The sequence below is a fragment of the Arachis hypogaea genome, chromosome 16 (assembly GCF_003086295.3).
Source record: "Arachis hypogaea cultivar Tifrunner chromosome 16, arahy.Tifrunner.gnm2.J5K5, whole genome shotgun sequence".
Lineage (NCBI taxonomy): Eukaryota > Viridiplantae > Streptophyta > Magnoliopsida > Fabales > Fabaceae > Arachis > Arachis hypogaea.
In genome coordinates this window covers 114,083,575-114,155,663 of record NC_092051.1, presented here as the reverse complement: position 1 = coordinate 114,155,663, position 72,089 = coordinate 114,083,575, and the positions used below count along the sequence as shown (strand labels likewise).

The following is a 72,089-nucleotide window of genomic DNA, read 5'->3' as shown; positions in this document are numbered from 1 at the left end:
TCCACTCCTCTATTCTTTCTTCATCGCGTAGCTTCCGTCCTTTCAAGTATCGCCGTCGTGACAAGAACCGCCAACGTCGTCGTCATCATCTCGACGTCTTTAAATTCTCGTCGTAATTTTACTGTCCTTTCCAATATAGCCAGTGCTGACCTTATCGCTATCTTCTATCCTCTCATTCCATCTCTTTTTCTGCGCATCACTCTTTATCAACATAATTAATAGTTTGGTTATTAAATTTTTTTATTAAAAAAAATATCTTTATTTTTTTTTGGTGACTTTTTTTGGTGACTATATCTTTATTTAATTACATGATAGAACATATATTCGTATGTAAAATATAATATAATAAAATAAATCTATTCAGAGAATTTAAAACGTATAATTAAAATCAGGAACATACAAATATAATAATAAAATTTATATTTTAAACAAATAAATATATCTTTTATCATACATAAATTATTTAAAAAAAATGAATAAATTGTTAAAATTAATAACAAAAGTTTAAAATGATAAAATCTAACTTTTTTACAAGTATTTTTATAGTATTTTTATTCTTTTAAATTTTAATTTATTAGTACTTTATTATTTATTTAATAATCAAACAAATTATTTTCATGAAAAATTATTTTTTTGTATTATTTTAAAGAAGAGATCAATATAATAGTTTAAAAAATAATGTAAAAATAATATTTTAAATAAAAATAGTTAATATTAAAATTTTTAAATGCAAAAATAAATTTTATAGAGATTTAAGAGATAAATATGAAATACATGCCTAAAATAAATAAAACAGACAAAAATAATTCTCTATTTCTCAAGAGTAGTTCTATTTATATATTTTATTTATTTTAGGCATGTATTTTATATTTATCTGTTAAATATTTATACAATTTATTTTTGTATTTAAAAATTTTAATATTAAATATTTTTTATTTAAAATATTATTTTTACGTTATTTTTTAAACTGTTATATTAGTCTCTTTTTTAAGATAATACAAAAAATAAATTTTCATAAAAATAATTTGTTTAATCATTAATGAAATAATAAAGTACTAATAAATTAAAAATTAAAAAAAATAAAATATTATAAAAAATACGATAAGAAAGTTGGATTTTATCATTTTAAATTTTTGTTATTAATTTTAATAATTTATTCAATTATTTTTAAATAATTTATGTATGATAAAGCATATGTTTACTTGTTTAAAGTACAAATTTTACTATTATATTTATATGTTCATGATTTTAATTATATTTTCAGTACCTTAAATAGATTTATTTTATTATATTATATTTTATATATGAATATATATTCTATTATATAATTAAATAAAGATATATTTTTTTAATAAAAAAATTTAATAACCAAATTAACCATTAATTATGTTAGTAAGGAGTGATCCACAGCAGAAAGAGGAATCGAGTGAGACATGAGATAGCAATGATATCGGGGCTGACTATACTAGGAAGAAAGAGAAATTGCGTGAGAATGTAGTAGAGGACGACGAACATTAGCGCTTCTTGTCACGACGGCAATACAAAATAACCCAACTATGATTAAGATAATGACCAATTAAAATTTAACACATCATAAAAAATAACTTACATATTATTTTAGAAGGGTTGGATAACATTTACCGTCTATATATATATATATATATATATATATAATGTGACACATATCCCCTTTATTTCATTAATCACCTATTCCCTTTAATTTATTAGTCACTATCATCATCCTTCATTTCTTTTCTTATCAGCACCGAACCCAAAAGAAAGGAAATAAGGAAGAGAGAGATCGAAGCTTGCATGGGAGAGAACCGTAACTCCCACCGAAATTTCGGCTTCAATTTTTGCGATTCGTAATTTTAATAAAAATTTTAATCTGATAAAAGTATTTATATCCTCCTCTTTTACATGTTGGCATTATTTTTGTTCGATAGAAATTGACGGTAATATAACTCTTTTTTTTTTAAGTTTGGCTCTTTGGTGTTCTTGACAGATGAATCGATTTCTGATGTTTTCTTCTTAAGTTGTTCGATCAAAAGGTTTTTCTGGAGTTTCGAGTATTTTGATTTTGTACGGAAGAAAGATTTTGGTAAATTCTCAATGATTAAATATGTATTGAATAGGTGATTTGATGTTGTGATTGATTATTGATTGAGTTCGATTGAATTTATATTGAATTTTTGCAATATATTGATGTATTTGTGAAGTTCATGGCTTAGCTGTGATGAAACTAGCAGAGACCGAACTGTTTTGAAAAATTTTTTTTAGGCTGGAATATCATTGAGGATCAAGTAAAAATATGTGAGGTTTGATTCCCGAGAGATTAAAATAAAAGTTACGAAAAATCGGTGACTAAAAAACTCGAAAATAGATTAAAATACAAGTAATATTTTGAAAGAAAACGGTTAAGAGTTTCGGTTTTGATATAAGTGGAAGATTAGTAATTAAATTTTATTTTTAAAGGATAACATTATTATATTTGTACATAAAAATCAAGATAAAATTTGTAATTATATAAATTTTCGGGTATTTTAGATACTAAATAAAGTACAGAAATAAAAATAAGTATTTTGTAAAATTTCAAGGTTGCTTTTATAAATATTGAGATAAGTGAGGTATCAAATATAATTTTATAAAAATATTGGGTTAAAAATGAAATATTTAAAAGTTTGAAGTTTAAAACGTAAATAATAAGAGTTTAAGAATAAAAGCTTTACGAAGCTAAGCTTTTAAGAAAATATATAAATATTATTTGTTTATTATTTAAATTATTTTATTTATATTATTGTTAATATTTTATTAAGAATATTAATTAGTAAAAATATTATTAATATTATTATAAGTCAAAGAAGAGCAAATAGAGTGATCTTAAAAGCTTTAGGGAACACCGACTTAATTAAAGAATCTTATGTTTTTCTCTCTATAAAATATTTAGTGGATGGTGAGAGAATAGTGTGAAAATAGTTTGAATTATTAAGGATAATTAAGTGAAGGACTGAAGAAAGAGAAAAGATAAATCGGCACGTGTGATTATGAGAATGATTGAAAGGTCGCGAAAGGGTGATGGAAAGTAAATAGTTATGGTGCCGATGTGAAAATGTTAAGCCGTGGGCTTTGTATGTGAAAGATTGTGCGGAGACGCCCATAAATATGGAATTGCTTCCAAGAGAAGGGGTCACATGCTTCAGCTGAAGAATCAACGCCTGCAGGTACATATAGAGGTCATGTTCGATATACTTCAACTGGAGAATTAGCTCCTGCAAGAAGTAAAAACTTGCAGAGATTATGTCGCTAGAATGTCTTATCCGACTTGTGAGTTGGATTGCGTCAAGTGCGGGTCGAAACCGACAAATGAGCTCATTACCTGCGATAGGACTAGACTTGCATCATCCTTGTTGCGTATTTGCATTTTACTTGATACTGTGAAATTATTTGTAATTGTCTTCTTGTGTTTATGCATTCTTTAATGTTATTTTGAATTATTGTGTCTAAATATTTTTCTGTGACACTTGTATATTTGGTTGTGAATTAATTGTACTGTGATAATCCTGACTTGACTAACTACCCCCGACCCTACTAAAAACCCCCCAATTCTTACCCCTATCCTTCCTCCCCTTCAAATGGACCCTCCCTACATATATGAGGATCTTGTACAACATTGGTTTTATGTAGTAGCTGCAGAGATTATGACTTGTATGTACATTCTGCGCGACTACCCCTTCCGTCATCCAATTAACACTCCGCACTTTAACCTTGATATGCCTTATGAGTTTCCGTTGCATTGGCTCTACTCGGATGCTCTGTTTTACCCCTTCCTTGATGTGCCTGTACCTCATCAGCATCCCGATCAGCCTTAGGATTAGGTGGACCCTGAGCCTGAGCCTATGGATGAGCATATATCAGAGCCTATACTTGAGGAGGATATTCCTGTAGAGATAATCTCAGTATCTTTGTTTGAGCCGTCATCTGAGGAGCCGCTCACCACCTCCATTAATGGATCGACGAGTGTTGGCTAGACCAGTAGTACGAGTGCCAGGGCCCCTTCTGAGATTGTTGAGATTTCTGATGATGAGGACGAGGACCCTGAGGAGTGTTCAGACAGGATTGTGATTTTCTCTGACGACGACAGTTGATGCCTGGGAGTTGAGGATGTGCCTTTTGTTAGTTTTTTGTGTTAGCCTTGCTTTTGTGTTTAGTGTCTTACTTTTGATTAGACTCACTGAGAGAGTAGGGTGTATATAGTTGACTAGGCTAGTTTCGGGCGCCAGCTTAAGGACTTCCTATATGGACCAGGGCCCGGAGTGTTGATTATGTATATAGGAGCAAGTTGTGAAGGGTTGTACGCTAACTTATGATATATATGACAGTACCTTTATATGTATGTATGACGTATGATATATGTTATATTTATATATAATGTTGGCCTTGAGTATATTTTACTTAATTCCTTTATATGGTTTGTGAATGTTTAATTAGTTGCCCTCGCAAATCTTTTTATAAAGAAAAGGTTTTCTCAAAAATTCTATTGTGCGCTAATACAATTACAGGCTTAATAATAAATAGTTAAAATTTTAGGTAAGCAAGTTGGTGACACTCGATTTTCAGTATGATCATAACGTACTGGGAATTGGGTCATTACAATTTGGTATCAAAGCAGTTCATTCCTATTAAAGCCTAGGAAAATGGACTGAATTATGCTTCATTGCATACTCTGAGTTGTGTTTCATGTATATAGGATATCCTTGTAGTATGAATTGCATGATTGTCACTGTGTATCCATTTTAGAAACTATTCACACTTTGCCTAAAATGTTAAGACTGATCACCTTAATATTGAATGTGGGGTGTGAATAGGGTCTTGATGGCTGTACGGGGACGAGAACATGGTAGGTGTGGTGCGAACCATGTAGATGATCCGATGAGAAATGCGAATGCTTTTATAGCTGCGGTAAACACCATGGCTGAGGCTGTGCGTGAAACCGCAATTGCGACGACGCAAGCAATTGACCGTTTTGAAGAAAGGAATGGAGATCGTAACGGGGGATGTAATGGTGAGCGTAGTGGAGATGGTAATGGTAATGAAGGCGTTGGAAATCACGATAACTCTATGACGCTGGCAACTTTTCTAAAAGTAAATCCACCCAAGTTTAGAGGAACACTGGTGGCTACTGAAGCTGATAACTAGTTCCGCAGTATCGAAAAGTCGCTGCGAGCGCAACATGTACTAAAAGAACAACACGTGAAATTTGCAACCTATATGCTGGAGGGAGAAGCTGAACACTGGTGGCATGAAGTGCAACGCTTGTTGAGACAGGAGGTGGAAGAGATTGTATGGGATACTTTTAAGGAGGAATTTTACAAAAAAGTATTTTCCTAAATCCATTCGTGATGCTAAAGAGATGGAATTGATGCAGTTAAAACGGGAGAATATGTTAGTGGCAGAGTATACTAAAAAATTTGAGGATCTGTGCCGATTCTCTAAGATCTGTCAGAAAAATTCAGATGATTTTAGGGCTGTCAAACGGGCTAGCCCGGCCCATTTAGGTCTGACCCGTTAAACCCATGGGTTAAATGGGCTAGACCGTTTAAGCCCGCTTTATTCCTAAGCCATAATTTTTCAACCCGGACTGTTTATGGTCAGCCCGTGGGTTAAATGGGGCAGCCCATTTATTTTTTTATTTTATTTTTCAAAAAATATTTTGACAAAAAATATTATTTTTAGGTCAAAAACCTTTATAAAATAATTTTTTTTAGTTGATGGGTCAGATTTTTGGGTTGGATCGAGAAAAATATAGACTAAAAGTGCTATTTTTTTAAAACATGTAAAAAAATTAAACGGGCCACCCGTTTAGCCCACGGGCTAGCCCGTTTAACCCGTCATTTTTTTCGGGTTAATTGGACTCGACTTGTTTAGCCCGAAATTTAAATGGGCTTAATTTTGGAAGGAAAGCTCGCCCATTTAAATGGGTAAACGGGCTGGCCCGATGGGTTTGACCCATTTTGACGGCCCTAGATGATTTTGAAGAATGGAAGTGTTTGATGTACGAAGGAGGACTTCGTGATGAACTGATACATTCTTTGTACCATTGGAAATACAAAATTTTGCGGAGCGTGTTAATAAGAGTCAGCTGATAGAAGACTGTGAAAATAAGATGGTAGCATCAAGGATGAGTCATCCGAGCTTACCACCAAGAAATCTTAATAATTTTCATAGGCATACAGTACAGCGAAAGGTTGATTTTAAGGCACCAGGAATACCTAATGCGAAAAAACCAACAAGTTAAAAACTTTCCTACACGCTTTACTGCTGGAAATAGAAATAGGCTAAGACAGAACACCGGTAAGCAAGCTCAGCAGATTTAAGAAGGCCCGATGTGTAAGCAGTGTGGAAGGGGTCACACTTGTAGGCCTTGTTATTTTGGAATGAAAGTCTGCTACAACTGCGGTGAACCAGGGCATATAGCGAGTAATTGTCCAGAGAAGTCGGTATAACAAGTAGCTAGATTGCAACAACCAGGAAGAGTATTTACAATGATTGCTAAAGATGCTCGTACTCAGACTCCCTGACCTAATGTCAGTATTGTGTCAAGACTCGCTTCCTAACTGCACTTTACGATTCTGGTGTATTGCACTCTTTTATTTCTTTAACCGTTATACGTAAATTGGGACGAGATGAGAAAATTTTGAAGGCCAAATTTTCTTTTAAGGGGTAGAATGTAACAACTCTAATTTTTGCACTAAGGCGAGTTTTTCTTAAAATAATATTTTAAAGCAATTAGTTTTATTTTGACGAGTTGACTTCGAACCCCGAAGTAAAATAAATAATAATATAATTTTATTATTATGTTATCTATTTATTTTACTTTCTCTAATTATAATTTAGCCTAGATAATAATAATAATATTATTATTATCAAGTTTTATTTTTGCCGATATAAATAATTATCGATATTTTTTTATGAATTTAGAGTTGCTAATACTTCATCAAATATCTTTCATCCTCAAAGTACTAATGTCATTTACATTAATAACTCATATATATTTAATCCTATATATATTATTATTTGTGTTTTAATATATTCAGTTTTCATAAATATCTATTTAAAATATTTATAACTCGAACCGATGACTCAGCAGCACATAAATGCGACACCCAACCCTTCATTAATGGAACTATTACACCTTAACTAGCATTATTATTTAATAATATTTTCCTTGATTCCTTTCTTTGGCCTAAGTCATTAAGGAAACAAAAATCAAGAAAGCCAAACGTGACTTGTTTACATACATACATACATACATACATACATACATATATAAAATGTGATACCGATCTCCTTTATTTCATTAATCACTTATTCTTTTTATTTCATTAATCACTATCATCATCCTTCATTTCTTTTCTTATCACCACCGAACCCAAAAGAAAGGAAATAAGGAAGAGAGAGACCGAACCTTGCATGGAAGAGAACCGTAACTCCCACCAAAATTTCAACTTCAATTTCTTGCGATCCGTAACTCCAATAAAAAATCTAATCCGATAAAAATGTTTGTATTCTCCTTCTCTATGTGCTGGCGTCATTTTTATTTGATAGAAGTTGATAGTGACGTAACTCCTCTTTCTCTTGAAGTTTGGTCCTTTGGTGTTCCTGGCAGATGAATCGATTTATGACGTTTTCTTTTTAAGTTATTCGGTCAGAAGGCTTCTCCGGAGTTTCGAGTATTTTGATTTCGTACAGAAGTAGAATTTTAGTAAATTTTCAATGATTAAATGTAACACCCTAACTATCAAAGCTCACGCTTCCGGCTGCGCGACTCTGATAGGTCGGACATTACGACGACACTTATCTTATTTAATACTAAAATATGAGCCTGTTTGAAACTTTAAACCGCAATACCGCTCCCAAAAACTTTCATCCGATAACATACGTCCATAAATACCATACAACTTACAAAACTCATAAAGAGTACATCCATATATATACAAAAATATATATATATAATATTACAAACATAATCCAATACAATTCCTATCCCTCTTACAGAATATCTCAAGATAAAGGCGAGGGTACAAATAATAGTCTAAAGCAATACAGAGCATTTCAACCACAACTAAAAGAACTCTTCGTAACTTCTGCGCCCATATCCTGAAAGGGGAAAAGTGTAGGAGGGTGAGAACATCATCCTCGAAAGGGTTCTCAGTAGAGGGTTTTTGGGAATTACTGTAATAGGATACATGAAGATAAACCGTACCAGTGATTAATAACCTTCTTATGCCTCCTTTCAAAAACACGGTTTTCAATAAAAGTAAAGTCGGAAATCTTTTCGGAAAGAAGAACCGTTCAATTCTCAAAACTCAAAAGCCTTTCAAAACGGTTTATCTATGCGGAACCAAAATAGCCTTTCATAATTTTATTCCAAACCAGAAACACAAAACCGAAATCAACCATCAGTTCATCTCTTTCCAACCACGGCCCTAGGCCCAAACAATCCAACCAACAACCAGTCACCACAAATCCAATAGAGTCCCAGATGCAAACACAGATAGGAAGTTCAAGCACAAACAAACAGTTATTACAAGTAGAACAGTTAGCAATTAATCACATAGGCAAACCAAGTATAATATGCACACCCAACCAATGTCACACAAATGCATATGATGCATGCCTGTCCCTAGTGGCTGATGATATCATCTGTCGGTTATAGAGCCAACCCGACAAGTCCTGGTAGCTAACCATTGGACTGTCCCTCTGTCGTGCATCCCCAACTCGAGTTATACTCATCATAAACTTGATCATAATCATGATCCATATCCATCACCCTCACTGGTGAATATTTACGGGGGCGAGCTCATCCGGGCCTTTCACAGTGCCCGGCCACACTTACGACATAGGGTCAACAGAGTATCAAGTCTCGACCCGGAGCACGTGGTGGCTAGCCACTGCTACTACCCAGGGAAACTCGTATCTCAGATAGTGGAAGTGCAACATTCACATTTATCAATGATTCAGCATAAACATGCATTCAATCTCATCCATGGATCAACATCCATCTCAGCCATCCGGCTCATGGTTCAGTCCAGAACCAGCCAATATTCATATCATACACAGCCATTCCGGCTCACGGTTCAATCCAGAACCAACCAATATGTATAATCATACACAGCCATTCCGGCTCACAACAAAACAGCACTTCCACCATTCAACATCATTAAATTCATAAAGTCGGCATTTAAGCCATAAATCATTTTCTCAATTCATTTCACTTTGAAATCGAGTTTCAACTCTTTTCAGCCTTGGCTTTAAAGATCTCATTTCTCAAATCATTTTAGGCTCATAAGCCACTTTTACTCAAGGTAAATTCCCCTTTGAAAACAATGTCACTCTCGGCATCCTCTTTCCAAACTTCCATAACCATGGCAAGTTAAAGATTCTTTTTGGAAACACTCAAAATCATCCATTCAACAATGGAATTTTATAACAAAGTTTCTCGGCAGAGTCCCAAGTCTTTAGGGGAGAATAACATATCTCATTTCGCCAAAATCATTTAAAATCATTAAAACATTGGCTTTCTGATTTGAGTAAGAAAATAGGATCTAAGCCAAACCGAGTCACGTAACCTTTACTTCTTTCGAAACCATTTCCTTTACTTAAACAAAACCGGCTTCAATTCCATAATTAAATCTGAAGCGTTTCAAACTGATAAGAGAATCATTTTTGTTGTGTTAAACTAGAGTTCAAAAGATACTTTGAATCTTATTTAAAACGTCAAAATAATGAGGCTCATCAATCGAAATCCAATTCCTTTTAAAATCACGAAAACTCTCCCAAGGGACAATCTTTGTGTTTAATAGAGAAAAACATAAACCCGCTTTACCTTTTAAAACAGCCTCAAAGCAAAATTCTCTTTCAAATGACTTGTACCCAAAGACATACTGTTCTTCTTGGAAAATAAGGATAAATCATGATTCTCTTTTCAATAATTCTTTCAAAGCATAACTTCATTGCTTTCTTAATTGCTCTAAGTAAAGGTAATAAAGAAGCCATAATTTCACAATCCTCAAAATAGATAGGAAAGGCATTAAACTCAAAATTCCCCAATTAACATTTCAAATAAGGACTCGGATTCTATAGAAATTTCGGCAGCACCTCCCCTAAAACTTGGACTTTTGCCACCCGGTTCGGGTCCCAACTAAACCGTTTCTCATTCCTTTTCAACAGCTCAAAACCAGAAATCAATTCAAAAGCAAGCTAAATCCAACAGTCGCCTCAGTGGCATATCTCAAGGAAGCCATTTCAAAAATCAACTCAATATCAACCGATTTAACTCATTTCCAAAGCTTTAAAGAATCGGTTCAGCAATAAATCATTTATCAAAACCAAATCAATTAAAGCAACACAGGCTGAATTTCAAGAGTATTCTATCTTCCACATCATCAAAATAATTGACTCAATTCAAACCAATCCTCAACGGATTAAACTCATTTCAAATCTTTAAGGAATCAACTTCAAACATTACATTTCACAAGCCACACAACAATTCGGCCAAACCAACATCCATAGTCATTCGAGTCAATCAAATAATACATAAGGCAGATACAATCACCAAATACACAATATCTCACATCAGTACCCATATGTAATAATTCCAATAATAAACTATAGTTTTTGGAAAGCGCCCCTATCTCAAAACGCAATTCCATAGCCCAAAAGTCTCATAGAGTCATCTCCGCCTCAACCCAAAACCAACTGCAGCCAGCAACTTGGCTCCACTTGCGTTCTCAACAATCTCAGCAACTCTAATCGCAACATACAACAACCGAAACTCAATCTCATAGCAATTAATGCCACAAACCTCAGCTTGAGATAACGGAACAATAACAAAAGGGCTTTCCAATTGAAACGCTTACCGAACCGAAGAAGAAACGGCTGAACCGAAACAGCGACGGTCTCCGAACCGGTTCGGCGGCAGCCCGATAGCCACCTAAAGCGGCAGCGGTGACCTGAACAACATGCAGCAACGATGAGGTTTCCGGAAACTCAACGGAAGGAGAATCAACTTAAAACCCTTACCGACAAATTTTTCGGCGACGGCAGTGGCATTCCCGGCTGCCAGGCACGGCGGCGCGACTGATTTCTCCCCCGGGAACGGCTGTGACAGGACCAGCGTCTCCTTCTTCCGTTCAAAATCCCAGCGGCAACCACAGTGGTGGTTCTGGTCAGCTCTGGTGGCAGTGGGCTCCGGCAACTTGCATAATCCCGAGGCAGAAGCAGACAGCAACTCCGGTGGTCTTCTCCGGTGACGACACCAGCTACCACGAGGACGGCGGCGGTGAAACCCTAATAGCGCCGGCGCTGCACAGCAGGGACGAGGATGGAGCTTCTTCTCGGTCAGTGGTTCGCAGCTCACGGTAATGCGCGAAACACCTCCTTTGGCGGTGACTGCTCCACTCTCCACTGCGGCGGCGTCGAGGATCCAAGATGGCGACGCGATCTCAACCCCACGGACAGGACGGTGGTGATGGCAGTTCTATTCACTCACCTCCATCGCGTCTCACTCTCGACATCTCTCCTTCACCCCTCTTCGACCGGCACCAAGGTGGACTTACACGTAACGGCGGCGACGAGCGTGCAGGGCGCGGCGACTCCGGCAGTCACGGCGACGGCGCGGTGGCAGAGAAGCCCAGCGCGCGGCGCAGTCTCTTTCCTCCCCTCCTCTCCTTCTTCTCCTCCACGAATCTGTTTCTCCCTTCCCTCTCTTTCTTTCTTTCATTTTTGCAGATGTTGCTGCTGGCTGAAATGGGGAAGGTTGCGGCTGTGTGTGTGCTTAGGTTAGAGGGGCAGCAGCTGCTGCTGCTGAATGTGAGTGAAGGAAACCGGGTCGGTGAGCGGGTTACTGGGTTAGGGTTTCATTTTCAAAAATTAGGGTTAGGGACATTTTAGTAATTTCACTTAAAAATAGGGATAATATAGTAATTAGAAATAAATTCTAATCCAATAATAATAATATATAAAATACTATTTGTTCATCAACTCTACAATTATTTTCAATAAAATGCCCAAATCAAATAATAAGAAATAATATACTTAATTTCTTCATTTTCCAAAATAACAGTATTAATATTTAAAATATTACTTATCCAACCCAAATCATATAAAATACTTATTATTTTATAATTATCAACTTTATAATTCAAATATAGAAAATAATCCAATAATTATAAAATTGGATAATAATCATAGCTTATCTCAAATCCAATAAATCAAAACTTGCCTTAATTATCTTTAATAAAATAATCTCTGAAATTAAGGCTATAAATAATTGTAGGATTTGAGACTTGATCATAATAAGACTTTTCAAAGATTCTGGGCCTTACATTCTACCCACCTTATAAAAATTTTCGCCCTCGAAAATTGATACAAAATGGAAGAAATTCCATAACAGTTCACCCTTGAACACATTTAAAGAAGAAGCAAAAATATCTCAAAATATAACCATATATACGATTTTCAAATACTTTGATTATCATAAGCATAAGGATGCAAAGGTAGGAGTGTAACTGCCAGGCAAACGTTACAAGATAGGCTCAATGCAAAAGATAACATGGGTCAATCATGTGATAGTAGGGAAAGGCATCAAAGGCTAGAAAACAGGATGGAGTTAAAACGATGTGCTCAATATCCGCACACTAATCTTATATCAACCTCAAGGTTTCAACTTTCCAATTCCATCAAGCACCTTACAAACCCCAAATTTGATCACAAGCCTGACAATCACAAACCCGTTCGCAAGGAACAAAATGCCCACAACTCATACGTTGCACACCTACCGCTTCAACTTCCGTATACACATCACATCTTAAGGAACTAACGTATCGCGTTACTACGTCTACAAGTCGCACGTGATACCAAAACAATTCTCGAGTCTACTCAGAAGAATATGAGATCTTAGAAAGGAGAGACGGATGTCAAAGACAATAGTCATAGATTTGAAAGAATATATCCAATCCCAGATAAACATGGATGTTCAAGCAATAAAGTTTGCTAGACATAATTCAATTGACAACTTCAAAGATAACCCTTAGATCAAAGAAGTTCAATAGGATCAACAAGAAGATAACCAGCGCATCAGCTTGAAACAAACTCAAACTGAGTCGATGAAGTATGAGGTTTACAAAAGAGAATATCTCAAACCCAAGGCAAAGCTCACAAAACTCAAGGGCATGATTAAAAATACTTCTGAATACATTGTTCTTAAAAGAATCGAAAACTTGCAGGAAAATCACCTCGCAGTCTAAAAGAAAAGTTAAGCAACAAATGTCCTTCAAGAGAGTAATAAAAGCATAAATGTGGCTTTACTTCAATACAATTCCATGTTGAAGTAGATTTTGTAGAGTTCCAAAAACAAATGCACACAACTTTGGCTAAGAGCTAAAATATTTCCTCAAATATTTTAGAAAGATAATTAAATGCACAACTTAACCAAAAGCAGTTCATAAAAACTCAGAAATAATCAGATGCTTGTTCAAAATTCTCAAAATTTCATATTCAAACAAGCATGTATAACATTTATAGCAAGTACGAAAGAGGAAGTTAAACTCTTTTTAGAAAAGAAACTCCGAGATAAAAATTTGCTTACAATCTGGTAAGGAAATAAGTGGTGCGTTACAAACAAACCGGTTTCCACTAAACAAGGAAACTTTCCAAAACCTCATTTAAAATAGCGCATGCCGATTTTTAAATTAACTTCATCAATATTGAACAATGGTTTCAATCTAAATCAAGAAACAGAAAATAAATTCCGTTTAAAACTTCTTACAAGAGAATTCAAAACTTCTTTAAAAAAAGTCCAAAATAATACTCCAAAAGTGTTCTTGAAATCCCCATCTCAGAAGAACATTCAAGAAGTTTAAGATGTACTAAAAAGGAGTCAAGCCTTGCAAGAAAGGATCTTAAATTAGAGTAGTTCAAACAAGATCCACTAAGCATGAAATATCAAACAAGTTTTAAATGGATCCAAAAGAATACAAAAGTCATAGAAAAGACAACTCAATCATTTGTAATTTTTCAATGATAAATCTTTAACTAAAAACTCTTGTAGAGATAATGGGAGAATAAACAATGTACTATCCTGAAACGAATCAAACTGACCCACATAAGGATGAGATTCACAAGAGGGGACAAACCAAGATCAATGGTAATGTTCACAAGATGTAAAAGATTAGTTAAAAAAACAGAATCACGTATGACATTCATAGAGGTGAAAAGCTTAAGAAGGAACCAGTCCGTTCATAAGAAGAAAGCTATGAATCCAACATTTTCAAAAGAACAACAATGGCATAAACTATGTAGTATACTAAACCAAACTCAATTCAAAATAAGTTAAGTAAAGCTTATCAAACGAAACTCAACCGGAATGAAAGCGAAAAATTCTTCCTTTCCAGTATTTCAGAAAATATCCAAATACACAATCAAATAAAGATGTCCATTGGAACTATAGTAAAATTACTAGAAGGTCAAAATTTACTTTTAAAATAAGTACAATTGCGTAAACCAGTAAAAGTACAGGCAAAGTATTAGAAAGAAATAGTTGTTAAACTGTATAAATAATTTCAAAGTCTCATATATAGAAAAGCATATATCTAATCAACAGCAATTTATAAAATCTCAAAATTGGCTGTGATCACTGTCAAGTAAGAGAAAAACTGAATCAACAATTTCTCAAAGAATGGACTCAGAATCCGGAGTTAAAAGTCACAGCACATTAAGACAGGTTCAAGGCTATATCAAAGAATACTTGAATCAAGAAGAACTCAAACAGAGGAAGATAGATGCAACAAAGATCTTAAACCAGCATATGCACTTAAGGTCAAACAAGAATACATATGGATAGAGGAATAGAGTGAAGACATCAAATTACTCTTCAAAAGGTCTAGCAAATAAGAACTTCAAGTTAGGATATGAAAGAACATGTCAACTCGAACAGAATTCAAGACACACAACTGAATAGCCTCGAGAAGTAGTTTCCAACTTTTCCAAAACCCGCAATTCGCTTTACTCAAAACTCGTATAACATCTATGATAACCCATCAGTGCCTTCATATACATAATTCACTAGTATTAAGCCGGCCAAACTTAATATCAGGAATTATGCAACGCAAGACTAACAGCGTTAATCAATAGATCGTCATGTGCATAAAGCTCTAATTCTCATCATTCGACAAGACCTAATACATGACAAACACTCAGAGTATGCAACTAAAGCATAGTCAGTCCATTCCTCAGGCTCTACAGGAAGAACTGCTCTGATACCATAATGTAACACCCTAACTACCAAAGCTCACGCTTCCGGCTGCGCGACTCTGATAGGTCGGACATTACGACGACACTTATCTTATTTAATACTAAAATATGAGCCTGTTTGAAACTTTAAACCGCAATACCGCTCCCAAAAACTTTCATCCGATAACATACGTCCATAAATACCATACAACTTACAAAACTCATAAAGAGTACATCCATATATATACAAAAATATATATATATAATATTACAAACATAATCCAATACAATTCCTATCCCTCTTACAGAATATCTCAAGATAAAGGCGAGGGTACAAATAATAGTCTAAAGCAATACAGAGCATTTCAACCACAACTAAAAGAACTCTTCGTAACTTCTGCGCCCATATCCTGAAAGGGGAAAAGTGTAGGGGGTGAGAACATCATCCTTGAAAGGGTTCTCAGTAGAGGGTTTTTGGGAATTACTGTAATAGGATACATGAAGATAAACCGTACCAGTGATTAATAACCTTCTTATGCCTCCTTTCAAAAACACGGTTTTCAATAAAAGTAAAGTCGGAAATCTTTTCGGAAAGAAGAACCGTTCAATTCTCAAAACTCAAAAGCCTTTCAAAACGGTTTATCTATGCGGAACCAAAATAGCCTTTCATAATTTTATTCCAAACCAGAAACACAAAACCGAAATCAACCATCAGTTCATCTCTTTCCAACCACGGCCCTAGGCCCAAACAATCCAACCAACAACCAGTCACCACAAATCCAACAGAGTCCCAGATGCAAACACAGATAGGAAGTTCAAGCACAAACAAACAGTTATTACAAGTAGAACAGTTAGCAATTAATCACATAGGCAAACCAAGTATAATATGCACACCCAACCAATGTCACACAAATGCATATGATGCATGCCTGTCCCTAGTGGCTGATGATATCATCTGTCGGTTATAGAGCCAACCCGACAAGTCCTGGTAGCTAACCATTGGACTGTCCCTCTGTCGTGCATCCCCAACTCGAGTTATACTCATCATAAACTTGATCATAATCATGATCCATATCCATCACCCTCACTGGTGAATATTTACGGGGGCGAGCTCATCCGGGCCTTTCACAGTGCCCGGCCACACTTACGACATAGGGTCAACAGAGTATCAAGTCTCGACCCGGAGCACGTGGTGGCTAGCCACTGCTACTACCCAGGGAAACTCGTATCTCAGATAGTGGAAGTGCAACATTCACATTTATCAATGATTCAGCATAAACATGCATTCAATCTCATCCATGGATCAACATCCATCTCAGCCATCCGGCTCATGGTTCAGTCCAGAACCAGCCAATATTCATATCATACACAGCCATTCCGGCTCACGGTTCAATCCAGAACCAACCAATATGTATAATCATACACAGCCATTCCGGCTCACAACAAAACAGCACTTCCACCATTCAACATCATTAAATTCATAAAGTCGGCATTTAAGCCATAAATCATTTTCTCAATTCATTTCACTTTGAAATCGAGTTTCAACTCTTTTCAGCCTTGGCTTTAAAGATCTCATTTCTCAAATCATTTTAGGCTCATAAGCCACTTTTACTCAAGGTAAATTCCCCTTTGAAAACAATGTCACTCTCGGCATCCTCTTTCCAAACTTCCATAACCATGGCAAGTTAAAGATTCTTTTTGGAAACACTCAAAATCATCCATTCAACAATGGAATTTTATAACAAAGTTTCTCGGTAGAGTCCCAAGTCTTTAGGGGAGAATAACATATCTCATTTCGCCAAAATCATTTAAAATCATTAAAACATTGGCTTTCTGATTTGAGTAAGAAAATAGGATCTAAGCCAAACCGAGTCACGTAACCTTTACTTCTTTCGAAACCATTTCCTTTACTTAAACAAAACCGGCTTCAATTCCATAATTAAATCTGAAGCGTTTCAAACTGATAAGAGAATCATTTTTGTTGTGTTAAACTAGAGTTCAAAAGATACTTTGAATCTTATTTAAAACGTCAAAATAATGAGGCTCATCAATCGAAATCCAATTCCTTTTAAAATCACGAAAACTCTCCCAAGGGACAATCTTTGTGTTTAATAGAGAAAAACATAAACCCGCTTTACCTTTTAAAATAGCCTCAAAGCAAAATTCTCTTTCAAATGACTTGTACCCAAAGACATACTGTTCTTCTTGGAAAATAAGGATAAATCATGATTCTCTTTTCAATAATTCTTTCAAAGCATAACTTCATTGCTTTCTTAATTGCTCTAAGTAAAGGTAATAAAGAAGCCATAATTTCACAATCCTCAAAATAGATAGGAAAGGCATTAAAATCAAAATTCCCCAATTAACATTTCAAATAAGGACTCGGATTCTATAGAAATTTCGGCAGCACCTCCCCTAAAACTTGGACTTTTGCCACCCGGTTCGGGTCCCAACTAAACCGTTTCTCATTCCTTTTCAACAGCTCAAAACCAGAAATCAATTCAAAAGCAAGCTAAATCCAACAGTCGCCTCAGTGGCATATCTCAAGGAAGCCATTTCAAAAATCAACTCAATATCAACCGATTTAACTCATTTCCAAAGCTTTAAAGAATCAGTTCAGCAATAAATCATTTATCAAAACCAAATCAATTAAAGCAACACAGGCTGAATTTCAAGAGTATTCTATCTTCCACATCATCAAAATAATTGACTCAATTCAAACCAATCCTCAACGGATTAAACTCATTTCAAATCTTTAAGGAATCAACTTCAAACATTACATTTCACAAGCCACACAACAATTCGGCCAAACCAACATCCATAGTCATTCGAGCCAATCAAATAATACATAAGGCAGATACAATCACCAAATACACAATATCTCACATCAGTACCCATATGTAATAATTCCAATAATAAACTATAGTTTTTGGAAAGCGCCCCTATCTCAAAACGCAATTCCATAGCCCAAAAGTCTCATAGAGTCATCTCCGCCTCAACCCAAAACCAACTGCAGCCAGCAACTTGGCTCCACTTGCGTTCTCAACAATCTCAGCAACTCTAATCGCAACATACAACAACCGAAACTCAATCTCATAGCAATTAATGCCACAAACCTCAGCTTGAGATAACGGAACAATAACAAAAGGGCTTTCCAATTGAAACGCTTACCGAACCGAAGAAGGAACGGCTGAACCGAAATAGCGACGGTCTCCGAACCGGTTCGGCGGCAGCCCGATAGCCACCTAAAGCGGCAGCGGTGACCTGAACAACATGCAGCAATGATGAGGTTTCCGGAAACTCAACGGAAGGAGAATCAACTTAAAACCCTTACCGACAAATTTTTCGGCGACGGCAGTGGCATTCCCGGCTGCCAGGCACGGCGGCGCGACTGATTTCTCCCCCGGGAACGGCTGTGACAGGACCAGCGTCTCCTTCTTCCGTTCAAAATCCCAGCGGCAACCACAGTGGTGGTTCTGGTCAGCTCTGGTGGCAGTGGGCTCCGGCAACTTGCATAATCCCGAGGCAGAAGTAGACAGCAACTCCGGTGGTCTTCTCCGGTGACGACACCAGCTACCACGAGGACGGCGACGGTGAAACCCTAATAGCGCCGGTGCTGCACAGCAGGGACGAGGATGGAGCTTCTTCTCGGTCAGTGGTTCGCAGCTCACGGTAATGCGCGAAACACCTCCTTTGGCGGTGACTGCTCCACTCTCCACTGCGGCGGCGTCGAGGATCCAAGATGGCGACGCGATCTCAACCCCACGGACAGGACGGTGGTGATGGCAGTTCTATTCACTCACCTCCATCGCGTCTCACTCTCGACATCTCTCCTTCACCCCTCTTCGACCGGCACCAAGGTGGACTTACACGTAACGGCGGCGACGAGCGTGCAGGGCGCGGCGACTCCGGCAGTCACGGCGACGGCGCGGTGGCAGAGAAGCCCAGCGTGCGGCGCAGTCTCTTTCCTCCCCTCCTCTCCTTCTTCTCCTCCACGAATCCGTTTCTCCCTTCCCTCTCTTTCTTTCTTTCATTTTTGCAGATGTTGCTGCTGGCTGAAATGGGGAAGGTTGCGGCTGTGTGTGTGCTTAGGTTAGAGGGGCAGCAGCTGCTGCTGCTGAATGTGAGTGAAGGAAACCGGGTCGGTGAGCGGGTTACTGGGTTAGGGTTTCATTTTCAAAAATTAGGGTTAGGGACATTTTAGTAATTTCACTTAAAAATAGGGATAATATAGTAATTAGAAATAAATTCTAATCCAATAATAATAATATATAAAATACTATTTGTTCATCAACTCTACAATTATTTTCAATAAAATGCCCAAATCAAATAATAAGAAATAATATACTTAATTTCTTCATTTTCCAAAATAACAGTATTAATATTTAAAATATTACTTATCCAACCCAAATCATATAAAATACTTATTATTTTATAATTATCAACTTTATAATTCAAATATAGAAAATAATCCAATAATTATAAAATTGGATAATAATCATAGCTTATCTCAAATCCAATAAATCAAAACTTGCCTTAATTATCTTTAATAAAATAATCTCTGAAATTAAGGCTATAAATAATTGTAGGATTTGAGACTTGATCATAATAAGACTTTTCAAAGATTCTGGGCCTTACATTATATGTATTGAATAGGTGATTTGATGTTGTGATTGATTATTGATTGAGTTCGGTTGAATTTATGTTAAATTTTTGCAATATATTGATGTTTTTGTGAAGTTTATGGCTTGGCTGTGATTAAACCAGCAGAGACAGAACTGTTTTGGAGATTTTTTCTGGAATATCGTTGAGGATCAAGTAAAAATATGTGAGGTTTGATGGCCGAGATATTAAATTAAAAGTTACAAAGAATCGGTGACCGAAAAATTCGAAAATGGATTAAAATGCAAGTAATATTTTGAAAGAAAAAGGTTAAGGCTTTCGATTTTAGTATAAGTGAAAGATTAGTAATTAAATTTTATTTTTGAAGGACAATATTGTATTTGTACATTAAAATCAAGATAAAATTTGTAATTATATAAATTTTTGGGTATTTTGGATAATAAATAAAGTACAAGGGTAAAAACGGGTATTTTATAAAATTTCAGGGTTGCTTTTATAAATATTGAGATAAGTAAGGTTTCAAATATAATTTTATAAAAATATTGGGTTAAAAATAAAATATTTAAAGTTTGAAGTTTAAAACGTAGATAATAAGAGTTTAAGAATAAAAGTTTTATGAAACTAAGTCTTTAAGAAAAGATATAAATATTATTTATTTATTATTTAAATAATCTTGTTGATATTATTGTTAATATTTTATTAAGAATATTAATTAGTAAAAATATTATTAATATTATTATAAATCAAAGAAGGACAAATAGAGTGATCTTAAAAGTTTTAGAGAACACCGACTTAATTAAAGAATCTTATGTTTCTCTTTATTCCATAAAATATTTAGTGGATGATGAGAGAATAGTATGAAGATAGTTTGAATTATTAAGGATAATTAAGTGAAGGACTGAAGAAAGAGAAAAGATAAATCGACACGTGTGATTATAAGAATGATTGAAAGGTTACGAGAGGGTAATGGAAAGTAAATAGTTATGGTGCCGTGGGCTTTGTATGTGAATAATTTTGCGAAGACACCCGTAAATATGGAATGGCTTCCAAGAGAAGGGGTCACATGCTTTAACTGGAGAATCAGCGCCTGCAAGTACTTACAGAGGTCATGTTCGACATACTTCAGCTGGAGAATCAGCACCTGCAAGAAGTAGAAACTTGCAGAGGTTATGTCGCTGGAATGCCTTATCCGACTTGTGAGTTGGATTGCATCAGGTGCGGGTCGAAACCGACAAATGAGCTCGTTACCTGCGATAGGACTAGACTTGCATCATCCTTGTTGCGCATTTGCATTTTACTTGATACTGTGAAATTGTTTGTGATTGTCTTCTTGTGTTTATGCATTCCTTAATGTTATTTTGAATTGTTGTGACTAGATATTTCTCTGTGACACTTGCATATTTGATTATGAATTAATTGAACTGTGATAATCCTGACTTGACTAACTAATCCCGACCCTACTAAGAACCCCCCAATTCTTACCCCCTATCCTTCCTCATATATCTAATTTTTAAAAATGTCAGGAACTTAAAATTATTTTTAAATCGTCAGGGGCGAAAATATTCGCGAAAAAAATGGTTAGGAACCTATTTGTCCTTTTTTCTAATCCAAAAGTGTAATTAAGGATAAGACCTACTTTAGTCCAATTAATTTCAGAGACTAAAATGACTCACTTAATACAGCATTTGAGACTAATTTGATCCACCTACAATAGTGATATGATAGATGACACACGAGCAAATAGTGTTGACACATGGTACAAGTTGACATGTCATGAGTCACTGACCGATCTCTCGTATTATTGCACATGGTCAAACCATGATGTGGCACGTGTCACTAACCGTCTACGCCATCAAAATATGTTAGCATATCATTAATAGAAAATGGGTCAAAAACTAACATCGTACGCTTTTATCAATTTTAGAGACATAATTGATAATTTGGTGCAATTTAAATTTCAGGAACGATTTTGATATACGATATCAATCTCAAAATAAATATAAAATAATTGTTTATAATATTTTGATCCTGAAATTTTGCCCATTTTATACATTATAGTTAAATTGGTGTGACCAATTAAGCCTAACAAAAAAATATGTGTAACACGCGTTGAAACCATATGAAGCAATTGTTTATAATATTTTGATCCTGAAATGTCATGATTTATAGCCAAGAATGCATGCACTGTGTAAGCCATTTGGCTGCAAATAGGAGTCACATTGAAGCTCTCATTCCACCAAATACAAACCAATAAAGCAGTAATAAACCAATCCAAGGCTTCTTGCGTAAATTGTGAGTGAGATTTCTCTTATAATATAATGTTTCAGAGTATGTAGTAAATTTCTGAATATCGAGTGATATATACTAGAATTTAATGATATTTTTATTATTCACTAGGTATTATAAATTATAATAGAAGAATGCCATATTATATATAATTTATTATATTATAATTACAATTAAATATAGTAAACATTTTTTATTTTATTTCCATAACTTTTTCGTTTAATTTAAGAAATTTTTATGTTAAAATATTAGTGTTTCTCTTCCTCTTTAACTTATTTTGTTCGTACATTAAATCCGTTACTTTTCACGTAAATTATTTGGCTTGATCTCACTCCAACTCTCATTGATTCGTAACAAAGGAAGAAAAGAGAGTGGAGGATGCAATGGCCCCAAATTGTTAGCAAGAGAATTAGAATTTTGAAAGAGGAAATACCAAATGAGAAAGTATAAGGAAATAATGATGATTGAAAAAATAATGTGAATAATAGATTAAAAAAAAGGTAAAATTAAAATTAAAAATTAAATTATTAATTATTTAATTTAAATTTTAAATTTTAAAAAATTAGGATTAACAATTAAATACATTCACATTACATACGGTTATTTATAATCTAACCATAATTTCTCAATCTCTATGCACGCCGCCGCAGCCTCATCCTGCGTCGCTGCCCCCTTTCGGCGGCCGTACTGATGCTGTTGCTGCCTCCCGCCAACATCGCCAAAGCCTTACCATGCACCGCTGTCTCTCCGTAGCAAAGGAAGATCCCATATTAGTCGCACTCGTGCATTTTCGTTGCTGCTGCACCTCCCGTTGGCCTTGCCGACGCCACTATAATATATCATGCATAGCAGTAGGAGAAAATAGCATCGCATGTCATTAATATTCCCCATTGACTTACCGTTGTGTTGTTTTACACATTCACCATCACCATTGCATATTCGCATGTATAGCACCATTTGCATTGTTCTCGTTATCCTTTTTCCTTTTTTTTTTTTGTGCTCACTAGATATCTGAATCTATTTTCTCGCGCCACCCTCATCACGAACAATGCCAGATTCAGCCTGGGATTTTGGTCCAGTATGAGCCCGTCGTTTATTATCTGGTATGATGCCTCCTTGGGTTATGTTAGTAGGTATGTAGATGTTTATTTTAATTCTTATGTGTCAGATGGTAAGTTTAGTAGGCATGCAGATTGTTATTTTAATTCTTATATGGATGGTTATTTGATTGGAATGGGTTTAGTTAGATACAATTAAAATATGTTGGATGTTCAATTTACTAGGTATGCAGATGATTATTTTTATCCTTAAGTGAATGGTTATCCATAAGTGTCGATGAGGGTCCTTGTTGACGAACCAACGGTGGTGAGGAGGATCCCAACGACGACGAGATGGCTGGTTAGCGACCAAGCGACAGCGTGAAGAATCCAGGAGACAATGATGATGTCCGATGAGGGATAGAGTGACGCTGGCGAAAGGCGTTGGTTTGTGAGGCGGCGACGACAGAGGGTTTGGGGAGAAGCTGGTGCTTTGGTAAATTAGGGTATAATGGATGGTTAAATTTTTTGAATTATGAAATTTTTTTGTTGGGTAATTTGGATGGAGTGTTTTTTTTTTAATTTTATTGGGCCAAATTTTCAGTTTGTTATTCTCGTTGTTTAGATTTTCTATTGTCTATCTAGCAGAGCCAATACCAAATAGGATAAAGTAATGAGAAAAAAGTATTTATTTAGTCAATTTTGTTTAAAAATTAAAATTGAAACGTTCTGAAATATTTAATATAAAATAAAATAAAATAAAATAAAAAATATAAAAATAAAATTAAAAATAAATATAAATATAAATATTAGAAGTATAAAATATAAATTTTTGGATAAAGTATAGTTTTTGTTCTTAAAATTTGTTAAAAAATTTAAAAATATTTATAAGTTTTATTTTGTTTTAATTTTGTCTCAAAAGTTTTTGATTTGCATCAAATATATCGAGTTAATACTCAAAATAGCTCTTGAAATTTGGGGACAAACTCAATATGGCCCCTAAAATTCTAATTGACTCAATTTGAACCTCCAATTTTTAGTAAGTGACTCACATTAACCCTTCTATTAATCTTTATTAACGGCACACTTATCTAGAACGTTAAGTGACATGTGGACCCATTACGTGGCCTGAAAAACTTTGCTGACACTGAAAAAAAATTTTTAGACTCAATTTAACCCCTTTTAATGAATATAAAACCCTAACAAGTGTCAAATTTCCAAATTGATATCGTTGTTTAGGTGTTGAAGAAGATGATGAGGAGTACCAGCCAAGGTTCCAAAAGCTGCAACAGGTCTCATTCACATGGAAGTTTGGGAAGGAATCCAAATCGAGCTAGAGTTGAAAAGGTTCCACGCTGGTGTGGTTGTGGGATGTGTCCCATTCTTCACTAATTTGGAACATATGCAAATTTAGAGAGACCATTTTTTGGATGTCCAAACTATAATGTAAGTTCTTGAATTGCTTCCTTCTTGAATTTACATCTTCTTTTTTGTAATACATGCATAATTTATTTTGTAGTTCTTGTTGTGACAAAGCTCTGGGAATAGATGGTGTGGACTTTTTGTGCGGGCAAATGGTGAGAAAGAAGAAGACATAACTGGGAGATATGAAAATGAAAATAACATTGAGCATTGGAAGATAAATGTGAGTTGGAGGATTAGTGCAATAGAAGCTGAAATTAGGATTTTAAAAGTATGGAATAGTATTTTGAGTTTTTCTCTTGTTTTGTTTGTAGTTGTAGTAATTGGGTATGGCTTGAGTGTAGAAAAGTAACGAATGAAATTAAATTAATATCACTACAATTATGTTTTTTTAATACAAATATATTTTGTAAGTTGTAAGTTGTGCTTAAACCTACGAATTTAGTGAGGATATTACAAATATGTACGATTCTGTAAATTGGAAGTTGTGACTAAACCTGTAAAAGTAAAATGGTAAGGATAAACAAGAGACTGATCAAGTATATTACAAATCTACAAATAACATTAATGAACTAACTTGTCATATATATTCTAAATCTCTAAATTGCAAAATAAATTATAATAATAAACTTTGAATTTGATTTCATAGGTCAACCATAGTCATGATAATGACCATTGTAACACATGATAAACAAAGACTAATGTCTAGAGTATCATCATTACAGACACAAAATAAAAGGACTATTTAAAAGGTTCCAAAACAATGCCCTGTACAAGACATGATAAAAGACATAAACAATCACTGACACAAATTTTAGCCACAAAACAGTCACAAAACAACCTCAAAACACACAACTTCGGATTAAATTTATCAATTCATCCATAAAAGATAATATAATTTAATCTCTATTTCTTCCTTGGTGCTTTAAAGTCTGGAGTGGGGAAAAATTTCATAAATTATGTCAACTTTGACGTTATCCCAAAACTAGCTCCTTGCATTGGGTCCACACTCGGAGTTGCTCTTCTCTTATGCGGTAGCTTATCCAGCCTTGTGAGTGAAGGTGTAGGTGGAGGCATCTACATGTAATTGGAAGTATTTGATAGTTTAAGAATAAACATGATATTTTCATAAATGTAATTAATTAATATATTGTATAATGTTACCTACTCTATAATTCTGGCTGTGAAACAGTGGGGTTGAGTGATGTCAATCTCTGAAGCCTGTGGAGCATTCACAGTTTGTATATCAGCAGTTGTCGCAGCATCATTGGGTGCATTTGCGTTAGTTCCATCTTGAGATTTGGATTTAGCTACAACAGCTGTTGCTGCAGCAGTAAGAGCACAGATAATATCATCAGCTTTTATATGAGCACAGTTTCTTTTAGTATGTCCTTTAACACCACAGTAGGTACAAGTGAATTTTTTGTAGACTCTCTTTAACTTTGTTGCAGTTTTAGACTTCTTACTGCTCGAAGACTCCTTATCAGCGTCCTTTCGCCTTTTTTTAAAGTTTCCTGACCTTTTCCTAGTTTTAGGTGCTTGGGGCTTGTTGTATTCAAATTTTTTTCACAGTTTTTCACCCGGTATTGGATTTAAGGAATACATGTATGTAGCCTTATATACCTCTATAGTCAACCAATGATGACAAAGGTCTTCAGGATTTATCCTTGAAATTGCTACACATGCATGGACACATAGCATGCCTACAGATTCAAATTTTAATTAGTCATAATTTAAAACTCTTAAATGCACAAGTTAAAAATGTTAACTAAGAAATCATGTTGGACCTGTTATCTGTCAGAATCTACAAGTGCTGATGTTTTTGCTTAAATCAACCGTCATGTTAGTAGGCCAACCGTGAATTTTAAACATCATCTCCACACCATATAGGTGTCCATTTTTGCGAGTCTTTTCTGATCTTCTAAGCCGGCTTTGTTGGATTGGGGCAGCTTGCCAATATGGTGAGATAATTTCACTCTGTTTTTAGCAATTGACCTCATTGCAAACATCCAAACCTCCTCTAGTAGTGTGATAATTGGCTTCGCTCTGAACTCTTTGATTATTAAGTTAAATACCTCACAGCCATTGTTACAAATGTTGTCCATCTTTGGTCCATGACTAAAAAATGCTCTTTCCATGGATTTGGTTGAGGTGGGCTGGGTTTAGATAAGTTTTGCTTGGCTTGTGGATTAGGTTGGGCCTGGGTTGGTGATTCAGATTGGGCCTAGGCTGGTGAATCTCCTTGGGCCTGGGCTAGTGCTTTGGGCTGGGCTTTGACTGCTGGTTCTTCATTGGATTTCGTAGCTGAGACATCATTTGGGCTTCCTATTGAATTTGGTGTGGTGATAGGTGCATCCTTGTCTTCTTCAGGAACAATGGGAGTAAACTCTATTAACTCAGGTACTTCATCATTATGGAGTTGGGAAACTCCATGCTCAAAATATAAGTGGACTCTTCCTTAGTTTATTCTTGAAAGATAGCACATCTCTAACAATTCCTTATCATGTGAAAGTGCTCTCAGTCCACTCTTTAATGGTCTATCAGGAATAAGCCACCAACATTCAACAATGTCAGCATAATCGAGCTCTTTGTAGTAATTCCTCAGTGAAAATACATCCAATTTATCTTCTTCTAGTCCAATTAATTCATCCGTATTGTCTCTTTTGTAAACTACACTGTCATCATTCTTTGTAACAAAGCTGCCTCCGTGATTATAGACAATGGTTATCAAATCACCCATCTACAAATATAATTCAAATAATTAACAACTTAACTTCAACATCCAAGGCCTTTTAGATCATGCATCAACTGACTCTACATTAACATGCCAAGCAATCTTTTTTTAGAACAGAAAATGTAAAAATTCATATACAAAAGTGATCCCTGTAACAACAATAGCTACACAATTTTTTGCTATCTATAATTAACAGCTATGCATTATCACATTGACAAACATACTCTATTTACTCATTCATGAATTTCTCATTTTATATTTTCAAAAAAAAATCATTATAGAAAACTTAACCAAGTTATTTGTCCAAAAAACACCGTTAACACTAATCACAGTAAAAGCTCAGCTATTGAAATTATCTATAAGGAGAAACTGGTACATAAAGAAGTGGTAAACTTTACTAACTTGAATGTGCTTTCTTCTCTGTAATACAGTTAACATTAATCATAACTAGTCTTTTAAAAAAAAAAGATCCTTAACAGAAGAGGATTAATAACTAAAACTATCTACTTTCACAATGCACCCAATCCATTTGAGCATCAAATAGAGCACAAATTAATGGCCTGTAAATCCCAATCAAGAGAAGACACAAAATATAACATTGAATCCAAACATAGAGTGCTTGTGTTACTAACCTTTTTGGGAGAAACGGTGGTGTACAGGTTCTTCCTCGTCCTAGCAAACGGGAACGCGTGCGACGAACTTTGCTGGCGACCTACACTAGCAGCGACATTGATCTTCCATAGTATGGTTCATGCGAGAGAATGAAGAAGGAAAAGAAGAGTTTCCCTATTTAAATGGTTTGATAATTGGTAATGAAGTGTTTTTGAATTTTAACCCCAAAATGGCTAAAACAATGTCGTTTGAAGAGAGACTACGCGCCAAGAAAGAAACGATGTCGTATAATAAGACTAGGTGTCAGGCCCGCGTGTCACTTAACATTTCAGGTAAGCGTGCTGTTAATCTTATGAAGATTAACAGAAGGACTAACATGAGTCACTTATTAAAATTGGGGATTCAAACTGAGTCAATTGAAATTTCAAGAACTAAATTAAGTTTGTCCTTAAATTTCAAGGACCATTTTGAGTATTAACTCAAATATATCCTTGGTGGTTAATTTTTAAAAAAATTTAGGATAAATTTAACAATAATTTCACAATAACAACCTTCAATATATACAAATCTATTACTAGATTGATCCTAAACTATCTAAATATTCAACTATTAGGAATATAACAAATCAAAAAGTTCAAGAACAAAATTGAAACAAAATAAAATTTAAGTGTATTTTTAAAATTTTTGTCAAACTTTAAGGAAAAAAATTATTCTTTACTCTAAATTTTTTATTTTAAAAAATTGAGAAACAACTTTTTTTTTTGGATTAAAGGATAAGTTATCAGCAAGTAAGCCTGAATTGAAGTATTATTCGAATAAAAATTAACAAAATGAAATTAGGAGAAATGTTAGAAAAGGCCTTACATATCCTTTTTCTGTTGTGCTAAGGGTATATTGCAAACTTTTGTTTTGCCCATCTAATGTTTTAGAGATTTCACTTTTTATAATATAAAGGTACACACAACCGGCCTCTTGGCCTCCAATGTACAACAAAAAAAAGGGTACACAACCAGTCAACCACCGAGAGATGAATCTAGAAAAATATTTGACATTGACAAGTAACTCTCTAAAGAATATCAAATTAATGTCAAATCTGAAGGGAACTTTGCAACAACCAAGCCTAGGGCTTGGCTTATCCGACTGGAATCACTGGATAGTGTTGAGCATTCACTCATTCACTAGGTAAGCCATAGTTTTGATATGGACCACACCACCACAATAACATTCATATGTTATGCAGAACCACATGTATGATTTCCCTTGAGTGAAAGCAGTGTTTGACTTCCACAGCAGGAGACAAGAATGCATCTACTATATCTATATTAATATATACAAATGGATTGCAATAAATATAATTTACACATGGATGATTTGCATCTCCTAAGAGAAAAATATACTAGACAATGCAATGAGACCAATGTTGACAATACAATGGAACCTACTTACTGTTCAGTCACCTTATCTTCTTACTTTTTGGTCTCCGAATTAAATCCAAACCCATCCTCATTTTCATGAGTCCATCCTCTTTTAGGGGGGTACATTTCCGTTGCTGCTGCACCCCCCGTCGGCCTTGCCGACGCCACTATAATATATCATGCATAGTAGTAGGAGAAAGTAGCATCGCATGTCATTAATATTCCCCCTTGACTTACCGTTGTGTTGTTTTACACATTCTCCATCACCATCGCATATTCGCATGTATAGCACTATTTGCATTGTTCTCGTTATCCTTTTTCTTTTTTTTTTTTGTGCTCACTAGATGTCTGAATCTATTTTCTCGTGCCACCCTCATCACGAACAACGCCAGATTCAGCCTGGGATTTTGGTCCAGTATGAGCCCGTCGTTTATTATCTGGTATGATGCCTCCTTGGGTTATGTTAGTAGGTTTGTGGATGTTTATTTTAATTCTTATGTGTCAGATGGTAATTTTAGGAGGCATGCAGATTGTTATTTTAATTCTTTTATGGATGGTTATTTGATTGGAATGGGTTTAGTTAGATACAATTAAAATATGTTGGATGTTCAATTTACTAGGTATGCGGATGATTATTTTTATCCTTAAGTGAATGGTTATCCATAAGTGTCGATGAGGGTCCTTGTTGACGAACCAACGGCGGTGAGGAGGATCCCAACGACAACGAGATGGCTGGTTAGCGACCAAGCGACAGCGTGAAGAATCCAGGAGACAATGATGATGTCCGATGAGGGAGAGAGTGACGCTGGCGAAAGGCGTTGGTTTGTGAGGCGGCGACGACAGAGGGTTTGGGGAGAAGCTTGTGCTTTGGTAAATTAGGGTATAATAGATGGTTAAATTTTTTGAATTATGGAATTTTTTGTTGGGTAATTTGGATGGAGTATTTTTTTTTTTAATTTTATTGGGCCAAATTTTCAGTTTGTTATTCTCGTTGTTTAGATTTTCTATTGTCTACCTAGCAGAGCCGATACCAAATAGGATAAAGTAATGGGAAAAAAGTATTTATTTAGTCAATTTTGTTTAAAAATTAAAATTGAAACGTTTTGAAATATTTAATATAAAAATAAAATAAAATAAAATAAAAAATATAAAAATAAAATAAAAAATAAATATAAATATAAATATAAATATTAGAAGTATAAAATATAAATTTTTGGATAAAGTATAGTTTTTGTTCTTAAAATTTGTTAAAAAATTTAAAAATATTTATAAGTTTTATTTTGTTTTAATTTTGTCTCAAAAGTTTTTGATTTGCATCAAATATATCGAGTTAATACATAAAATAGCTCTTGAAATTTGAGGACAAACTCAATATGGCCCCTAAAATTCCAATTTACTCAATTTGAACCTCCAATTTTAGTAAGTGACTCACATTAACCCTTCTGTTAATATTTATTAATGGCACACTTATCTAAAAAGTTAAGTGACATGTGGACCCATTACGTGGCCTGAAAAACTTTGCTGACACTGAAAAAAAATTTTTAAACTCAATTTAACCCCTTTTAATGAATATAAAACCCTAACAAGTGTCAAATTCCCAAATTGATATCGTTGTTTAGGTGTTGAAGAAGATGATGAGGAGTACCAGCCAAGGTTCCGAAAGCTGCAACAGGTCTCATTCACATGGAAGTTTGGGAAGGAATCCAAATCGAGCTAGAGTTGAAAAGGTTCCACGCTGGTGTGGTTGTGGGATGTGTCCCATTCTTCACTGATTTGGAACATAAGCAAATTTAGAAAGACCATTTTTTGGATGTCCAAACTATAATGTAAGTTCTTGAATTGCTTCCTTCTTGAATTTACATCTTCTTTTTTGTAATACATGCATAATTTATTTTGTAGTTCTTGTTGTGACAAAGCTCTGGGAATAGATAGTGTGGACTTTTTGTGCGGGTAAATGGTGAGAAAAAAGAAGAAATAACTGGGAGATATGAAAATGAAAATAGCATTGAGCATTGGAAGATAAATGTGGGTTGGAGGATTAGTGCAATAGAAGCTGAAATTAGGATTTTAAAAGTATGGAATAGTATTTTAAGTTTTTCTCTTGTTTTGTTTGTAGTTGTAGTAATCGGGTATGGCTTGAGTGTAGAAAAGTAACGAATAAAATTAAATTAATATCACTACAATTATGTTTTTTTAATACAAATATATTTTGCAAATTGTAAGTTGTGCTTAAACCTACGAATTTAGTAAGGATATTACAAATATGTACGATTCTGTAAATTGGAAGTTGTGACTAAACCTGTAAAAGTAAAATGGTAAGGATAAACAAGAGACTGATCAAGTATATTACAAATCTACAAATAACATTAATGAACTAACTTGTCATATATATTCTAAATCTCTAAATTGCAAAATAAATTATAATAATAAACTTTGAATTTGATTTCATAGGTCAACCATAGTCATGATAATGACCATTGTAACACATGATAAACCAAGACTAATGTCTAGAGTATCATCATTACAGACACAAAACAAAAGGGCTATTTAAAAGGTTCCAAAACAATGCCCTGTACAAGACATGATAAAAGACATAAACAACCACTGACACAAATTTTAGCCACAAAACAGTCACAAAACAACCTCAAAACACACAACTTCGGATTAAATTTATCAATTCATCCACAAAAGATAATATAATTTAATCTCTATTTCTTCCTTGTTGCTTTAAAGTCTGGAGTGGGGACAAATTTTATAAATTCTGTCAACTTTGACGTTATCCCAAAACTAGCTCCTTGCATTGGGTCCACACTCAGAGTTGCTCTTCTCTTATGCGGTAGCTTATCCAGCCTTGTGAGTGGAGGTGGAGGTGGAGGCACCTACATGTAATTGGAAGTATTTGATAGTTTAAGAATAAACATGATATTTTCATAAATGTAATTAATTAATGTATTGTATAATGTTACCTACTCTATAATTCTGGATGTGAAACAGTGGGGTTGAGTGATATCAATCTCTGAAGCCTGTGGAGCATTCACAGTTTGTATATCAGCAGTTGTCACAGCATCATTGGGTGCATTTGCGTTAGTTCCATCTTGGGATTTGGATTTAGTTACAACAGCTGTTGCTGCAGCAGCAAGAGCACAGATAATATCATCAGCTTTTATATGAGCACAGTTTCTTTTAGTATGTCCTTTAACACCATAGTAGGTACAAGTGAATTTTTTGTAGACTCTCTTTAACTTTGTTGCAGTTTTAGACTTCTTACTGCTCGAAGACTCCTTATCAGCGTCCTTTCGCCTTTTTTTAAAGTTTCCTGACCTTTTCCTAGTTTTAGGTGCTTGGGGCTTGTTGTATTCAAATTTTTTTCACAGTTTTTCACCCGGTCTTGGATTTAAGGGATTCATGTATGTAGCCTTATATACCTCTATAGTCAACCAATGATGACAAAAGTCTTCAGGATTTATCCTTGAAATTGCTACACATGCATGGACACATAGCATGCCTACAGATTCAAATTTTAATTAGTCATAACTTAAAACTCTTAAATGCACAAGTTAAAAATGTTAACTAAGAAATCATGTTGGACCTGTTATCTGTCAGAATCTACAATTGTTGATGTTTTTGCTTAAATCAACCGTCATGTTAGTAGGCCAGCCGTGAATTTTAAACATCATCTCCACACCATATAGGTGTCCATTTTTGCGAGTCTTTCCTGATCTTCTAAGCCGGCTTTGTTGGATTGGGGCAGCTTGCCAATATGGTGAGATAATTTCACTCTATCTTTAGCAATTGACCTCATTGCAAACATCCAAACCTCCTCTAGTAGTGTGATAATTGGCTTCGCTCTGAACTCTTTGATTATTAAGTTAAATACCTCACAGCCATTGTTACAAATGTTGTCCATCTTTGGTCCATGACTAAAAAATGCTCTTTCCATGGATTTGGTTGAGGTGGGCTGGGTTTAGATAAGTTTTGCTTGGCTTGTGGATTAGGTTAGGCCTGGGTTGGTGATTCAGATTGGGCCTAGGCTGGTGGATCTCCTTGGGCCTGGGCTAGTGCTTTGGGCTGGACTTGGACTGCTGGTTCTTCATTGGGTTTCGTAGCTGAGACATCATTTGGACTTCCTATTGGATTTGGTGTGGTGATAGGTGCATCCTTGTCTTCTTCAGGAACAATGGGAGTAAACTCTATTAACTCAGGTACTTCATCATTATGGAGTTGGGAAACTCCATGCTCAAAATATAAGTGGACTCTTCCTTAGTTTATTCTTGCAAGATAGCACATCTCTAACAATTCCTTATCATGTGAAAGTGCTCTCAGTCCACTTTTTAAAGGTCTATCAGGAATAAGCCACCAACATTCAACAATGTCAGCATAATCGAGCTCTTTGTAGTAATTCCTCAGTGAAAATACATCCAATTTATCAAATCACCCATCTACAAATATAATTCAAACAATTAACAACTTAACTTCAACATCCAAGGCCTTTTATATCATGCATCAACTGACTCTACATTAACATGCCAAGCAATCTTTTTTTAGAACAGAAAATGTAAAAATTCATATACAAAAGTGATCCCTGTAACAACAACAGCTACACAATTTTTTGCTATATATAATTAACAGCTATGCATTATCACATTGACAAACATACTCTATTTACTCATTCATGAATTTCTCATTTTATATTTAAAAAAAATCATTATAGAAAACTTAACCAAGTTATTTGTCCAAAAAACACCGTTAACACTAATCACAGTAAAAGCTCAGCTATTGAAATTATCTATAAGGAGAAACTGGTACATAAAGAAGTTGATAAGTTTGGAAAACTCTAATTTAATTTTGATGATGAACAAACATTATTAAAATATTTAAATTACAAAATTATTAATTTGATTTTCACATAACATATGTTAATTAATAATTTTGTGATGCAGGTTTTTAATTGGGCCGGAAAATAAAAATGTTGCTAGCCCAAATTAAAACCAACAATCAGCCTTGCTACATGTTTCCTATTATGTGGCTGAATTGTTGTATTAATGGGCCAAGCTCAATGTTATTGCAACCAAGCCCATATTTAATTTTGATGAAAGTTTCCTATGCTTGATCCGTTCCAAATTTTATCAGGAAAGCAAATGTTATTATTGGGCCAGAAATTTAATAATTATAGCAACCAAGCCCAATTCTATTTGAGATGAGAGTTCCTCATGCTTTGTCCGAATCCATGAAGCAAAGAAAAAGCCTCAATGCTTCCAACGGATTCCATTACACCTCTTGGAAGGATTTCAAAGCTAATTTAAGCATTGGGAATATAAGCAAGTGAGAGAAGATTGATTTGACTAAAGGCATCATTGCTACACGCCAACTAAGGGAAGCAAAAGCAAGCTATTTTCAATTAATTAGTTTAACCACTTTGAATTGCTTTTCTTCAGATTCTTTCTTCTCTCCCATCTCTTTCTCTCTTCGGTTATTACACAGAAAATATTGACAGCCATGGGAGCAAAAATGAGCTACCGAAAGGAAGAGAAAGCAAGCCTAAAGACCATCACAATGATGGCAAGAAAACATACTAAAATAAAAATGAGCTGTGACTGAGATTATCACTATATTTGGATAGATTTGGTGAGGTAATCTTGGCTTCTCCATGCTCAAAAAGGAAGAAGAAGATCTCGGCCAGCAGGGTGAGATTCTTGGAGGATGGCTTGTCTTTGATTCTGCTCAACCACCACAGGAAGTAGCTAGAGTGGCGAAGTGATGGTAGAGACAGAGATTGAAGCAGATGAAGTCATCATCATCATGAAGCATCAAGGGCCAGAAATCCATCTTGGAGAGCAAGCCAAGGATGGAGAGCTCGGATTGATGAAGAGTGATGACCAAGGAAGGACTAGAGGTAATTGCATGTTGGTTATTGCATGGTTATCTCTTCTCTCTGTGTGTGGCCGAACCGGTTTCTTGAAGGAAGAAGAAGTTGGCTTGGGTTTTTGGCTTCAAGTGTGGAGGCTTCTCTCTTCTATAAAAAGGGGGAACAGCCATTGGTTGGAGCAAGGAGTTAGAAGTAAGCATTGAGAGTGCAAGGCACAGGATTCTCAGAGCTACCTAAGCTTACAGATTTTCTTCTCCTTCAATGTATTCTGTTTAATTTTGTCATGTCTTGAGTCTCATGGAAAAAGGCAAACAGTGAGGTTTGTATGAAAAAGCCATAGAGCGGAAAAAGGCAGAGAGTGCAAAATTAAAAGAAAAAGCCATAGATGTCTTAGAGTTCCTTTGTTCATCTATGTTGTGTTTCATGATTCTGTGGGAATCCCCTTGTAAGTTGGGTTAGCACTTTACACTTTGTAATCAGGTTGATTATAGTAAAATTCCATCATTGTTGTGATGGAGACTGGATGTAGGCTGCACTGCACTTAGCAGCTGAACCAGGATATATCTGGGTGTAATCTTTCTTCTCTCCTACTCCATTTCTGTTTTCTACTACACAGGAGCAAAAACCAAAAATGTCTCGTGCCAAGTGACGAGACAAAACGAAAAGGTCTCGTGGCTAGGGACGAGCTAAAAACAGAAAAGTCTCCTCTAATTTCAGCAAGTGTTAGCAAGCAAAAAGGGGGGCTAAGATTCAACCCCCCCTTCTCTTAGCCACTGAAACCATCAATTGGTATCAGAGCTTGGTCTCAAAGAGATCAAGCTTTGCAGCTTGGAGTAAAGATCCTCATGGCAGAGAACAGTTGCGTAAATGTGGTGTCCTATAATCTGACTGAAGGTCAATCAAGCAACAGACCTCCTCTTTTCAATGGAAAAAATTATACCTATTGGAAGGAGAGGATGAAGATATTTGTACAAGCAGTGGATTACATACTTTGAAAGATTATCCTGGAAGGGCCTCAATTTCCAACTACCACAAGTGCAGAAGGAGTAGTCTCTCTCAAACCAGAAGCAAGATGGACCGAAGAAGATAGGAAGAAAATAGAGTTAAATGCTAAAGCAGTAAACCTGCTCAACTGTGCTATCATCTTTGAGGAGTACCGACGGGTATCAAGATGCACAACGGCAAAGAAAATCTGGGACAAATTATAAATCACCCATGAAGGAACCACCATTGTAAAGAAGACTCGGACAGACATGTTGAATAGAACCATCATAAGTGGTAAACTTTACTAACTTGAATGTGCTTTCTTCTCTGTAATACAGTTAACATTAATCATAACTAGTCTTTAAAAAAAAAAGAAAGAACCTTAACAGAAGAGGATTAATAACTAAAACTATCTACTTTCACAATACACCCAATCCATTTGAGCATCAAATAGAGCACAAATTAATGGCCTGTAAACCCCAATCAAGAGAAGACACAAAACATAACATTGAATCCAAACATAGAGTGCTTGTGTTACTAACCTTTTTGGGAGAAACGATGGTGTACAGGTTCTTCCTCGTCCTAGCAAACGGGAACGCGTGCGACGAACTTTGCCGGCGACCTACACTAGCAGCGACATTGATCTTCCATAGTATGGTTCATGCGAGAGAATGAAGAAGGAAAAGAAGAGTTTCCCTATTTAAATGGTTTGATCATTGGTAATGAAGTGTTTTTGAATTTTAACCCCAAAATGGCTAAAACAATGTCGTTTGAAGAGAGACTACGCGCCAAGAAAGAAACGATGTCGTATAATAAGACTAGGTGTCAGGCCCACGTGTCACTTAACATTTCAGGTAAGCGTGCTGTTAATCTTATGAAGATTAACAGAAGGACTAACATGAGTCACTTATTAAAATTGGGGATTCAAATTGAGTCAATTGAAATTTCAAGAACTAAATTAAATTTCTCCTTAAATTTCAAAGACCATTTTGAGTATTAACTCAAATATATCCTTGGTGGTTAATTTTTAAAAAAAATTAGGATAAATTTAACAATAATTTCACAATAACAACCTTCAATATATACAAATCTATTACTAGATTGATCCTAAACTATCTAAATATTCAACTATTAGGAATATAACAAATCAAAAACTTCAAGAACAAAATTGAAACAAAATAAAATTTAAGTGTGTTTTTAAAATTTTTGACAAACTTTAAGGGAAAAAATTATACTTTACCCTAAATTTTTTATTTTAAAAAATTGAGAAACAACTTTTTTTTTTTTTGGATTAAAGGATAAGTTATCAGCAAGTAAGCCTGAATTGAAGTATTACTCGAATAAAAATTAACAAAATGAAATTAGGAGAAAATGTTAGAAAAGGCCTTACATATCCTTTTTCTGTTGTGCTAAGGGTATATTGCAAACTTTTGTTTTGCCCATCTAATGTTTTAGAGATTTCACTTTTTGTAATATAAAGGTACACACAACCGGCCTCTTGGCCTCCAATGTACAACAAAAAAAAGGGTACACAACCAGTCAACCACCGAGAGATGAATCTAGAAAAATATTTGACATTGACAAGTAACTCTCTAAAGAATATCAAATTAATGTCAAATCTGAAGGGAACTTTGCAACAACCAAGCCTAGGGCTTGGCTTATCCGACTGGAATCACTGGATAGTGTTGAGCATTCACTCATTCACTAGGTAAGCCATAGTTTTGATATGGACCACACCACCACAATAACATTCATATGTTATGCATAACCACATGTATAATTTCCCTTGAGTGAAAGCAGTGTTTGACTTCCACAGCAGGAGACAAGAATGCATCTACTATATCTACATTAATATATACAAATGGATTGCAATAAATATAATTTACACATGGATGATTTGCATCTCCTAAGAGAAAAATATACTAGACAATGCAATGAGACCAATGTTGACAATACAATGGAACCTACTTACTGCTCAGTCTCCTTATCTTCTTACTTTTTGGTCTCCGAATTAAATCCAAACCCATCCTCATTTTCATGAGTCCAACTGATCAACACTACAATCAGTCTTTTGTGAAGTCTTTGTTGTCACCTGAGAAACAGCAAAGCCATCCTTTGAACCATCATCGATTCTCTGTTTTTTGAGTGGAGACATGGAATCTGCGATGGCATCGCTTGATCCAGAAGGCTCTGACGGGGGATTATTTTGCTTATCGTGGGACAATGGCAATGTGTCTGAATTTGTCAAGGTACTCCCTAATTTCTGCTGTTCCTCTATGATCTTCTGCAAGTATTTCCCCTGCGCTTCGATTCTCATTTGTAACTGCTTTTGCACCTGGAATATCATATAAGCCACAAAGAGCTTCACCATTACCAGAAGTTTCCACAGCTGATGGAGGGAGAAAGAACAAGGCACAATGCTAACGAAATAAAAAATGGATAATTCAACTATCACATGCAGAATTTGAGGCTAAATATATTGTTATTCTTCTTCAGAAGTTAAAACTGCAAATACATAGTCGGTTTATCCAGCCAGCAAAGATGTAGAAGTTTTAAATACAAGAAGAATATATAGTTGGTATACTTCAGAAGATTACAAAAAGTTACGGGAAAAATACAACAGCACAATCAAAGCCTTTCTGATTAGCCCATCATACCTAGGTTATTATATGAAAAGTTTCTAGTCTATTTCAACCATTAAGGTATAGTTGGACCCATCTCTTCAAATTACAACAGCAACATTTTAATGATATATTGCAAATTTAACCTTGACCTATATATGTCACATGGTAAAAATTATCTATCATAAAAAGGAAAATATCCGATATTGTAGAGCAATAATAAACAGATGAAGGAGGTATAATACCCACATTCGACACACAATAAATGAAATCAGATTTTCTGTGAACCAAGCTGAAAAAGCTTCCATTATAGCATGAACTGAAGTCTCTAAAAGGAATAAGAGTGATCCGATACTAGCATTAGGGAGTTACACAAACCATGTCATTTTTCCTTTCATAAATTTCTATTTTCCATCTTTTATATTTGCCATTTCTCTTTTGGAAGGGGTTGGTTATGGTTATGGTTATGGTTATGGCTAAATGCCTAAATCTGGTTCTGTTCCACCAAGAGAAATAAAGCAAGGTCAGTTACCAAACCTCAAGCTGTTCATGAAGACGTTTCTGAACCTCCATCTGCATTCTTAGAGCATCATTGATTTGCAACCCCCTGAACAGCATATGTTACAAGCAAAGTTGACAGTAAAGAACATACATCTAAGGAATTGTAATTTACTTAAACAGCTAAGATACTCACTGAGAAGAATCTATGCCAGTAACAGTGTCTCCAGGTGTCCTTTTTTCATCTTTAGAGTCTACAAATCAAGAAGTAAACTTCCTAGAGTCAATTTAAAGTAAAAATAACACGGCATTTTGTTTCAGGAAAGTTGAAGAAAAAGAAAATCAAGGCACCTTTACCATCAGCTGGAGAATCAGGCAAGTACTTTGCAAGACGATATTTCTACATAAAATAATATGAGAGATTAGAACCAACACCAAACTAGCAAAACAAACTTCAAATTTTACATGCCTATATCTAAAATTTTAGATCAGATGACAACACCTGTAAATGGCTTTTAACATGATAAATAGTAAGTCCAGGTACACCCATCACTCGCAGAACACCTTTTGGCGTTGCTCCTGTCATGAATGAATGAAAATTAGCAAGATATTTGGACACCATCATGATAAAGAAGTAGAAGACCAAAACATAAGAGAAAGGGAAACCACTCAGAAAAGGATATCACTTCCAAGCAGTTGATGTTAACCTACCTCAACTAAAAATAATCAGCCATTTAACTATTAATAATTCAATCAACTTCTGAACATAATCATACTGTTCCCACCTTGGTGGCAAGCATAAAAGTAAGACGAAACAACAGTGACAACTTTCATCCAGCATACATTGCTAGCTTTTGTTTCACTCAAGAATTTGTCTTATCTGATTAGGTTTTATTTAAAGCAAATTGAGATTCAAGCAAAACAAAAACTCTAGGTCACATATGATTAATTGTAAGCCTGTGAAACTAACCAGCTTTCCTAAACTTGATCTATATACGGAAAAACATTTAACAAAAGCACCTCAAACAGTTAATATTGTTTTCGAAATATAGATATAGCATTTCGCTATTATTAAACTAGCACTAACTCTAATATTTAATCCATTTAAATTGAATTCAACCAATGCACTCCAAAATTGTACAATTGCCTATCAGTGTTTGTAATTCAAAGTAATCATTGGGCCACAAGTAACAAACTAATCAATACCTTGAAAGCTACAGTAAAATAAAGAATAATAATTAAAAAAACAGCCGTCAAATGTTAACCTACGCGAAAGAGAAGCATCTCCTAAATAGTATTCTCTATCCTATGTTACTCAAAGATCATGTAAATTATATATGCACACATAGATATTCACAACTTTACCGTAAAAGTTTCAGTAAAATTACCAAATCATGATGACTAACTACGCATTATGATAACTACCTACTATTGATTTGTTACTGGTTGACAGTACATAGAAACTCTTGTTTTCTTCATCTTCTTTTTTTCTTTTTCTTTTTATTCTTTTATAAGGAATGTGTTATAATGTCTATTGAAAAGAAGTACGCACTATCTGGTCCACCAAGTTGCGTAATGGCATCCACAAAACGATCATGAAGATCAGATGTCCATCGCAAACGCTGCTTCCCATTTCCACCAGAACTAGCAGGTCCCGCATTCCTCACCGCAGATCCATCCAAAACCCCAACATTTCCAACTTGTTCGCCACCACCTTGAGGTTTATGCGGCACCATCGTTGCAGACGAGAACTTCTTCGCGTGATACATAGTTGCTTGCAATCACTACAATTAATTCACAAGAGAAATCAAATATCATAAAAACAAAATAAAAATGGAAGAATAATTAAAAAGGGAATTTTTGGTGAATTGTCTACGAACATAGAGATTAAATCATCAAATTCGATCCAACTAATTTATAAAACCTAAGTCAAACACTCCTCAAAAGCAAGTTAGATTAACTATGAGTAGCATCCTAATACTCAATTTGCGAAGACTGCGACAAAACAGAAACCTAACAACGCAGAAGAAATAATTTACCTAGAGACTCAAAATTGTAGAAGCGAATCCGAGCGCGGAGGGGATTTAAGAGGGTTTGAGGAGAGATCGAAGAAAACCGATAAACAAGAGCTGAAAGAGCAGAGCGCAATCATTCCTCAACACGAAATCGAAACATCCAGAATCCAACGAAGACGAATCGAATCGCCCGAGGAGGGAGGAGGAGCTTCCGAAGTGTGAAGAGCTGTGTCACCAATTTTGGGGAGAAAGTCGAGGGAAATTCTAGATTCTACGGCTACGAGTGTGTGAAATGGAAACGCGTGTTTTCTTAAGTCGTTTTTGTCTTTCAGGAAATGATTGGAATCGAGAGAGAGAAAAAGAGAGCAAGCTGTTGAGGAGCCTCAGCGTTGAACAGACGGCGGCGTTTCAAAACGGACGTTGTCGTTACCCTACGTGTTGGATCCCACCCGTGTGGCACGTGTGGTGCGAACACCTTTGTCAACATCTTTTAGATAGCTTTTAGCGGATAAAACACTCACATAAACTAAATCAATATCCACCATTTTGGGTTGGTCGAGTGGTCTTACTCGTCCGCTTATTAGCCCGCGACGAACTCTTAAATGGAGTTTGGATCTGTGACGGATTAGTCCTAAATATTTCTAATTATATTTTTATATAAATCAAATTAAACTAATTTAAATTACACAATATAATAGTAAATCGAAATACATAAATTCCAATTATATAAAAATATTATTTTAAATATAAATAAAAAACTAGGAGCTAGAGTTTTCTATTAATAATGGTGGAACTAAACATAACCCAAAACTGTTTTGAATTTGATGGCTTGCTGGAATTAGTTTTGAAAAAGAAGATGTTAGTTTATTATTATTAGTGTTGGTTGTTATTATTTGTGTTACAGCATATTTCTTCAAAAATTCAACGATGGAAGCTTTCCTGCAATGACTTGTTCTTTGGCCAAAATTTAATAGTTTGGATATTTCATTTTGTATATTTTGAATGTTTTTATTTCATAAATTTTGAATTTTTTTTTTGTGTTTTAGATATTTCTTATTAAAAGTTTTGGATTTTTTGGTATTATACATTTGCAGAGAAAAAAATAAATAAATAAAAGGAAAAAGACATCTGAAAATTAATTTTTAGATGAGTTTTTTATAAGTTGTAATTTGTACTTATGTTGTACAATTAAAGGTTGATGTAACGAATTTTGATTCTTAATATTTTTTATGATGTATAATTGGGTTTAGGATTAAATGACTTTTATTCTTGAGGATTTGTTATATTATTATTTTACATAGTAATTTTTAAACAAAAAATCATTTCAATTATAATTTTTGTACTCATGTATTTTGAGGTAATGCCAATTCATTGTGAAACTTTGCTTGGCTATGTAGTTCATGTTGAGTGAAGTGTGAACTCATATCACAGCAAAACTGTGTTTTTAATTTTATTTATTTACAAGGCTCAAAACTTTAAAGTAATTTAAGAAGAAATTACACCGTTATTTTGGTAATTGTTATCTTTGGTTACCTTTATTATTTTGTTCTCTAAAATATTGCATGTGTAGGATCAAATTTGTTATTTCACATTCAAATAGTAGTAATTTATTTCTTTTACATAATCTAAATACGGTGTAAGTTATTAAAAAATATTATTTTGATTTATTCACTTCTAAATGAATAAACAGGTCACAATTTGGAGTTTATGGCTCTTCGTTACACAACAAATCATGTTCTAACATTGAAAAAGACTTTTTTTTTATAAAAAAAAAAAGCTTGTAATGATTGGAATAGATGAAAATACTTAAAATAAAACTAATTGTAAAAACAATTTAACTCGCTTCCAAGTTGGGTTTAAGTTAAGCCATTTAGACTAAGGGGGATATTCATTTTACTATGATTGCGAATGGTTCTTTCCATTCTAAAGTGGATGGTTATTTTTGTAATACCCTAATTACCATAAGCCTTACATCTAGCTGTAAGGTAAATGTTAATTAAAGGTTACGATAATTCTAAGGCTTATACGTATTTATATAGAAGGAAATAATATATTCTAGAAGCCCGATGAAGGATTAAACTCAAAAACAGAATTACAAAAGCGCAAAGCATTCACACGAAACTAACGCAGAAGATACAAGGTATAAATGCAAGAGAATAGAACATATATATAGATATAAGAGTATAATAATCATAGGGCAACTAGCCGTAGCTTGTGGAGTTTAAGTCGACTAGTTACAAACAGAAAAATACAGAGTTTTGGAATTAAAACAGCTTATACAACTTAGCTCTCAAGTAAGCCTCTAAGGCCATAAAGTCTAAAACAAAAGGGGTGAGAGAAAGTACTACAACAAAAATAAAACAGAAATAAACCAGGAAGAAACCATACTCTGCTCTGCCACCATGTCCGTAATTTCACCGAGGTGAATTACGACCTGCATATGAAAAATAACAACAAAGTATGGAATGAGAACCGGAGGTTCTCAGTATGGTAACAGTGCCCAACATGTAAGATGTAAGGCTCCGGGACGCCGAAGGCAATCCTAGAACTTCACATCGAATACGGATATTCAAGCTTAGCAAAAATAAATAACTTAAACCATTAACAATATACAGGGTTATCCAAACTTAGGAGATTTCTAACTAAAACTAGTCACCGCTGTCCCACAGCCTTCACCAACCTACCCTCCGTGCAATCCCATCGCCACTGCCTACCTAACCTCCTCAGCACCAGGCAAACACAGATAATGCAAGTAAGGAAAACACAGGTAGTATTCAGATATATGACAAGTAATTCAAGAAGCAAGTAGGCATGTTATACAATTAGGCAAACTCATGTAATCAAAGCAAGCAAGCATATAGAAGATGCATATGATGAATGTCTGTCCTATTGGCTGTGATATCACATGTCAGTTATAGTGCCAAACCCGACACAAAATCTAGACGGCAACTCCTGGATTAGTCTCTCTGTTGCGCATACTTAGGAGGAACAATTCTGAGGGATAAGTGCCCTACCACCTTCTCCTTTCAGAGGAAAACGTTCCGAGGGAGAGTGCCCTACCACCTTCCTCTGGATGCCGCATGATTCCGTGGGTTAGTGCCCTACCACCTTGCAACCAGAGAGAAACCCATGCTCAGGAAGAATAATTCTGAGGGATGAGTACCCTACCACCTTCTCCTTTCAGAGGGAAACGTTCCGAGGGAGAGTGCCCTACCACCATCCTCTTGAGCAATAAAAATGAGTGAGAAGCCCAGCTTCAAGCCTCACATTCAAACGTAGGTGGGAGACTACCACAGCCCCTACGACGGAGAACAATGCATATCATAATCACAATCTCACTCTCAGAGATCACTTTCAATTATCAATTCTCAACATTCCAAGTATATAGTGCCTGGCACACTTTCCACATCCAACAAATCCATCGACCTCAAAGCATCACCAGTCATCACCAATTCTCATCTTAATTTACTTTCAATTATCATTTCTCAACATTCCAAGGATATAGTGCCTGGCACACTTTCCACATCCAACATCCATCAAACTCATAATAACCATCATCATTTCTTAATTTCATTCCGAACTCGTTAGTGCATCAGTTTCTCAATTCATGATCAGTAATCACCAAATTCACTACTCTTCCTTCTCTCTCAACCAAAATCATCCTCAATACACCAAAAATCTAAACCTCCATTCTCTAACTTTTCAAGGTAATACCCAACTAATTCCATCCAAGACCTTCTCTATGGTTAACATCCAAAACAAGCCAAAAAGTCTTAAATAGATGTCACAGAAGTTCACAAGCTTGTTGGGAAGGTGAAACAGTTAAAAACAAAAGTTTAGTTGGAAAATAGGACATGTGCGTACGCACAGGGGTGTGCGTGCGCATGCCCAAGGAGATTTTCAAAAAGTGTGCGTACGCATAGAGGTGTGCATACGCATAGAGATGTGCATACGCACAAGTGTAAAATTTTACAATTCTGTTCGCTTGCACAAGACGTGCGAACGCCCTCAACAGAATGCACCTTCCAACGTATGCGTGCGTATAGGCTGTACGTGTGCACAGCTTGCAGAACTTCGTTGGTTATGTGTACGCACAGGGCATGCTAGCGCTCCCATTAGTAAGCCTTTTCCTATGTGTGCGTGCGGACAGGGCTGTGCATGCGCACAGGTTCAAAAACTCACAGGGGTGTGCGTGCGCACACAAACCAGAAATCACAACTTCTGCAGCATGCATAAAATTCAGATTTTGACACCAAACTTTGAATGATCATAACTCCCTCTACAAAAATCCAAATTTTGCAACTTTATATCAATTTAAAGATTTTTCCATGAACTTTAATTTAAAGCAATTTCCAACAAATTTTGAAAACTAAGGCTCAAGTTATGATCCGTCAAAGTTTACCAAAAATTTGTTTTTACCAAAAGTCTCAAAACCCAATTTAACCAAAACTTCCAATCCAAAACCAAACTAATCACAACCCAAACAATACCAAAACAGCATAGAAGTCCATACCCTTCCTCTCCCAACTCAACCATCCATAATACCCTAATTACACCATTCAACACCATCAAAACCCTTAATTATCAACGTCCAAAATCTTCATAAATATTCATAATCATCATCAATCAATAACAACATCAACAACCACTACAAATCCTCATCAATCGCAATAATCATCTCCAAACAATATCTAACATTACCCAAATTCATCAAAATGTGCATTCCTCACATTATTTTCATAAACTCACATCCTTCACCCATTTGTCATCAAACATTAATATTCATACTCCTCCACAATTAATTTCAACATTAGCAATCATTATCAACATTCACTTTTCCACAATCCTCATAAACAATAATAAATCACATCATTCACTATTAATCTTCATAGTCATTAATTACCAACAATCAACATCAAAATTCACATATTCCACATTCCAAACTCTATATCATCATTTCCACCATACAACTTATCTTCAAACATCAAAATCACATACAATTAAACATACACCCAAACATCCAATCCTATCTTAAAGCCAATAAGCCTAAGTTTCCAGAAACATTACATATTACATAAAAGAAACCGAAACCATACTTTGGCCGATTTCTAATATGCGCAAACACCAAAATCTTGGCTCCAACAAGCTTCCATCAAGCTCCAAACTACCAAAGCAAAACCAAAAGTCACAACCAACTCCAAAAACAAGCTTCATACATACAACATAACCATGCATCAACAACTAAAGTTCACACTACACTAAACCACAAGGATATAGAGGTTCCTTACCTTATCCAACAGTGATTGGGGCAAAGTCTGACAATTACCCGCTACTAGAGGTCACCTAAACAAGCAAAACTACAAAACTTACTTAAAAACCAAACCCCAAAAATACAGAAAGTTAGGACAGGAAACTGGGGCATGAGTTTCGAGTTCTTACCAGATTTTCTTAAATAGAAATAAAGAGCTCAACGAGAGCTTCGTATGGCTACAAACGACTCGTCAATCGGAGTTTCGTAGCTCAAGTTATAGCTCCCGGAGGTGATGATGAATAGTAACATCACCTCTTCTCCTCTCTTCTCTCAAACCGCGCCTCTCTCTTTCTTTGGGCTGGAAAATGAGCTCAAAGCTTATTTAACTCACTTATATATGTTGGGTCTTAGGTCTGGTTTGGGTCCAATTCAACCCGTTAGCATTTTAGGTCCGTTTGGCCCACTTTGGGGCAAAACCTTTAAGATTAGTGCCCGTTTTTCAATTTTAAATTATTTTGATCCTTTCAAAACAATAAATCAATTTTCAAAAATCTTATTTTCCAAAACACGCAGTACTAGACAGACTAGAGCCGGTACTGCCAGCTTTAGCACCAGTACACATTTTTACAAAAATTTTTCGAAAAAGATACATTTTTCAAACTCAGAAAAATTCATCGAAATCGAATTTCACCTTTCTATTTTCAAATTAAAACTTCTAAATTTTGAATCTACTCCGGGCACTTAAAAATTATTATTTTATTAAAACGGTTATGCCGGTTCTTACATTCTCCCCTCCTAATAAATAAATTTTCACCCTCGAAAATTCGAATCACACGATATATCTTCCTCAAAGCGTCCTACCGTGTCGATGTTCCCTCTCACCTTCCGCTGCGTCACTCTGATTTATCGTCATTAAGCATCCGAAATTTTCCTTAAAACCAATACCAATTTTTGTAACATTTTTCTAAAACCTTCAAAACAAATTTATTCTAAACCAGTTCATTGTTGAGCTTTCTTAAAAGAGTAAAAAATTATTTACTCGGAAGTCGATTACTTTAAATCATGATTTTCTTAAATAAAAATTTTTCAATTTGAATCCCTTTCGATAAGATAAATTGGAAACCAAATTTACAAATAAACAAAATCATAGAACTCACTTTTCTTTTAAACCGTATCATTTAAATCAAGAGTTCTGACTTACTTTCAAAACTAAATCATTTAAACCAAAGTTCCAAACCAAATTTGAAAATCATTCTAAACCTCAAAAAATTTTTCAACATGATTCAAGACTATACCAGTTAGAAACTGAAGATCATAGTTAAAAACCACAAAAGTATCCGTCGTTACTTCCGTTGCCACTAGTGCTGAGCCGCACCCATCAACCGATATGCCGCAAACTCCACAAATTGGTCCCCTTGAACATGTTGATCTCGTAACGCATAGGCTAGGTTAATCATTCTCACTATCTCTCCGTTAACGTGATTGACCTCATCCGTGAGTTTCTATTCGGATTTTCTTTCCACACCAAACAATCGATATCAAGGTGATCAGTCTCAATATATCAAAAGTCTAGTGCTTCGATTATCCCCAAGGGCACCCACAAACAAGCATGCTATGCATATCAAGCAGATAACCTAAATAGCGAGTTAAACCCCAAAATGGCCCTGAGATTGGCGTCGTGCACTAAAATAGTCCCTGAGATTCTAATTGCACCAATTACGTCCTTGAGATTGAAAAAAAATGCACCATATTAGTCCCTGACCTATTTTCCATTAACGACGTGATGACATAGCATGATGACGTGGACTCTAAGTAACACGTGTCACTTCATGATTTGGCCACGTGTAATGGTATGCTGATGTGGTGACCAGTGACACGTGGCATGCTGACATGGATGGTTGTGCCATGTGTCACAATGTTATTTGGCCACGTGTCCGTTTGTGTTACGTGTCGCAACAGTATTCGTCCACATGTCATCCATTATGTCATCGTTGTATATGCACCAAATTAGTCACTCACTTTGCATTAAGTGACTCATTTTAGTCCCTGAAATTGAATGTCGTGCACCAAACTAGTCCCTGAAATTGAATGGTTGGGTTTCAGTTACGCCATTTAAACATGGTGCATGAGTGGTATTTGTTGGTCAATTTGTTAGTTGTTTCTTATCAACTAATGCGGATGTTCATTTTACTGTGTATGTGGATGGTTCTTTTCTTTCTAAAGTGAATATTTATTTTAGGTATACTATTTTTCCTTTACTTGATTTCCTGAATTCTGTATGCACATGCTTCGCATGTATCTTTTATTTTATGGTTTGGGAATTAGGGATAAAAATATGATCCCTGTAAACATTAATTTTGCTTAATTTTTCTTGATAGACACATCAAAGTTTAAAAAAAATAAAGCATCTATAAATTTATACCAAAAAATATCACACTATGTCTATATAAAAAAACTCTAATTATTCAACAAATAAAATATACATTTGGATTGTACTAGACAACTTTCTTTTGCTGATGTTTTTCTCCATTGTCATTCTTTTTTGTAGATAATCCTTAAACTCGTTGAATCATGATTTTCATGCTTGGTACTATTAAGAACCGACAATGGGTTAGGTTTCACACAAGTAGAATATACAGTGTAATTCAAAATCAAACATCCACGAGTAATAGAATAACCACACAATATAATTAGAAAAATATATTGGATTTATACTATTGTACCAAATTTAATTAGGTAAATTCAAGCACAATTATACTAAGTTTTAACTAATTATTTAATTAACTCCCAAACCATATAGGAAACTAAGCAAAAGGCTAATGACATAACCCAAACAAATATACACATACAAGGTAAAATGAATATCTTCCTTAGTGTTTCAGTAACAACCAACTCATTGGCCAAAATATCACCTGTGAATCTGGTCTAAATAACTCAAATCAAACCCAATTTCTATTCAAGCATAATTAAGCTAAATCAATTCCAAAGCACATAACAAAATAAACATGCAAAGCAAGTGCATGTCGAAGCTAGCAACTCAAGTAACAGAGCAATGGTACTAAATCAAATAAACATGCACTTCTCAGATAAAAGAACCAACCGCATGGCAAAATGAATATTCTCCTCAATTTTTAAGGAACAACTATCAAATTTGCCGAATTATCACTTATGCATCCGATAAATCAGTTGAAACCACATATTCACACATATAAAATGGCTTAAAAGAAGAATAAGCATCAACAAATTCAAATAAAATCTCATTCGAACATCTGTACATACTACCTGAGCACTAGATTCACACCAAATATCAATTCAACAAAGACCAAGCTGAGTTGCAAATTTTTTTTCTTTTTTTTTCAAAATTTTCAAACCAAAATGAGAAACATATAGTATCAAAAAAATAAAACCAAACAAATTAGTAACAGTTACTTTTTTTCATTGAAACCGATTATCCAAGCATTTAAAATGGTTTACAAGAAGAAAAATTCACTCATTTAACCAAATTGAAGAACATCACATTCGAACCACTATAACTAGTACCTGAATCCTAATACATAGCAGAAATTTATACTGCATTCATACTGTTGTAACAAATTTGTTTAGGTAAATTCAAGCACAGTTAGACTAAATCTTAACTAATTGTTTAACTAACTCCTAAATAAAAAATGTAATCAAGCAAAAATACAATCACATAATCTAAACAAACATCCATTTTTAAATGAAAAGAACCATCCACATACATAGTAAAATCAATATCCGTCTTATTTTTAGTATGTAAAGTAACAACGCATTAGCATATGCATGGAGTAAATCAATTGAAACCAAATATTCACGCATATAAAATGGTTTAAAATAAGAATAAGCATTCACTAGTTCAACCAATTCAAACAACATCTAATGTGAACATCTGTACATACTACCTGAATCCTAGATTAACACCTAATATCAATTCAACCAAACCAATATGAGAAATATATAGTATAGAACAAAATAGAAACTAAGCAAATCAGCAACAATCACATATTTTTTTCAGTTGATACCAGCAATTAAAAGACCTAAAATTATTTACATGCAGAAGAGAAACCCACTAATTCAACCAAATCAAAGAATATCTAATTTGAATAGCTGTAACTAATACCATAGACCTAATACATAGCATAAATATCCTATAAAAAAAAATAAAATCCTAATTATCAACTAACCTCTTGCAGACCAATGGGTGAAGAAGCACAGCGACATGGTGGGTAAGCCGTGCGTTTTCTTGTCAACGATCTTACTACAGCTGGCGGCGACGGTGCAGTATAGCCGGCGGTGGAAACTGACCCAGGGCTTCTTCCTTTTGCTGCTTCAGCTCGGTCTATGGTGGAAGGCAGTGGCGCTGCGACGTGCGTGGGAGCGTGGAGGAGAGAGAGTATGGGAATGGTGACAAAGGAGGAATGCCGCGTCTGGCAGGGAGGTTGGCACAACACCCGACGAAGGTAGTAGGGAAGAGAATCGACAATGCTAAGGCTTGCTGGAGAAGCAGGGAACGATGGCGCTACAAGGGCATTGTGAGAGATAGTGCTGTTTTAAGAAGGGTTAGAAGGTGGATGTGAAATTGTAAGAGTAAAATTTTAAAATTTTGTTGTCTATCTAGCGGAATTGTTTTATAAATTCTACGTGTAAGAGTAAAATTTAACTTATTGGAAACATTTCAGGTGCTCTAGTGTATTTTACTGGAAGTCTGGTATGCCATGTACATTCCAGTAGCAAGGTTTGAATTTGTCATAGAGTGAAGCTCGCAATGACACTTGTAGCCTTGAAACAACAAAGAAAAAGACTATAATGGGCAGGTAAAGAAATGGAGAATGCACAACTATGAGGGTGGAAAAAGTATATGCAGGTCAGCTTTAAGTGTGTGATGTGTGTGTGTGCGCAATCAAGATTGGGAGGTGAATAGAGATTAGAAGAGGGTCCTTCTGTGTATTAGCTGGGAAGAGTAAAGACCAGGCTGTGAAAAAGGGTGCTATGAAGAGTAGGTGTGTTATGTACATTTGTGGGGCAGATCGAAGGAGGGTGTGAGTGTGTGTGGCACGCACGGTGGCTGCACAATGGTTATAGGCATCACCGGCATGAGCGTATGGACATTCCGCAAGTGCCAGCAAATTAGTGCACTGAACCTGGGCCAGATCTGTGCCAGTGAAAATCATAAGCTATCTCATTTGGGTAGAGGGAATAATATTACCACCATCCACCATTAAAAATGAAGCAACCAAAACAACTAATAATAAAAGGTTCTGCATATTTTACTTAATTTAATTAGCCAGAAATTATGTATTTAGAAAAAGAGTTAATTAAATTATATCAGTCATGCTACACATCCATGTATCCATGTATCCAAGTTGGCCCAAGCCCAAATCCACTCACGCTTATTAATGAAGCGTGATTACACGTACCCAAAACCCCTTGTTACTGATTCGTGCTCATTATGAAAAAACGTTACTTCTTCCTCAACACAAAACCACTACACGAAACCGCTCCTTCTCTTTGAATCTCTCTCAAAATCACTCAAACTTCACTCACGCTCTCTGTGAAAATCACTACTGGAGAAGAATCGCGAGAAGATTTCACAAGGAACTAGCAAAAACAAACAAAAACAACAACAGAGACTGACAAAGGTATGAGAAAAACTACTGTTCATTTGAAATCTTGTAATGTAGCATTTCTCCTAGTTGCATTTTAGTTTTACTGAATTGATTTGCTTCGTTTAGTAGATCGACGTATTCTGATTGCATTTTTACAATGTAATTAGGGCTTTGAATAAAATTTGTTCTTATTTTCATTCAGTTCAGTGGATAGAGTAACTAGGGCTTTGAACTTGATTATTACTCTGTTCAGTTCTTGTTTTGCATGGAAAAATACTATTCTTGATGATTGAAAGCTTATAACGATTTATTCACCACATGAATTATGTTCGGTTCGGTGGCCTTGTTGATTTTCATTTACTTGATATTTAGTGTGTTTAGGGTTTAGAGTTTAGGGTTTTTTCTGATTGCATTTTTACAGTATAACTAGGGTTTTGAATGGAATTTGTTCTTATTTTTATTCAGTTCAGTGGATAGCATAACTAGGGCTTTGAACTTGATTGCTACTCTGTTAAGTTGACTTCTATTGCATGGACAAATACTATTCTTGATGATTGAAAGTTTATAACGATTTATTCACCACATGAATTGTGTTGGGTTTGATGGGCTTGGTGATTCTCATTTACTTGATATTTAGTTTGTTCAGGGTTTAAGGTTATTATGATTGCATTTTTAGAGTGTAACTAGGGCTTTGAATGAAATTTGTTCTTATTTTTATTCAATTTAGTCATAGTGTAGCTAGGACTTTGAACTTGATTTTTACTCTGTTAAGTTGACTTCTATTGCATGGACAAATACTATTCTTGATGATTGAAAGTTTATAATGATTTATTCACCACATGAATTATGTTCGGTTCGGTGGGCTTGGTGATTCTCATTCACTAGATATTTAGTTTGTTTAGGGTTTAGGGTTATTTTGATTGTATTTTTAAAGTGTAACTAGGGCTTTGAATAAAATTTGTTCTTATTTTTATTCAATTCAGTGGACAGTGTATGTAAGTAGATAGTGTATGTTAATTTCAACTTGGTTGTTACTCTGTTGAGTTGACTTCTTTTGCATGGAGAAATACTATTCTTGATGATTGAAAGTTTATAACGATTTATTCACCACATGAATGTTGTTCGGCTCGATGGCCTTAGTGATTTTCATTCATTTGATATTTACTGTGTTCAAGATTTAGGGTTATTCTGATTGCATGCAACAATGCTTTTCTAGCTGTTTCATTATTTATCATGTTTTATTCAGTGCATCAAGGGGGTTTGGTTCAGTGGGCTGGGACATTTTAATTGACTTGATTAAGATATGCATGCTTGTTCTTGTCAGTGTATTGAGTGAAGTATTGACCAATTTTTTTCATTACAACAAAACGCAACAAGAGAATGGTGACAAAGAAGGAGAAGCCACACTATAACGTAAGCACATTAAATATATTTATCCGCTTTCATTCGAATAACATCTATTTTGTATTATCAATATATCATCACGTTCTATTTCAAAACTTGCAGAAAACTCATGATTGCAGATGCCAAACAATGGCAATAGCAACAGTGTTCAAGAATATTGATGAGTGGATATTTTATATGCTTTTTGACATCATTCTCATACAGTTTTTAGCATGTTTTGTTTAAGTTTTATTATTATATTTTCATAGGTTTTAGTGTAAAATTCACATTTTTGGATTCTACTATGAGTTGTATTTTATGGTGATTTCAAGTATTTTCTGGCTGAAATCTAGGAGTTTTAACAAAGTTTGATTCAGAGGCAAGGAAAGCGTAGCAGATACTATTAGGATCCGACCTCCATGCACTAAAACAAGCATTTCTGGTGTAACACCCTACCACACAGAGCTTTACACCTAGGATGTAAAACAGAGGTGGCGAGGCGCTACGACCTCTAAAAATAAAATTACATATATAATATAGTGAAGAAGACTTATATCTAGGAGCCTTTGAAGAAAGGGATAAAGCAAAAATAATTCAATTGAAAAGCGTAACGCTCACGAAGCGATAAAGCAGACGACGCAGGATAGAACAAGCTAAGGAGTTGATGTGCCAAGAGTTCCAACATACATATAACAAAACTCAAGACTCGGATCGCGAAGATAAACCGGCCCGAGCGAATAAGTGTATATATACATATATAGATATATAGTAAAACCCAAAAGAAAACCCAAAATACAGAGTTACAAAGCCTGAGTCTCCAAAATCACCTCTAAGAGGAATTAATACAGCATATATATAATAAGTGGAGATAATAAGTATCTAAGCAAATACAAATAACCAAAATAAACCCAAAAAGCTAAAGATCTTCGCAACATCAGAAGCTTCCAGCATGCCTCAGCGAGGAGCCGCCTGTCCTGCATCTGAAAACCACAAAACCCGCATGGGTGAGAACCGGAGGTTTTCAGCATGGTAATAGTGCCCACATATCTAACATATAATGTTCTTGGAAAGCCGAAGGCAATCCTCGAACTTCCAACAGATAATTAAAGCTTAAAACATAGCTAAACCATGAAATTAAAATAGGCAACTAGCTAAGGGTCTTCAGAACTATCTAAAACTCCCCTTTCCAACTCCTCCGAACCTCCCAACCACCAACGGAACCAAATGCAACAAACACAATTATTACAAACAGAGAAAATCACAAATAGGATTCAAATATAGCAGATAATTAAGTAGCATTTAAACATGCAATCACTTAGGCAATCCAAACAAGACATATAGATGCATATGATGCATGCCTGTTCTAGTGGCTGATGAGTCTCATTTGTCGGTTATAGAGCCAACCCGACAAGTCCTGGTAGCTAACCATTGGACGGTCCTTCTGTTGTGCATCCCCAACTCGAGTAATTCTCAATCATAAACATAATCATAGTCATAATCATAATCATACAACACCCACACTGGTGTTTATCACGGGGGCAAGCTCATCCGGACCTTTCACAGTGTCCGGCCACACCTACGACATACGGTCAGTAGAGTATCGAGTCTCAATCTGGAGCACATGATGGCTAGTCACTGTTTTCACCCAGGAAAACTCGTGTCTCAGATAATCATTTCACATCCATTCATACACATTCCATAATCATTCCTTATGACCATATCATCACTCATCATAACCCGGGGCAAGTGGAACGAAACCACAACCTTTGCATCCACCCGGGGAGCCTCTATACTAACCAACCTGGAGCAAGTGGGGCGAAACCACAACTCTTGCATCTACTCAGGAGGTACGTTCTCATATGCCCAGGAGGAACCAAGGAGGGAATCCTATCCTCCCACCATCTCACTGGGGGCGATTTTACAATACCAGGAGGAACAAGGAAGGGGATCTTCACCTTCCACCATCTCTCTGGGATCGCACTTTCGAGAAAGAGAGCTCAAGATAAAACAATCATTCACATTCACATATTCCTTTCTAGCCATAAATCATAATTTATCATAGCCATCCGGCTCATAACATAATCCAAAACCAGCCAATAATCATTATTAAATATAGTCCTTCGGCTCACGGCCTACGCCGTACTTCCATCATCACCCTCAGCAACTCATACAATCGTTATTAATCATAATTCATCATTAACTCTCCCTGTACTTCCCCCTCAAGCTACCACCATTCCTAGCTTCCTCTCATTACTAGGCTTACTAGAAGGATTTAGGACTAAAAAGATAAAAATGGAGGCCTAGTAGTTTAAAAATTCAGTTTTTAAAAACACAAGAGTCATATTTGCTGAAAACAGGGTTACGGAAGGTTACAAACTTGTTGGGAAGGTAAGAGACTTGAAAGAAAAGGTTTTATAAGAAAACAGGGTCGCGTGCGTACGCACAGGAGTGTGCGTGCACACGCCTAGAAAAATTTTTCAAAATGTGTGCGTACGCATAGAGGTGTGTGTATACACAGGTATAAAATTTTCCAGTTTTATTCGTTCACACAAGGCGTGCCAACACCCTCAACAGAACAACCTTCCCAATGTGTGCGTACGCACAAGGCTGTGCGTACGCACAGCTTGCAAGACCTTATTGATTGTGTGCACGCACAGGGCATGCTAATGCTCTCAGCAGCAGCCACATCCCTGTGTGTGTGTACGCACAAGAGTGTGCGTGCGCACAGGTTTAAAAATACAGGGTGTGCGTGCGCACACAAACCAGAAACCACAAATTTTGCAGAATTCACAGAACTCAGATTTCAGGCTCCAACTTTCAACGATCAAATCTCCTTCCACAAAATTTAGATTTCAACTAAATTTAAACCATTTTAAATCTTGTGAAATTATCTTTCATTTGATGTAAAAAGCATCCAATTCTGAAAACAATAGCTCGAGATATGATTCGTTGAAGTTCATCAAAATTTCATTTTTACCAAAGTTCATAAACTTCCAATTTCCAAAACCTACACTTCCAAATTCATTTTCAAAACAAACTCTTCTCAAACCTCTTTTAATTCAACCAACACTTTATCGAATCAACCTCAACTACATTCCAACTTTCTCATATAATCTACAACCTACTAAATTTATTCACTTTAATCAATCTCAAACTCAATATTTCAAGTACAACAATATACAATACACATTCATCACCTTACCAATTCCCCATTTTCATCAAATTCTAACCCAATACTTCCAATTCCACAATATTTAATATTCAATATACAATATCAAATATCCATATCAAGCCTAATCTTAACTTCAAATCAGCATACCAATCATCATCATCATATACAATTCACAAGCACCAACAACAAAACATCATTTACACCCTACAAAACCAATAATCACATAATCATACAACAATTCCAACAACCAATCAACCATCATCACAAATTCAATTCCTATCATATGGGTCACTAGCCTAAGTTTTCACAATCACATTACATTTTAGATACAGGAAACCGAAACCATACCTTGGCCGATTCTCTGCTCAATTTGAAACACTTCCAATTTCACTTTTTTCTCAATTTTCAAGGTTCCAACACCCTCAAGGTCAGATTTTCAGCTTGAAACTCTACTTCCAAGCTTCCAAAATCATCAACAAGCTTCAACAAGCATCAACATTCACATACACACTACCTAAACCACAATTATCACATCCAAACACAACAACTCAATACCCAAATGCCTAAATTCAGAAATTTCATTAGGGTTTGAGATCTCTTATCTTTACCCACTGATCCTTGAGCAATACCACAAGGAAACAAGTCTAGTGGACCCCTAAAACATGAAAATCATTAAGGAATTGAGTTCCTCAAACCTTAAATCCAAAATTAATATACCAGCAGAAATGGAGCTAAGCAAAAGCGATTCACTTACAATTTTATTTAGATAGAATTGAAGAGCTCGACGAGCTCGACACATAGCCGCAAATGGCTCGTCAATCAGAGCTCCGGATCAAAAGTTATGAGGATTTGAAGTTAAAAGTGAAATTGGGTTAGGGTTTGGTGTTTCTCCTTTGAAGCTCAGCGTGTTTCACCAAAAGGGAGGGGTTGAGTGGCTGATTGCTTAAGTTGGGTCAATATATATGTTGGGCCTTGGGCTCAATATGGGCCCGGTTCAACCGGTTTGGCCCGTTTGACCCAATCTTAGGCCAAATTCCATGAAAATCACATTTCCCATTTTCTAGAATATATTTTAATTTACGGGTTAATTAGTCATTAATTAACCGGGTTTTACATCTGGAGCTACAGATATCTAAATAGAGCGTTCTCAACGCCTATGGAAGGCTAACATCTAGGAATTTCCAGCAATATATAATAGTTGATGAGCGGATAATTTATACCCTTTTTGACATTATTTTTAGGTAGTTTTTAGTATATTTTAGTTACTTTTTATTATATTTTTATTAGTTTTTATTCAAAGTTCACATTTCTGGGCTTTACTATGAGTTTGTGTATTTTTCTGTAATTTCAGGTATTTTCTGGTTGAAATTGAGGGACCTGAGCAAAAATTTGATTCAGAAGCTGAGAAAGGACTGCAGATGCTGTTAGATTCTAACCCTCCTGCACTCGAAATAAATTTTCTGGAGCTACAGAAGCCCAATTGGCGCACTCTTAATTGCGTTGGAAAGTAGACATCTTGGGATTTCCAAAAATATATAATAGTCCATACTTTGCCCGAGATTTGATGGCCCAAACTGGCGTTAAAAGCCAGTGATGAGCGGATAATTTATACGCTTTTTGGCATTGTTTTTAGTATGTTTTTAGTAGGATTTAGCTACTTTTAGGGATGTTTTCTTTAGTTTTTATGTTAAATTCACATTTCTGGACTTTACTATGAGTTTGTATGTTTTTCTGTGATTTCAGATATTTTCTGGCTGAAATTGAGGGACTTGAGCAAAAATCTGATTCAGAGGTTGAAGAAGGACTGCTGATGCTGTTGGATTCTGACCTCCCTGCACTCAAAGTGGATTTTCTGGAGCTACAGAACTCGAAATGGCGCGCTTCTAATTGCGTTGGAAAGTAGACATCCAGGGCTTTCCAGAAATGTATAATAGTCCATACTTTGGCCAAGAATAGACGACGTAAACTGGCGTTCAACGCCAGCTTTCTACCCAAATCTGGCGTCCAGCGCCAGAAAAGGAGCCAAAACCAGAGTTGAACGCCCAAACTGGCACAAAAGCTGGCGTTCAACTCCAAGGAAGACCTCTACACGTGCAACACTTAAAGCCCAGCCCAAGCACACACCAGGTGGGCCCCGGAAGTAGATTTATGCATCAATTACTTACTCATGTAAACCCTAGTAGCTAGTTTATTATAAATAGGACCTTTTACTATTGTATTAGGCATCTTTGGTCTCAGTTTTAATCCATAGTTCATCTTTGGATTACCTTATGATCCTTTGATCACGTTTTAGGGGGCTGGCCATCTCGGCCATGCCTGGACCTTCACTTATGTATTTTTAACGATAGAGTTTCTACACTCCATAGATTAAGGTGTGGAGCTCTGCTGTTCGTCAAAGATCAATGCAAAGTACTACTGTTTTCTATTCAATTCATCTTATTTCGCTTCTAAGATATCCATTCGCACCCAAGAACGTGATGAAGGTGATGATTATGTGTGACGCTCATCACCATCTCCCCTATGAACATGTGCCTGACAAACACCTCCGTTCTACATGAAATAAGCTAGAATGAATATCTCTTAGATCTCCTAACCGGAATCTTCGTGGCGTAAGCTAGAATGATGGCGGCATTCAAGAGAATCCGGAAGGTCTAAACCTTGTCTGTGGTATTCCGAGTAGGATTCAATGATTGAATGACTGTGACGAGCTCCTAACTCGCGATTGCAGGGCGTTAGTGACAGACGCAAAAGGATAGTAAATCCTATTCCAGCATGATCGAGAACCGACAGATGAATAGCCGTGCCGTGACAGGGTGCGTGAGCATATTATTCACTGAGAGGATAAGATGAAGCCATTGACAAGGGTGATGCCTCCAGACGATTAGCCGTGTCGTGACAAGGCATTGGATCATTTTCCCGCGAGATGACCGAAAGTAGCCATTGACAGTGGTGATGTATCACATAAAGCCAGCCATGGAAAGGAGTAAGACTGATTGGATGAAGATAGTAGGAAAGCAGAGGTTCAGAGGAACGAAAAGCATCTCCATTCGCTTATCTGAAATTCCTACCAATGATTTACATAAGTATCTCTATCCCTATTCTATTATTTATTATTCGAAAACTCCATGATTATTTTATATCCGCCTGACTGAGATTTGCAAGGTGACCATAGCTTGCTTCATACCAACAATCTCCGTGGGATTTGACCCTTACTCACGTAAGGTATTACTTGGACGATGATGCCAGGGCATCATAGGCTAGTTTCACTAGCATTTTTCTGTTAGTTTTAGTTGTTTTATGCATTTTCTTGAGCTTTAAGTAACCAAGAAGGGTTAAAAGAGTAACAAAGCAATGAACCATCCAAACAGTATGATTTTGATGCAAATTCCATGAGTTTTTAGTTATATTACTTGAATGCTATGAATGGAAGATTTCTCATGAAATTTTGCAAGACTTTGATGCAATTGTTTGGATGATTTCAGGGAAGAAGAGGCTAGGCAAGGAAGCAACAAAATCAATAAAGGAAGCTTGAATATCACATGTGGAGTTTAAGTTCCAGTTTAAGCCTAAACTGGAGCTTAAACGCCAAAAATCATGAAGGATAAGAAATGCTGGAATTGAAGTTTAACCTCCAGTTTGACCTCAAACTGGAGGTTAAACGCCAGAATGAGTATGCCATCCAGGGAGGAGTTCCACGTTTAACCTCCAGTTTGACCTCAAACTGGAGGTTAAACGCCAGGAGTGGGAAGAGCACCAGGGAGCCATTTCCACGTTTAAGCTCCAGTTTGACCTCAAACTGGAGCTTAAACGTGTTCGACCAAGAACTCTCCTCCAGGGTTGCTCTCTCCATTTCCACGTTTAACCTCCAGTTTGACCTCAAACTGGAGGTTAAACGTGTTCGACTAAGAACTCTCCTCCAGGGTTGCTCTCTCCATTTCCACGTTTAACCTCCAGTTTGACCTCAAACTGGAGGTTAAACGTGTTCGACCAAGAACTCTCCTCCAGGGTTGCTCTCTCCATTTCCACGTTTAACCTCCAGTTTGACCTCAAACTGGAGGTTAAACGTGTTCGACACCTCCAGGGCTACCATTCTAAGCTTCCACGTTTAACCTCCAGTTTGACCTCAAACTGGAGGTTAAACGTGTTACACCTCCAGGGCTACCATTCTAAGCTTCCACGTTTAACCTCCAGTTTGACCTCAAACTGGAGGTTAAACGTGTTCGACCTCCAGGATGCCTCCTTCCTTTTCCACGTTTAACCTCCAGTTTAACCTTAAACTGGAGGTTAAACGTGTTCGACCTCCAGGGCTGCCCTTCCTATTTCCACGTTTAAGCTTCAGTTTAACCTTAAACTGAAGCTTAAACGTGTTCGACTACATTACTCTCCAGGGCTACCTTCTTCCATTTCCACGTTTAAGCTTCAGTTTAACCTTAAACTGAAGCTTAAACGTGCTTCTACAAAAGGCCTCACTGGAAGTATCTGGCGTTTAAGCTGCAGTTTAAGCTTAAACTGCAACTTAAACGCCACTCTTGGAAAAGGTTTCTGGGCCAATAATCTTGCGGTTTAAGTTACTCTTTGAGCACAAACAATAACTTAAACTTACTCTGGTATGAAACCCAATTGAATATCATGGTTTATGGATTGGGCCTGAAGGATTGATGAGTTTGAAATCTCAATTTATTGAGTCATGTGTCATTATTTGATTATCACTAAGTTGGCTCAATGAAATGTTACAGAATTTGGATCAACAACCTCATCAAGATTATGGATCATAAACCCAAGGCAAAAGGAAAGCAAGGAGAGGCCTCAAAGCCCAAGAAGCACAACTGAAGCTCAATATAGAAAGTGTATAAATAGGATAGAATTTAAGTTAGAAAGGGGACGCTTTGGAACTTTTACTTCACTTTTAGCTAGTTTTCCTTTTCTTTGTAATTGAATTCAGAGCTATGATTCACTAAACCCCCTTTCATTGGGTTAGGGAGCTCTATTGTAATTCAATGAATCAATAATAGTTTATCTTCTTCTTCAATCTTTTCTCTTGAATTTTGTTAGAAAGCTTCTCGATCTAATTCCATTGAGTAGTTGTCTTGGGAAAGAAACTACTCATACTTGGAATCCTTCGGAGCCTTGGGAAAGGAATGGAGGATTCATGCTAGAGAGGCTTTCTCACAGTGAATTGGATTGGGGTTTGGATGGATATTGTGACATGTAATCCTACCAAATTGTGGTTCATGAAATTGTGTGGTATAATCAGTGATCAAGCATCATCTCTTCTTATGAACATTTAAACCAAGGGATTGGGAATTTGTTTGTTTTTAGAGAGAATTGGTGAGCCAAGGGATTGGGATCCAATCATATAAGATTGCCAAGCAAAATTCAATGAACGCATTGGTTGAGGAAGAGATAAACATGTTTTGATTCGGAGATCTCAATATCTCCTATAACCCAATGAATTCCCCATTTCTGATTTCCACTTTCTCTTTACATTCTGCAACTCAATTCTTGCAATCACCCCCATTCCCTTTTAATTTCAGCAATTTACATTCTGCTCTTTAATTCATGCAATTTAAGATTCCGCCATTTAATTTTCTTGTCATTTACTTTTCCCGCCAATTTTACATTCCGCAATTCTCATCTCAAATCTTGATTCCGCTCAACTAGAACACACTTCTAATCCGAATTGCTCACTCAACCAATCCTTGTGGGATTCGACCTCACTCTATTGTGAGTTTTTACTTGACGATAACCGGTGCACTTGCCGGAAGGAATTTTGCCGATCGTGCAATTTCCTAAATCGTAGCATAACTAGTTTATGTGCATCAAGTTTATGGCGCCGTTGCCGGGGATTGGTTTTCGATTGACAATTCTCAAATTGGAAGCTAACTAGATTGAGCAATTTTCTCTTGCTTTGTTAATTCTGTTCAAGATACTTGTTGAATTTTAGTTTCTGCACTCGGTTACATGCTTTCCTTCTTTATGCCTTTAAATTCATGCAACTAACTCACTGACTCACTAACTGTTTGAATTAATTCCTCAATTGATCTAACCATACTCTTCCATTAACCAAGAGTATTTCACTTGTTTGTGTTTGAGCTGTGTTCTTGTATGACAGGTAGGAGAGGAGAGACATCAACTCCTCCATATACCGAACCAGAGAGGACCCTTCATAGACTTAGAAGGGAAGCAAGAGGGAAGAGAGTAGTGGGAGAAGAGGAATCTGAAGGAGAATCTGAGGACAATTTTGAGGAAGCTTTAGATCTCAACATGGATAGAGAAGTTCACAACCATGAGAGAGCTGATGGAAACGATGCCATTCCTGAGAGGAGGGTTCTTAGTTCATACATAAACCCAACCTCTGGGAATTGTGGTAGTAGCATCCAGAAACCACCCATTCAGGCCAACAATTTTGAGCTCAAGCCACAGCTAATATCACTTGTGGAGAATCATTGTTCCTTTGGAGGAAGTGCTAATGAAGACCCAAACCAACATCTCACAAAATTCCTGAGAATTTGTGACACTGTGAAGTCCAATGGAGTCCAGGAAGATGCCTATAAACTGCTTTTGTTCCCATTTTCACTTAGGGACAAAGCAGCTAAGTGGCTGGAATCATTCCCAAGGGGGAGCCTAACAACATGGGATGAGGTGGAAAGCAAGTTTCTGGCACGTTTCTACCCTCCACAAAAGGTCAATAGGCTTCGATCTGAGGTTCAGACTTTTAGACAACAAGATGGTGAAACTCTCTACGAGGCATGGGAGAGATTCAAGGACTTGACAAGGAAATGCCCACCAAACATGTTCCATGATTGGGTGCAATTGCACATCTTCTATGATGGGCTCTCTTATGAATCAAGGAAGGCTGTAGACCATTCATCAGGAGGTTCATTGAACAGGAAAAAGACTGTGGAAGAAGCCATTGAAGTGATCGAGACAGTGGCTGAGAATGAGTACTACTATGCATCAGAGAGGCACAACACTAAGGGAGTCATGGAGCTGAACCATGTTGATACAATTCTAGCCCAAAACAAGGTGTTTGCCAAGCAACTAGCAGAGCTTACCAGGCAATTAGAAACAAAGCAAGTGGCTGCAATACACACACAAGATCAAGAGGAAGTAAGCATTGAAGGAGGTGATTGGGATGAGGCTAACTATGTGGGAAACCAACAAAGGCAATCATATGATCCACATTCCAACACTTACAACCCAGGCTGGAGAAACCACCCAAACTTTGGGTGGGGAAACCAACAAACCCAACCACAAAACCACAAACCTTACAACCACAACCAACATAACAATTCCACATACCAAAACTCCAACCAAAGATCATACCAAGCCACACAAAACACTTACCCCCAACCATCATATCATGGCCAAAATAATCAACATACCCAACCTAATCCGAACCAACAATTTCAAGATCAATTAAACCGGATAGAAGGAATGATGGCAACCATGAGTCAAGACATAATTGAATTGAAGAGCTTCATGGATGATGTGAGAACTACCTTAAGAAACCATGGTGAAAAACTCAAGAGGATGGAATCTCAAGTAGGAGAGCTATCTCAACAGACACCCAAATCAACTGCAGTGTTCCCTAGTGACACAGAAAAGAATCCTAAAGGGGAACAAAAGAGAGTAAGATGGGAAGAATGCAAGGCCATCACCATATTGAAGGAAGTCTCAGAAGAAGAAGGAATCAGGCCCTCAGAGCAGGAACCAGAAATCTTGAAGGAAGGTGTGGAAGAAGTTAAGCAGGAAGGTGGAACTGAGCAAGCCAAGGAACTGCAAAAAGGCATGATGGAAATATACCAACCAAAAGCACCATTTCCTGAGAGGATAGGAGGAGGTGAAAAAAGGAAAACCTATTCAAGGTTTCTAGAGACATTTAACTCTCTTCATGTCAATATTCCCTTTCTTGAGATTCTTCATCAAATGCCCACACACATCAAGTATTTAAAGGAATTGTTAAGCAAGAAAAGAGTTTTGAAGGGAGGACAAACGGTAACAATGAACAAAGAATGCAGTGCTCTCATCAAGAAGGACACACTCTCTAAGAAAACTGACCCAGGAAGTTTTCATATCCCTTGCATCATAGGGGAAACAAAAATTGACAGAGGACTCTGTGATCTAGGAGCTAGCATAAATGTGATGCCTCTAACTCTTATGAAGAGGCTACAACTGAATGAGGTGAGATCCACTGATGTAATCATACAACTGGCTGACAAAACTCAGAAGCAAGCTGAAGGGGTAGTTGAAAATGTGCTGGTGAAAGTGGGGGATTATTATTTCCCCACAGACTTTGTCATTGTGGACATGGAGGAAAGCTACTTACACCCTATAATTCTGGGCAGACCATTTCTAGCCACTACTAGAGCGCTCATAGATGTAGAACAAGGAGAGCTAATTCTGAGAATACATGATGAACAGCTCATTTTCAAAGTTTTCAAAACTGCATCTGAGCCTGAACCAGAACCTGAAAAGCTTAAGGATGATAGTAGCCATCTGTGTCTGGAGGAAAGTAATCCAGCAGCTGAAACTCTAAAACAGTTCTTGGAAGGCAAACAAGAGCTGCAAGAGTTAAAGCCACAAGAATCAGTGGAAACAGATCAGAAGGATCCTCCTGACATAAGGGTCAATGAAGAAATCCTCAAGCGAAAGGGAAGAGTGATAGGGAGATTGCCAAGAGGGTGGAGAAACAAGAAAATTCCCACTGAAGGTTTTTCTCCGGGAGATAAAGTGATATCAAGTCATTATCTGGAAATTCCACCTGACCGCAAAACCATTCCTTCCCAGCTCCCTCAAGTGTTCACAATCAGGAAAGTTCTTTCTATGGAACATTTAGAGGTCATGAATGAATCAAGTGGGGACGTCTTCATAGTAAGAGGAGAAGACGTCAAGCACTACAATCCACCCTAACAAGGGACAACCGTCAAGCTAGTGACGTTAAAGAAGCGCTTGTTGGGAGGCAACCCAACCTGAGGTAATACCTTGTTGCTGTTTCTTTTATTTGTTTCAATAAAAAGGGTGAAGTAGTTTCTGTGCATTGCAAAGAATTAAGTTTGGTGTTTCACACCAAACAATGAATTCATGGATCAATAATTCAAAGGGGAATGTGTGACTCTAAGTTTGGTGTTCCACCATAAAGATCAACTGAACACAACAACCTTTGAATTATATGAAAGGAACAACCATTCTAAGCAATCACAGAAATGCTTAAAATCCTTAGTAGCAACTTCATTCCAAAGAGAACTCAAGGATTCAAAGAACAGAGGAGCAAGTAGGAGACTAAGTTTGGTGTTCACACACCAACTTAAGACTCAGACACCTACCCATACTTAGTTGAGCTAACCACTCAAGTGCTTGAGAAGCAAGCAACTTCATCACTCTTTGCAGGAAAGGAAACAAGGATCTTTAAGCATGAAGCAACAACTAGGAAAAGAAGGAGAAATCAAACTGTCTCCTGACAACAAGGAGAAAACAAGGAATTTCACAAGGTGGTGTTGTTCCTTGATAATTCTTTAAAAAGGGCAAACAAAAGCATGATTGTTCTGGTTTAAACTGTAATTGTTGAATCTTTCTGGAATGTGAAGTTTTTAGTATATTTGTCTGTTTATTGCTTGAATAAAGTGAATGCCTAGATGTTTGGATATAACTTCACCTTCTTAAACAAGTGCTTGCCATGCTTGTTCTGTTTCCAAAAATAAAAGAAATATTTGAACAAAAGTAACTTGGCTAAATTAGTGACAAATCAAGTAGAATTAAGTGGTGGTATGCATGCTTGATTGTTTAGTCAGATCACTGGAATTAGAGTGTAGAATTATCATTTTTTAGAAAGTGAAAATTGTCTATGGATCTTAATGAATAAATGTCTTTGGCCATGAAAAAGAAAGAAAAAGAAGAAGAAAAAGCCAAAGGGCAACCAAAAAGCAAAAAAATTGAGAAAATAAGCTAGGTACCAATGGTTTGAACTTCTGAGACAAATGCCTGTGGTGTTTATGTATTAAGGATATGCTTGGATGAATAGGTTCTGAGGAGTGTTTCAACACTTGGTAACTTGGGTTAACTAACCCGGGATTATCAACCAAAAGTCCATTATCAAGAGCAACCTAAATACAAAACATTTAGTCACACAAAGAGGTGCTGGGCACCAATGTCTCAAGAAGAAATGTGAACTAAAATGCCTAAAGTGGATATGTGTAGTGCACTGATGAGAAAAAAAAAAATGCCAAAGGCTTGTGCAACACATGACACTAAGCTAACAAGGAGCAAATGAGCTCTAAGAAAAAGAAAAGAAAACAAAGAAGAGAAAAGTGCCAAAGACATAAGAATAACAAGAGGCCATAGCAATGTTTGATGGATGCAATGAAAAAGTGATAATCTTACCTGATAAGTATGAAAAAGTGATGCTGCAACTTTCTGCATAAAACCCTTCTGATGAACTTCAAATGCTTGCTAATATAGCCAATGTAATTGCTTTCTGTTTCATACTTTCTTCTCAAATAATTCAGGACTTGCTTAGGGACAAGCAAGTATTAAGTTTGGTGTTGTGATGCCAGGGCATCATAGGCTAGTTTCACTAGCATTTTTCTGTTAGTTTTAGTTGTTTTATGCATTTTCTTGAGCTTTAAGTAACCAAGAAGGGTTAAAAGAGTAACAAAGCAATGAACCATCCAAACAGTATGATTTTGATGCAAATTCCATGAGTTTTTAGTTATATTACTTGAATGCTATGAATGGAAGATTTCTCATGAAATTTTGCAAGACTTTGATGCAATTGTTTGGATGATTTCAGGGAAGAAGAGGCTAGGCAAGGAAGCAACAAAATCAATAAAGGAAGCTTGAATATCACATGTGGAGTTTAAGTTCCAGTTTAAGCCTAAACTGGAGCTTAAACGCCAAAAATCATGAAGGATAAGAAATGCTGGAATTGAAGTTTAACCTCCAGTTTGACCTCAAACTGGAGGTTAAACGCCAGAATGAGTATGCCATCCAGGGAGGAGTTCCACGTTTAACCTCCAGTTTGACCTCAAACTGGAGGTTAAACGCCAGGAGTGGGAAGAGCACCAGGGAGCCATTTCCACGTTTAAGCTCCAGTTTGACCTCAAACTGGAGCTTAAACGTGTTCGACCAAGAACTCTCCTCCAGGGTTGCTCTCTCCATTTCCACGTTTAACCTCCAGTTTGACCTCAAACTGGAGGTTAAACGTGTTCGACCAAGAACTCTCCTCCAGGGTTGCTCTCTCCATTTCCACGTTTAACCTCCAGTTTGACCTCAAACTGGAGGTTAAACGTGTTCGACACCTCCAGGGCTACCATTCTAAGCTTCCACGTTTAACCTCCAGTTTGACCTCAAACTGGAGGTTAAACGTGTTACACCTCCAGGGCTACCATTCTAAGCTTCCACGTTTAACCTCCAGTTTGACCTCAAACTGGAGGTTAAACGTGTTCGACCTCCAGGATGCCTCCTTCCTTTTCCACGTTTAACCTCCAGTTTAACCTTAAACTGGAGGTTAAACGTGTTCGACCTCCAGGGCTGCCCTTCCTATTTCCACGTTTAAGCTTCAGTTTAACCTTAAACTGAAGCTTAAACGTGTTCGACTACATTACTCTCCAGGGCTACCTTCTTCCATTTCCACGTTTAAGCTTCAGTTTAACCTTAAACTGAAGCTTAAACGTGCTTCTACAAAAGGCCTCACTGGAAGTATCTGGCGTTTAAGCTGCAGTTTAAGCTTAAACTGCAACTTAAACGCCACTCTTGGAAAAGGTTTCTGGGCCAATAATCTTGCGGTTTAAGTTACTCTTTGAGCACAAACAATAACTTAAACTTACTCTGGTATGAAACCCAATTGAATATCATGGTTTATGGATTGGGCCTGAAGGATTGATGAGTTTGAAATCTCAATTTATTGAGTCATGTGTCATTATTTGATTATCACTAAGTTGGCTCAATGAAATGTTACAGAATTTGGATCAACAACCTCATCAAGATTATGGATCATAAACCCAAGGCAAAAGGAAAGCAAGGAGAGGCCTCAAAGCCCAAGAAGCACAACTGAAGCTCAATATAGAAAGTGTATAAATAGGATAGAATTTAAGTTAGAAAGGGGACGCTTTGGAACTTTTACTTCACTTTTAGCTAGTTTTCCTTTTCTTTGTAATTGAATTCAGAGCTATGATTCACTAAACCCCCTTTCATTGGGTTAGGGAGCTCTATTGTAATTCAATGAATCAATAATAGTTTATCTTCTTCTTCAATCTTTTCTCTTGAATTTTGTTAGAAAGCTTCTCGATCTAATTCCATTGAGTAGTTGTCTTGGGAAAGAAACTACTCATACTTGGAATCCTTCGGAGCCTTGGGAAAGGAATGGAGGATTCATGCTAGAGAGGCTTTCTCACAGTGAATTGGATTGGGGTTTGGATGGATATTGTGACATGTAATCCTACCAAATTGTGGTTCATGAAATTGTGTGGTATAATCAGTGATCAAGCATCATCTCTTCTTATGAACATTTAAACCAAGGGATTGGGAATTTGTTTGTTTTTAGAGAGAATTGGTGAGCCAAGGGATTGGGATCCAATCATATAAGATTGCCAAGCAAAATTCAATGAACGCATTGGTTGAGGAAGAGATAAACATGTTTTGATTCGGAGATCTCAATATCTCCTATAACCCAATGAATTCCCCATTTCTGATTTCCACTTTCTCTTTACATTCTGCAACTCAATTCTTGCAATCACCCCCATTCCCTTTTAATTTCAGCAATTTACATTCTGCTCTTTAATTCATGCAATTTAAGATTCCGCCATTTAATTTTCTTGTCATTTACTTTTCCCGCCAATTTTACATTCCGCAATTCTCATCTCAAATCTTGATTCCGCTCAACTAGAACACACTTCTAATCCGAATTGCTCACTCAACCAATCCTTGTGGGATTCGACCTCACTCTATTGTGAGTTTTTACTTGACGATAACCGGTGCACTTGCCGGAAGGAATTTTGCCGATCGTGCAATTTCCTAAATCGTAGCATAACTAGTTTATGTGCATCAGACGACCCAGTGCACTTGCTGGTTAGTTGTATCAAAGTTGTGACAAAGTATGAATGTGTAATCACGATTACGCGTACCAAGTTGCTCACGTGCCAGGAATAGTTTGAGCCTGGACATCACAATTTCGTGCACCAAGTTTTTGGCGCCGTTGCCGGGAATTGTTCGAGTTTGGACAACTAACGGTTCATCTTGTTACTCAGATTAGGTAATTTTCTTTATGTTTTGTTTTCAAAAATTTTTCAAAAATATTTCTAAAATTTTCTCATCTGTTTTCGAAAAAAAAAAAAATGTTTTCAAAAATTTTATTCAAAATTTTTAAGAATGAATTCTAGTGTTTCATGAAGCATGTTGAAGCCTGGCTGGCTGTAAAGCCATGTCCTATTCCTTTGGGAATGAGTATGTCAGGCGTGTCATGTCTGAATTACATGCTGAAGCTTGGCTGGCCATTGGCCATGTCTAGTGTTTTGGACCGGAGCTTTCATTGAAAGCTTGGCTGGCTAGTGAGTCATGTCTAATTCCTGGACTGAAGCTTTAGACTAATATGGCAAGATTCCTGGAATTCATATTAAAAATTTTGGAATCCTTATTTTTTCTTTTTCATATAATTTTCGAAAAAAATCCAAAAAAATTTAGAAAATCATAAAAATCAAAAAAATATTTTGTGTTTCTTGTTTGAGTCTTGAGTCATATCATAAGTTTGGTGTCACTTGCATATGCATCCTGCATTTTTTTCGAAAATATCATGCATTCATAGTGTTCTTCAAGATCTTCAAGTTGTTCTTGGTAAGTCTTCTTGTTTGATCTTGATGATTTTTTGTTTTGTGTCTTTTCATGTTTATCATATGCATTCTTGAATTCTTAGTGTCTAAGCATTAAAGAATTCTAAGTTTGGTGTATTGCATGTTTTCTTTGCATTAAAAATTTTTTAAAATTGTGTCTATGATGTTCATCTTGACATTCAAAGTGTTCTTGGTGTTCATCTTGACATTCATAGCATTCTTGCATGCATCACATGTTTTGATCTAAAAATTTCATGCATTGCATCTTTTTAGTGTTTTTCTCTCTCATCATAAAAATTCAAAAATAAAAAAAATATCTTTCCATTTTTCTCTCATCAAATTCGAAAATTTGAGTTGACCTTTTCAAAAATTTTTAAAATCAAGTTGTTTCTTATGAGTCAAATCAAATTTTCAATTTGAAAATCTTATCTTTTTCAAAATCTTTTTCAAAATTCTTAGTTATTTTCGAAAATTCAAAAAAAATTATTTTTCAAAAATCTTTTTCCTATTTTTATACCAAATTTTCGAAAATAACATAAACAATTAATGTTTTGATTCAAAAATTTGAAGTTTGTTACTTGCTTGTTAAGAAAGTTTCAAACTTTAAGTTCTAGAATCATATCTTGTGATTTCTTATGAATCAAGTCATTAATTGTGATTTTAAAAATCAAATCTTTTTCAAAAACTAATTCCTATCATATCTTTTCAAAAATATCTTCTTATCTTATCTTTTTCAAAAATATCTTTTCAAAATATCTTTTCTAACTTCCTAACTTCTTATCTTTTCAAAATTTGTTTCAACTAACTAACTAACTTTTTGTTTGTTTCTTAACTTTTTCAAAACCACCTAACTAATTCTCTCTTTCTAATTTTCGAAAATATCTCCCCCTTTTTCAAAAATTTCTTTTTAATTAACTAATTATTTTTATTTTTATTTTTGATTCCAAAAATTTTCGAAAAAAATACTAAACATTTTTCAAAAACTATTTTCAAAAATCACTAACTCTTTTTCAAAATAATTTTCGAAAATTTTCCCTCCCCCATCTTACTCTATTTATTCATTCATATCCTAACATCTCATCTCACATCTCTACCATCCTCACAGTTGTGTTTCTTCCATTATATTACATTCCTTATCTCCCCCTCTTCTTCTACTCACACAGAGATCCCTATACTGTGGTATAAAGGATCTCTATTATTATTATTATTTTTCTGTGCCTTCTTCTTTGTCATATGAGCAGGAGCTAGGATAAGAACATTCTTGTGGAAGCAGATCCAGAACCTGAAAGGACTCTGAAGAGAAAATTAAGAGAAGCTAAATTACAACAATCCAGAGATAACCTTTCAGAAATTTTCGAACAGGAAGAGGAGATGGAAGCCGAAAATAATAATAATGTAAGGAAGATGCTTGGTGACTTTACTGCACCTAATT

The 72,089-nt window shown here is 35.9% G+C and overlaps 1 protein-coding gene and 1 non-coding gene across 3 annotated transcripts; both read right to left on the bottom strand.

Annotated features, from left to right (window-relative positions):
• Positions 1-37,830: 37,830 nt before the first annotated feature.
• On the bottom strand, positions 37,831-41,896 carry LOC112754684 (myb family transcription factor PHL7). 2 transcript variants are annotated; one of them, XM_025802397.3, is made up of 7 exons: positions 41,429-41,896; positions 40,942-41,173; positions 39,892-39,968; positions 39,747-39,789; positions 39,586-39,643; positions 39,429-39,498; positions 37,831-38,605 (listed from the first exon to the last, which is right to left on the bottom strand). In XM_025802397.3, the coding sequence occupies exons 2-7, from the start codon at positions 41,156-41,158 to the stop codon at positions 38,306-38,308; spliced, it is 765 nt and encodes a 254-aa protein (XP_025658182.1). In that variant the 5' UTR covers positions 41,159-41,173; positions 41,429-41,896; the 3' UTR covers positions 37,831-38,305. The 2 variants fall into 2 exon arrangements, with proteins under 2 accessions (XP_025658182.1, XP_025658181.1); XM_025802396.3 differs by having other exon boundaries at positions 39,741-39,789; positions 41,429-41,889.
• Positions 41,897-63,524: 21,628 nt separating this feature from the next.
• LOC112760038 (small nucleolar RNA R71) lies at positions 63,525-63,628 on the bottom strand. The gene has a single exon (XR_003180496.1). It is a non-coding gene; the product is annotated as a small nucleolar RNA R71 (small nucleolar RNA).
• Between the last annotated feature and the right edge of the window lie 8,461 nt (positions 63,629-72,089).

Coding starts and splice junctions, on each gene's coding strand:
- LOC112754684 (XM_025802396.3), bottom strand. CDS start 41,158: ATGTATCACGCGAAGAAGTTCTCGTCTGCAACGATGGTGCCGCATAAA. Junction 39,790..39,891: donor ATGTTAAAAGCCATTTACAG/GTGTTGTCATCT, acceptor TATTTTATGTAG/AAATATCGTCTTGCAAAGTA. Junction 39,644..39,740: donor TTCTCCAGCTGATGGTAAAG/GTGCCTTGATTT, acceptor CTTGATTTGTAG/ACTCTAAAGATGAAAAAAGG.